Below are 62,790 nucleotides of genomic sequence, written 5' to 3' on the forward strand. Positions count from 1 at the left end.
TCCCTTATTTATGCTAAAGCCTCAAGATATAAATAAATCAAAATAATGGAGAATTATAAAACATCTTTTCGCATTATTTGCAAGAAACAAAAAGTTTCATTCAAATAAAGCTTTTTATTTTCTTAAAGATATACACACGCATTTAAGTGATTCAGTGACAAGATACATCCGTAATAAAATTATGGTAATTTTATTAAAATATTTTAATTCATATAAATTATCCATACACACTATTTGGCCACGTGTATGCGAAATAACGCTTTGACTAGGGGAGAGCAGTTTTCGGTTTAAACCGAAAAACCGAACCGAACCGATTCAATTCGGTTCAATCGGTTCGGTTTTCAATTTTAATCGGTTCGGTTCGGTTTATAATTTTGATAATTTCGATTAATCGGTTCGGTTTGGTTATTTTCATATAAAAATAAAAAAACCGAACCGAACCGAAATTATTAATATATAGGAAATTAAAGAAAATCGAATTAAATTGAATCGAACCGAATCGAACCGAACCAAAATCAAAGAAAACCGAACCGAACCTTAAGATTTTTTTGTTTTGATTTCTAATTTTTTTTGTTTTTATGTTTTTATTATTTAGATTTAATATTAAAAATATGAAATTTTATGAATTTCGGTTTGATCGATTTAAAACCGAACCGATATTTATCGGTTCGATTCAGTTCGATTTTCTCTCATTAATTGATTTGGTTCAATTTTTAAATTTTTTGATTTTTAATTTTTAGTTTTATCAATTAGATTCGGTTCGAAATCGAACCGATCGTTTGCACGACTGTAGCTTTGACAATGGTATGGCGACAATGGCATGGAGAACCTTGAATATGTTCCAGTACCGCTTTTCTTTATCCCCTCGTGCTTCTTATAGGCTATGGCCATGGGGTAATGTGACATGTCAAATTTTGCATTGAATGAGATACGGCAACCACCCACAGCCATTAGGGAGCCCAATGCATGGCCTTAAATAGGCCCACTACTGTTATTTCACGAAAAAAAAAAATTTCCCGCTTATTCTACCCAACGTTTGTTAAAAAGAAGGGAAAACAATTTTGGGGAAAATGTCAATGAAGCCGATGGACGACGTGGATCGGTTGTTTGAATGCTTCAAGTGTGGCGTCTCTCCTCCTCGTAAGTTCCCAATTTCTCACTCTTCAAAGCAGAATTATTGAAAGAAAATGATACTGAAACTTTTGATTTCTAGGTTTTCAATGCTGTACTCTATTCTCTATATATACACCCATAACACAACTGAAAATTGATTAGGTCGGGTTTTTATTTCTCAATTTCCTGAATTTTTTTCAGTTCACTTTCGTGTGCAATTCACTTCAGTAGCTTACTTTATAAAATTTCTCTGGATTTTGATACATCTTCTTATTTAAGGTTAATCAAACGTTATTTATAGATTCAATTCGACGCGAGTTAATGGATTGTAGTTTACAGTATCTAAATTTAGGTCATCAAGAATTTCTGTACGTGTCTCGTAATGATATTTCATGACACGCTGAATTGTATGAGTTGTTTGTTATTATATCCCTATGCTTACATGGTGATTTGTTTTGTATTTGTTATTAGAATCTGCCCTAAGAATAAGAAAGAGAAGCAAGAGCAAATCTAAGCAAGGGAATGAAATACATGAAGTATCACCAGCTTCTGGTACTCCATCACCAGGATCAGCCATGCAACCAAAGAAGAAGAATGCAACGGATGCACAGCTCTCTGGGGAGAAAGTTTGTAGTTTGCTTTTTTTTTTTTTCCCTTTCATGCTTGTATGTTGTGTTGGTAATTGTTATCCATTATATCATGCAAAAACTTGTTTCTGCATGCTACCTAGTCTGATGTCCTTTATATGTTGCGTGATTCAGAAATATCGAATTTTAGCATACACTCACACAGGTTTCATTTCTATTTTTAGTTTGTACCGGTTTAATTTCATCAGTTTTCACTAGACTTATCACTAAATTTCAATGCAGTTGTTAACTTTTAAATTTATCACAAATAGCACTTAACTTTAGTTTGCATTTCAATAAGGTCACTAGAAATTTGGCACGATTTCTAATGTAGTTGTAAAATTAAAGGTGAGGCATAGGACTTTCTTATTTGGCTTCCATGTAAAAATTTTTCAGATAAACCTCTATTTTCAAATCTCTCAATAGTGACCTTATTGACACACAGATTGAAGTTGAGTATTTTTATGTAACAAATTAAAGATAAGTGACTATGTTGAAATTAGTAGTTCCAATTACTACTGGTGAAGACAAACCTTATATACCTCTTTGTTCTTTTCTTTATGTAGTACAGTTTGTCTTCTTTGAACTGATATTGGGTTGTTTTTCTTTTTTACTTGAAGTTCAGAAGTCCATGTTATGATGTTCATTATTCTGCAAAGCTTAATCATTTAATTGTTTTTATCATTATTTCCTTAGTTTGGTTCAACAACAGTTAAAGCAAACAACTTAAGCCATGGGAGGCAGATTTCTCCCTTTGTGTTTTATGGGTCTCCACATGGTGTTCCTCCAAAAAGGCCAATCAGTTTGTTGCGACTGCTACGTGAAATACGTATCGATCTTGCGGAACAACAAAAATCAAACTTGAGGTAGTTGTCCTGCCCTTTCATACTTCCTTTTGAGGCAGCATTTCATTTTGACTCTTCTCTTACTGCATTTTCCATTATATTATTGATAATAATTGACTCTAGTTACTGGTTTCCCAGGACGGAAGTATGGGCTACATTTCCAAGGCAGAATGAAGCGATGAACTTTGCAAAAGAGCACGGGAATGTGTGTGTCTTTAGTTATCAAGATCACCATAACGGACAAAGAAGGTTCCTTGTTTCCACATACAAGGAGTTCTGGAGGAGGTTTTCTTGTTTAAATTTTCTTGCATGATTAGTATTACTGAATCAATAATTACCATTCACTGCGTCTTTTGAAGGGTTTGCTTATGCTGATCTTTTGAACTTCAGGTACAAAAGCATGGATTCCAAATTTCGCCACCATTATGAAGTGATTCAGGAGGTGACAACCTCTTTGTTTCCCTTTTATAAATCAAAACATCCAGATACACACATAACTGCAAACTGTGAGTGTGTTAAAATTGGACCTGGCTTTACACAAATAAAATTTCATGTTTGTGTTTATATCTCACCTTTTTTGTCTGCTCCTGCTTGCTTTTAATGCCTCTTTTCTAATTTGTCCGGTGTAAACTGGCTGTGAGTCTGTGACAAACCAGAAAGAAACATTTTCTTAATCTAATTTTAATATCCTACAAAACTTGAGTTCTGAAGTTATTTGTGTAGTTTGTCATTGAGATATTTTTCTGACTGGTGTGTTGTTTTCAGGGTTTACCATGCCACCTGTATTTTGATTTGGAGTTCAGCAAAAGAGAAAATGCAGAAAGACATGGAGATGAAATGGTTGATCTCTTGACATCAGTCATTCTAGAAGCATTACTTGAAAAATATTCTATTCAAGGAAACCTTGAGTGGATAGTGGAGCTCGATTCCTCCACTGCAGGTATGTTGATCTAGTAGAAACATAGCATCTGTCTGCTGTCCTTTATTTCATGATATGTCATCAAATATTTAAATATCAGAAGATTTAGACATCACATCCCTTCCTTGCCTTTTTGCAAAGAGGTTGTTTCCATGACTTAAACCCATGACCTTCTTGTCAATGTGTAACCTCACAATATAACTGTTTCGAGGGTCTTCTAGCTTAGGCCAATCTTAGCTAACATTGAAAAGAAGGCAAAGGCAGGCTGACATTCAAGTTAAAACTGTTAGAGAAAACAAAGAGAAATAGAGAGTGAGCCAAGTCTCCTAGGAACTCTTACAATAGTATGATGTTGTCTCTGCCTTTTGTAAGTTTGTTTGTTGTTGGAGTCAATAAAGTGGGAGATATTATACTTGGCATTTATCTTAGTAACGACTTGGTTTTTCAAACTAATTGTTTCTTCTAAGTTCTAACTTTGCACATGCAGAAAAGTTCTCACGCCACTTGATCATCCGCATACCAAAGGCTGCTTTTAAGGACAACTCTCATGCTGGTGCATTTGTTTCAGAGGTACCCCTTAGAGAATAGGCATATTAACTGTGTCTTACGTCTTATGGAATATGGTGTCTGGAAAATCATGTCCCATGTATACAGTTTATACAACATTCAGGAATCTGTGTTTGTCACTAGAACTCTCTCCTTTTCTTGTAGAAATATCAACTGTTGTCACCATGTGATGATATATTGTCAGATATGCTCTCGGATCTCAAGTGCGAGGGAGAGAGATGATGGATATGAAAAACTATTTGTAAGAAAAGATTCAACTTCTGAATCTCCAAGCCAACTTTTTGTAGACACTGCTGTCTATTCTAGAAATCGTGTCTTTCGTTTAGCTTTGTCATCCAAGGCAGGAAAGAGTGCAGTCCTTCTACCAACTGGGCGCTTCAAATGTAAGGACATGGTACGCTATTCTCCTTACCTATGAATAACCATTCAAAGTCCAATAACTTTTCTATCAAGTAACATTGCTTTTCTTTTGATCCAAAATTGGCTTGGCACTCTCTTTAGGTTTTCTTGGAACTTGTAAGGAGCTCTCAACTAACAAGCAGGGATCGTGTCCGCAATTTTTTTCTTTTATCTTTATTTTTTTATTTATTTACTGTTCTATTTTGGGCAATCTTGTCCATCTAGAGGACTTAAATTAAACAATATAATGACTTGTACAAAATGCTAAGCTTTTTCGTGTTATTTCATGTTCCATTTATTGTCCAACCCTACATTTCTTTCTTTCTTTCTTTCTTTTTTTTCTAGTTATTTCCTAGTAGTGGCTCCTTGTCACATATTGGTAATAGTCTTACCATGGGCTCAGATTTGTTGGACAATGACATGAGTTTACACAGTTGTAGATAAAGTATCCAGGCCTTCCCCACCCCCGTTTTTGGCAGTTTTACTTATCATTTACCTTAATAATATTGCAATAGCTGGTATAGGTGGTAAATTATATCTCCAAGAAGCTCTTCAATGAACACTAGAGGGTTTAGGTTGACATTTCAGTATAGAGAAAGCCAATGACAAAGTAATCAACAAGAAGCTAATTTGTGGTTCTATAATAGAATATGATTCTCTGCACTCAATATTCAGTAGTATGCCGGTGTTGGTGAATAACAGTGTGAAGAAGACATGTTCATGGCTTCCTTGATCTGCAATATGGATGCTGATTGTGAGAAGCTTTTAGTCTGCAAAATGGACTTAGATTGTGTGAAGACCCTCCATTTTGATACAGAGGTATTTTTGAGCTCTGCATTAGTTCCAATTTTGATATACCTTTTAGAGACATCTCCATCTTACAGATTCTATTTGCCTTGTTCTACTATACCCTTCAAAAACTCTATTTTTCATGGACTCCAGATATTTTTATGACCTGGCTTTAAGTTCAAAGTTCCCTTTATTGTTATGTTATAAGGAGTCATACTCCTGATGAGCAGGTTTCTGATTAACTTAGAATCTTTCTTTCTTTCATTTTTTTTAATGTAGACAAATCATTGTTCTAGAAGGTTCAATACCTCTCGAGGAAATGATGCATCAACAACATACACAACTGGAAAGTCGCCATTCCCGTATTTGGACAATTTTGTAGAATCTATTGCCTCCATTGGAAGTGTATCAGGTTGTGCTATTTTCAATTATATGCTGTTCTTGAGTTAAGCATGTTCTATATGAGTAACAATTTTGAAAGCTTAAATTTTTCTAGTACTTTGCCTTGCACAAATGGCAGAACCTCTTAAAACTGTTCTGTTGGATTTTTTTTTGAGATTACTTCCTTTTTTTTCTGTGTTCCTTCTTAATTTCACCTATTGCCAGATTCTCCTTTCTAGTTCTAAGAAACTTGAGCTTAATCTAACAAGATTTGCAAGCAGTCCATGCTACAGTATTCCTTCAAATTCTCCATTTTAAGGAGCTACCTGGTTCTTTTAACTTTAGCAAAGAACGCTAACTGGAAACAAGTCTATTCCTTCTCTTAGGTTAATTCGTTAGGGATTCGGAAATCTAATGCTTCATGAATTTTTATCTCCTTCATTACCTTGCTGACACTATCCGCCAATCAGGGAAAATCCGAAGCTGGTATTGGTTTTCAGAGTATGGATTGACGGTCTATAGCATGTCAAGAAATAGATATTGTGAACGAATTGGTAGACAGCATAAAAGCAATCACGGTGTGTCTTCTTTGATCTTATATCTTTTTAGCTGCAAGTAAAATATATCTCTGCAATTTTTCTTGTTTATTTTAATTCAGCAATTCAGAAACTCGCTTGTGTAGCTGTAAATGTGTGACAGCTAAAATATTTTGAAGATATTACTTGAAACTTCTCTTTGTGGTTATGCAGACTTAGTTTCCACTGTGTTGGAATTTCCCATGTCTACTTTATATAAAAGAAACAAGCTCATGAGAATCATCTCTTTTTGGTTCAGTTATATATGTTGTTGACCTGAGAAGGGCCATTTATTATCAGAAATGTCACGATCCAGATTGCCAAGGTGCTGGACATTTTTTTTTTTTTTGTAGCACCGTTTTGATGCCATGTTGAATCGCTTTAAACTGATGTTTTTTACGGCACCAGGTTACCGATCTCCCTTACGACCGATCCCGATAAATTTGATCCCTGATCCTTCATTTTCCTATGACCCAGTGCAAGTGGTACATCATATGGGATTATCAAATGATAACCTTGAGTATCAATCTGTTAACAACAATTGTGGAGGTGTTCTGCTTTACAATGATGACCATGATACAGACAACTTCACTAAAGATTCTTGGTGGCTTGAAGCTGTAAAAGTTGCCGATGATATAGAAAGCAAGCGGAAAACAGTGGAGCTTAGCACCGTGGTTAGTTCTCTAAGCACACATTAGTTCTCTTGTAGCCAACTTCTTTCATTCCTCAATGCCATTTCCAATGCCTAGAGTGGCTATATCAGAACTCAATAAGACATGTAGCTACCAGCACAAGTGCAGTTCTCATTCTACTTTTCTTTTCTCATCTGTAGACTAAATAGGGTAGATCAAAATCCTGCGGACTCGAAATTGAAAGTATGCATGTGTTAAATAGGTAGAGATTTCTTATAACCTGATTATTTCCTTGATTTCTGCAAGCAGAACAACATTGATGAAGATGACAACTGGTGGATAGCTGTGGAAAGGACTGCTTCCCAAGCTGAGCTGATGCACTTTTAACAGCCAGCAGCTCAGCTTGAGCACTGGGGAAGACTCATCCAGCTTTAATTTTGCAAATGTGTAGATTGCCTCTTACTGAATCTATCATGCATCTATACCGTGTACTTGGTTGCTAATAAGTATACCATCGGAGGCCATATCTCTCAACATCCATTTCAGCAACCCTCCGTTAATTTTGTAAATATAAATGTATCATATACTGTTTTACACGTTTATGATCACAACAATTCTACCTCGCATTTGTTCAGGCCTGCTCGGTCACCCTAGGAAGGCATTAAGAAAAAAAATTGATTTGTAGAGCGTTTCCTTTTACCATAAATTTCCTTCGGGCTTAAAATTTGTACTCTGAAATTTTAATTATGCGTTCATTGAACTTGAGAAGTTTACTGATTTTCTTTTGTTTCTTCTCTAAAAAATTTTTAAAGAATATTAATTTACATATTTTAGATTAATTGTATCGTCCGTTACTTAACTTTAAGAGTACTTTTAAGAGTTATTTGACTTCTTAAAAATTTAAAATTTACCATAAAAATTATAAGCCTTTCATTTTGTTCCATGAAAATCACTTTTTGCTTATGAGTTGGCAATTTTTTATAATTTATTAATTCCATCCTTAAATTTCACATTGAAAAATTTTTGAACTTCTCGCGTTGACAAATTATTGAGATCATGCATCATCGCTAACGAACTTGGTTTCTTCTCCATGATGTTATAATGTTATAATGCATTTTAAATATAGAAAGATTTCCAACCATACGCATTTTATTTTCAGTCATTTGGCCTTGCTGATAAATGGCGTCCCTTGCAATATTGCCGTCCGATTAACATTTCGATAGTGAATTAGGTACTCCCGGAGGTTATCAGGTGAAGTTCATTAACATTCACCGATCAAGCCATGCTCACCCAAATAGAGTGACAAAAAAAAAAAAAACCCAAAAAAGGGTGGCGAGCAGCGGCAGTGGCGGCTCGTTAAGAACAAATTAGTGCGGTAAAAATCCGGACTGAAAATACTAAGAGGGCCAAAATTAGTCGAGAACCCAGTCAACGGTATCAAAAATAATAAAGCTTTTGCCCAAACAGGGAGGAGACGTGAATGACTGTCACTGAGATGGTCGTTAAAGTTCATCCACCGAATAAATTAAAATCTTATTCTTTTCCATGGATAAATAAAATGGTGTTTCATTCCTCATCTGTGCCTGAACCTTCTGAGCTTGATCCTATTTTATGCACAGTGCCATTTGCAGCAGGGCCCTTCTTTTTTGTATCTTTTTCATCTTCCTCGTCTTCACTATACTCGCTTTCATAATCATCATATTCCTCTTCTTCATTCTCCTCTTCCTCTTCAAGCCCATCCTCTGCAATGGCTCCCTCTTCAGAGATGGAACCACCCCGAGCGCCAGCCCTTGTTCGTTTCAGAATTTTAACCTTCAAGTTAGTCCTTTTGTCACAACCTATCCAAGAGTCACACAAGCAGTAACAAGTCAAATTGTAGTTCCCCTCAGACGGTGCTGGAAACTTGCCCATCACCAGTCTGGAGCCATCTCGCACCTTCTCAACTGCTTTTCTGACCGCTGTACTTGTCTCCTTAACACTTGCTCCAGACCCCTCCATAGTCTCCTCAATTGCCTTAGAAGCAGCAGTTATAGCTGCAGCTTCATCCATGAAATTTACCTTCTGGGAAAACCACACATTATTTGAGATGGGATCTGCAAGCAGAAACCAGAAATTCTCTTCCTTGTGAAATGGGAAGTAAGGCGTGTGGGGGAGTGCACCAACCAGGCCATTAGCACGTTTGAGGGTTATCCATGCTTGAACAGTGACAATGTCACCATCCTGTATACCTTCTTCACCTTCAGTCTCACATCTAACTTCAATGGTTACAGAAGGCATCATTTCCAGTACCATCTCAATATCTTGCACTTCAGATGAGGAAAATCCAGCAACTTGCTCTAGCAGGTCAGCACGATCCTGCAGAGCCATATCACAAAAATCCTGAAAAGTTCTCACCTTCTGCATTCAGGAACGAACACTCATTAATAGTAAGATCAGGAGGACAGCATAACCATATTCCAAATAGATTACTTTCAAGTTCAAAATTTTCCAAATGCTTCAAATGCTGAATTCTCTTTAGTTTCTTGAAAAAAATTTCAGAATTTGTAATTCCAAATGACATTTTAAAAAACAAATTCTGAATTTGTCCAGCTAAAAATGAAATTTACCAACAGATTGGAAACACAGCATAGAATCTTCTCATTCTGTACAAAAATTTTTCAAGGCCCTTCAAGAACAGCAAGAAAAACAAGAGAAAGAAATAGTAGCTTATCCATCTAATCCTATCAAGAGAAATATTAAAACCAGTAAGTTCATGCATGACATGCTCCAACACAAGATTTTACAAATTACCTTGCGTGCTATCTTCTTGATGACAGACTCACTGAAATGTGGCAGCTGCAGAAAGGGTGCAATCCCTTCTGTGGATCCTCCTGTAGTTTTCCTTGCACTAAGAGGAACAGCCTGCACCAGAGTATATCAACAGAATTATGAATTATTGCATTGCATTGATTTTTAGTGGAAGTGGGGAAAGCATAACAATTGTTGGTAATGTTGATTAGGGAAACATCACAATAACAACTAAAAATAGCATCTGTCAATCAGCACCTGAATAATACATTGAGAGAGCTCAACAACCCCAATTGCAGGTCGCAGCCATCCATGGCCCTGTGCAGTGCGAGGTATGACTGCCATCTGTAAATAGAGAGTAAAACACTATTAACACTTAATTGTAAATGGCTCAACCATCAACAGCTAGATGAAAGCAGCAAAATAAGTAATGTCCAAAACACAATGGTAGAATTATGCTTCCACAGTTCCACTGTGCCAAGATCTTCTTAAGACAATCTCTTATCTTATGCAAAGAAGAGGTTGTGGAACAAAAGCCACATGGGTGGGTGTGACATTTTTCAAGGGCCCAAAAGGATAATTACGCCACAATAACTGATACTAGAAAGTGTACTTGAAGAATATAATCCTTATGTGAAAATACCTTCATTAATTCTTCAAGAAGGCGAGGTGCAAGTTCTAGCACACGTCTGAAATCACCAAGCAAAGCAGGTGACAAGGCTGCTGATTCACGAGTTAACTGAGCTTGAATTAACAACTCTGTCTGAAGAGAAAATAGCAGAGAAGTGTATGAACCTCATCAAGGATTAAAACAGGATATTTTGATTGTTCTACATGATCACATATTTGCAAACAACCCACCTTAACTACTGCAGGATGCTGCTTCCAAAACTTAGCCTGTTCTTGCTTCATGTTCTTGAGGTCCAGATTCAACTCACTTCTAACTGACACAAATAGCTTCTGAAGAGGTTCATCGTCAGTCCTACGAACTGGAATTTCCATATATTCAGCAGCCTTAGTAAAGACTTCCATAACTTTGCTGTATGATCAAGATACAAATTAGCAAAACAATCATAAGAAGCCACTTACGTCAACTCCAAGAGATATGATGTTAGCAAAGAAAACCAAGCAGTTTTCTAAAGATGGACAGCGCTAAAATTATCATTGCATAAACACACACAATAGACAGGAGCCCTCTCCCCGTGGATTTTCATGGGCAAGAGAATATTCATAAAGAATAGATCCCAGAATAGACATTATATTAAGAAAAAATAAAAATATAAAAAAATCAAGTGCACATGCCTAAACTTGCACACAAAACATGAAACAATAGGTCTCAAACTTAAGGGGAGACCTTAAAATTTCAGAGTTGGATAAATTCTGTGATGTGAACCCATACTTTATAAAGCATCACCGGTCAAGTGGCCACAATAAGGCAACAGATTATGTTCTCCTTTTGTACACTACAGAATCAGTTGTGCAATCCTAAGATTGGGACCAAGTTGGAGCAGTTAGACCAACAAAGTGCACATGCTCTTCTAAACTAGCTAGCAAACATTTAAGAGGCAAAGATGATATAAACACTGTTGCCAGAGGATGTATTCATCTATCACTTGTATATTTTATTTTAGGAACAAGAGAAACAATTACTAGATATTGGGAATAAAATAATCACCTTGGGGCCAAAGAAGGTTTCATTAAGTAATAGTATGCAGACAGAGTTTGATGCATGACATAATTTCCGGTATATTTTGATGACCTTGAAAGATATATCACTGCAACCACCAAAGGCAATAGAATACAAACACCAACTATCCAAAGTAAAAGTATTCCACCAGATGCCCCATCTATGTCTAGCAGAAACTGAGGAAGTGCTATGCCCATTTGAAACCCCTGCAAGATTGCACTGCAAACTTCAGTTTCAAAAATAAAGATTAAATTGCAGATGACAAAGTGAAGCAAAGTGCATTAAAAGCAAATTACTTCTTGTTCTCCTAGAAGCATGACACATCACCTGTCTACCATCTGGATGGCCATATTTTTCGTAATTCTCACGGGATATTGGATCTGTTAGAGCCTGATAAGCTTTTGTTATTGACTCCACAAAATATTTGTGGGCCTCTGAAAAAATTAAAAATCAGAAGCAATAGTTAGTAGGCACAGGTCACTAATCATATGGCACACCTTTCTTGGCAGTTTAAAATTCAGACTAGAAAACACAAATAAACCAAAAACTAAAACACCTTCAACCTGGATCTGGATTTTTATCAGGATGGTATAGAATTGAGAGTCTCCTGTAACGCTTTTTAATTTCTGACTCTGAAGCTCCAGGTTCCAATTCAAGTATAGAGTAAGGATCAAAAACTTGAATCTGATCAAGAGAACAGACAAGAAAAAAACTTATTCATTAGTGGAACACAACATTGTTGGGTGTGTTGTGAGAACCTAAAATAAAAGATTAACTAGACCAAAGGAGTATCATATAAATTGAAACAAATATGATAGAAGCAGAATGGCCATTTGACCATAAAAAAGCAAGGAAGCTGAATATACAGATAAACAACAGATATTAAAGTTTAGAATATTCACCTCACGACTCATATTTTTTATGTAATACACCAGGAATATCATGATGATCCAAAGAAGAATTAATGTCAAGTTACTACATGTGGAGAAGTTTGAAATCTGCCAAAAATGAAAAAGAGAAAAAAAATAATATATCATTTCAGAGCAACCAGAATAATCCCGAAAAGTAACGTAACTTCTTTTGGCACAAGATAAGCTCACCCGCTTAAATATTGATTTGCGGTACTTCCCCGACCGGAAGCATTCAGAGCACCTGCAGTTGATGCTCTTACTTTTCTTAGAGGCAGCGTGGCATAATTTCATTATTGTGTAAGGCACTAGAGGCAGTGCCATTATTGTCAAAATGAAAATTGGGAACAAAACACTATTCTCTTCAGAGGCGGCCATGGCGATATCCTACCTAAAAGATCTCCATACAGAACTCCAATTAGAAATTTAGAATTCCAAATTCAAATATCCTACCTAAAAGATTTCCATGCACAACTCCAATTAGAAATTTAGAATTCCTAATTCAAATTCCTTGGTACGTATATCTCACGCAGAAACTAACTAAAAGAAATTACTGCGAGAATAAACAAAACTTCAAAAACAAAAATAAACGCCCACGAAAATCAACCACTAAAGTGTAATGTGGTACAATTTATTTTTTCTACATTTATTCTTTTATCCAAAAAAAAAAAAAAAAGCTGAGGCAAGTTATTCCCGCGCAGATATCAGACGAGGCCAACCAAATAGCCTGAGTTACTATCCAAAACAACCCTAATCCAATCCGATAAATGGCACGAGTTTAATTGCAGCCAAGAGTTAAGAATCCACCGAAAAATAAAATTAAATAGAGTGAACTATGCATTCAATCGCATGCAAACCCCTAAAAAAATCCAATTATAAGCAATAAAATCATATTGAATTCCAACTAACAAGTAAAAAAAAAAAAAGAAGAGTGAAATTAACACAAAAATTCAGCTGAACTTAGATCGTTCGAGCTAAGATGCGAAAATCTTAATATATAAGCATATTAGAAGTATAAAGACAATTTGACTACCGGGAAAAATGGGAAATCGAGATCAAGATCAGCTTAAGGAAGGCTTGTCCGACCGATGGCGCGATATGGAGCGTGTGAGAGAAAAGTGCACAGTTGTTGGGGAGGGTTTTTGCGCCTGTGAATTGAGACCCAGATGAAAGTTGGAAATTGGAAAGGCATGGTTTTGATGGGTTTTTCATATCGTTACAATTTTAGCCTTGAATATAATAAATATCGTAAGGTTAGATTCGTCATTCGAATATTATATTAATTACCCAAATCTATAGTTAACTGGAAAAGGAAAAAAATAAATAAATAAATAAAATTCAAATTACCCGCGGACTTATTGAGAGTTCAATCTAGGTTATTTTTAATTTTTGATCTAATATAACTCATAATATTTGATTTATACTCAAATTAATTTAATTAATTAATATATATTATTTTTTAATATTTAATTATTTTTTTAATATTAAAATATTATTTTTAATTTATATAATTATTTAAATAAAAAATAAAAAAATTATTTTTATTATTCAGTATTATTAATTAAACTGAAAATATAAGAAAATATCCTTATATTTTCATATAATTAATTAAAATTTTAATTAATTTAATCATTTAAATGAAAAAAATATGATTTTTATATTTCGTGCTTTTAATTTAAAATTAAAAAATTATAATTAAATAAAACCAAAAATATAAAAATATTATTTTTTCATATTATTAATTAATATTAAAAAGTAAAATATAAAAATAACTAATTATAGTTAATTAATTAAGATTAAAAATAATTAACTAAGTAATTAATATTAAATAATAATTAACTTTAAAAATATTTAAAAAATAAAAAAAATACAACTTACGCACCGAATTGATGAGTGAGTTGCAACTTCCTCAAAATTGGACTAAATTAAACATAAATTAAAACTTCTGAATTAAATTGAACCAATAGTTAGAATTTGACTAAATTGAATCTTCCCAATAATTATAGAGATTTTCTCAAAATTAAGCTAAATTGAACATAAATTGAAAATTTTAAATTAAATTCAATCAAAAATTAAAATTGAGCTAAATTGAACCTCCTAATAAGTAAAGGGAGAAAATTAGACTTTATTTCAAAAAAAATTCCATACTTTTAACATTAATTTTTTTTTTCTGAAGAGAAAATGCTTCTATTGATTTTTTTTTTTTTTGAAAGAGGGCTTAAAATGAAATTAGTTGAAGCTTTGGACATATTCACAAATAAAAATTGAAATAAATTCGGCTTGCCCTTAAAATTTGATAGCAAAAATAATTAAATTTAAAATCATAAAATTAGATTAATTATACTTAAAATTTGTTAAAATAAATCAATTTAGTCAAATTTATTATGTGTAGAGTAAGCGTTTTAGAAGGAAAAAAATATATATTTTATAATTTCTCTTTCAAAATTCATAGAATATTATAAAATATCTATCTCTTTATATCCTATGCTTTTATCTATTCCTTTCCCTCTTTTTATCATTTTCTAATATATATATATATAATAATAAAAATAAAGAAAATTTACTATTTAATTAGTGTATTTAAAAAATATATTATTTAATTTTTATATTTTATTACCATTAAATTATTTAATTATTCTATCAAATGTTTTGTTAATCAAAAGATTACAATACCATCAAACTACTACTTAATTTATTTATTTTAATTAATTAATTATTTAATCTCTATATTTTTTAAAAAATATATTAATTAACTTTTATATTTTAATTTTATTAACTATTTAGTCTATTTTACCTTGACTTTTTTCTTTATATTTTTTTCTTTATATCTATTTTTCTTTGCACTCGTACTTTTCTTTCCATCATTTTCTCTCTATTTTTATTTTTTTAATAAAATTTAATACAAACTAGATGCACAAAAAATTAAATAAAAATACTTAAATAATTTTTTAAAATATGAATTCAGATTTAACCTTTATATATTAAAATATTATATTTTTAAAATATAAAAATTAACTAATTAATTTTACTAAAATAAAATAATTAAATAATAATTTAATAGACATTTATTAATAAAAATTTAAAAAGAAATTAAATCTAACTAAAAAGTAAAAATATATAGATTAAATATTATAATTTTTAAAATATAAAAATTAAATAATTAATTTTTATTGAATTTAAAAATTAAGTAATAATTTAAAAAAAATAAAATATAATAAAAAATTAAAATAAGAAACACTATTAATTTTTTTTTATCCTTTTTAATAAGATTTAAATTAATTTATTTAATAAGATTTAGATTTAATTGATATGTTGGATTTAATTATTCGTCACCATCAAATCGCTTACCTTTTACTCCGATGAAATTCCAAACAGAAAATGAGATTCTCGCTGTAAATATCCCATTCTCTTCTCTGCACTTCCAGGCTCCAGCACCAAAAAAAAAAAAGTTCAAAACCTTCAAAAAAACCCTATCAACTAAAGCTACCAACCAACCTCCCATGGCCTCATCTACCCAACCAACGCCTAACCGCCACCACTCTAACCTCTTCCACTCCGCCACCACTGCTCTTATCTCTCTTATCTCCACCACTAAAACGTCACCGTTTTCAACAATCCCGCTATCTCCTTCTAAAATTTGCATTCCTTTCCAATTTGCTGACTCCTCTTATCCACTCACCCAAGCCACCGGCTCCCCCTTCGACTCTACTCAGCCAGACTCGGTCTCTTCAAAATCGGCCGCCGTTAAGGGCTTGTCCTCTGCTGAGTCGAACTCGGGCTTCCCATCAACTGTCAGGATTGCTGGCCTCAAATCAAATGGCAAGAGTGGTGGGCCCGCTTTCGTGGGTCAGGTTTTCAGCATGTGCGACCTTTCAGGGACTGGGCTCATGGCTGTCTCAACTCATTTTGATATTCCTTTCATTTCAAAAAGGTATTTATTCAAGTTTAGGAGAATTAGTATTCCTATTCAATGGGGATTCTGAATAGCTTGCTATTCAAGCAGATGCATTGTTTTCAATTATTTAGTCAGAGGTCTCTCACTTAAGTTTCACTAGAATTTAACATGTTTCTACCAAATTACTGTTTTTCTTTTGTTTTGGGTACTTTCCAATCTAAGGATAAGAACAAATTGTTTTGCACAAGGATTCAACATGGTGCTAGCTTTTGCTATAGAGGGGGGCAAAGATTTTGTTTTGCTGACAAAATTGAAACCACCAAGTTTGGGATTTTGGTTTGTTGATAAAATTGGCAAATTTCAACATGGTTCAATTATTTATGTGTGATTATTGCACATTCCAATTTGAATAAAAGCTACTCTTATTGAGTGGTCAAAAGGCGTAGGGGACAAAAAAATATTTGGATTACTTGAATCACAAACCGAAAATGGTATCTTTTTTTTTAAAAAACAAAAAAAAATGCTTTTCATTTCCATTTCTAGATGAACCCAAGAAGCCCTGATTTTATTTGACTAATAAGAACGTTTTACTATAGAACACCTGAATGGCTCAAGAAGATATTTGCAACAGTCACCAAGAGTGAGAGGAATGGTCCTGTGTTCCGTTTCTTCATTGATTTAGGTGATGCAGGTATGTTTTGAGTTTTGACATCATCTCTTAATTTTAAATTATCTCATTCTTTTCTTAATGATTCTTCTTGTAATTGCTATTCTTCAGTCTGGTCAAGTTTCTTTCCAGCAAAGGAAAAACTTACATTCTGATTTGATTTATGATTTTAGTTACATATGTTAAACGGCTAAATATTCCAAGTGGTGTGGTGGGTGCTTGTCGTCTTGATTTGGCATATGAACATTTCAAGGTATTGTGAACTTGAATGAGCTCTTATTTTTTACGTTATATGGCATGTGTTGTGAGGTTGAAATATTGAACTCCTATTTTACTAGTTCTTTTTTCTCTGTTTTCTTGTACTCTATTCTGTATGAGGTAAATGTGCTTTATTTCTTCACATACCATGATGAGTTCCTGATGTTAGCAAATATCATCCTTTTGCTTCAAAGCGCTTTCAAAGTTAATTAAAAAGAGAAAAGAGAGAGGAGTAAGGTGTTAGGCAGTATGCAGTTACTGCACCTGCTAATGTTTGGATACTGTGTGCTGTGTACCTACTAAACAGCTCATTACATTCTAAATTGGTATCTATAAAAAAGGGGGCATCCTAGTGCATGAGGTTTGGTCAGGGGAGGGTCATATATCGTACACATCCTTTTCCTGCTTTTTTTTTTTTTGGCTGTTTTCATGCTTTAAACCTATGACCTTTTAGTCACAAAGGAGCTATCTTACAGTGGTGCTACTTTTCACTATGGTTATATCCCACATGCTCTTAGAAATTTTGTCGTTAGTGTACAGCCCATCTGTAGCAATTTCTTGATACATATTGATGAATGTGCAAACCATCCATTGTTGGGTAGTGAGAGAGATAATATGGCTTTGAAGAGAGTGAAATAGTGGAATATAATCATTGTTAGCTGAACAAAATTGTAGGGTTGTGGTTTTGTGATTTGTTTAACTTCTTTTCTGAATATCAGATGCTATCAATGTTTTCATAGCAGAACAATGCAAATGATTTTAGCATGTATTATCTTCAAAATATATTCATTTACATTTTGTCTTGTGAATTTCTAACTTTTGTCTGCCTATCTGGGTCAATGCCAACTGTTTTTTTTTTTGCTTTAAATTCTGCAGGAAAAACCTCACCTGTTTCAGTTTGTTCCAAATGAGAAACAGGTGCCATTAATCAGTTTGTTTGATATTTACGGAAGCTAGGGAATTTTTTTGTACTTCTATGATCATATTAATTTTAATTCATATTCTACTCTCACAGGTCAAGGCAGCAAACCAACTTCTCAAGACAATTCCTAATGGGAGGAGGAAGGTAGATGGGGTTCCCGTTTTCACGGCTCAAAATTTAGATATAGCCATAGCTACTGCAGATGGGATTAAATGGTGTGTTTTAATGCCATTGTACGATCAAACATTTTCAGTGCATGGATTGGAAATAATCTTTTCTCTGTATTAGGCTATTCATTTTCTATGGACATTGAGGTTTGCATAGATGTGAATTTAGGTTTTTAATTAATGATTTTCATCATTGAATAAGCAATATCAAGATATAGTGGTGCCTTATTGTTTGGAATTGCAATGCTGATAATTTGCATTTTCTTGTATTTACAACTTTTGTTCACCTTCTAATCGTTAAAATGAGAAGCAACACGGAAAGATGTTTTTTTTCTTCATTTTAATGAAAGCTTGCTTAAAAGAACAAAGAAATAGAAGGAAAAAAGAAATTTGTCCTTTATTAAAGGACAGCTTTTGTTGTTGCATCATTATTTCTAAGTTTTCAGATGTTTCCCTCGTAGGCTTGTACTTGAAAGAATATTCTTTGAAATGTATATCAGCATACATTGCTTACACTGTTACTTTCCTTTCATTAGGTATACGCCATACTTCTTTGATAAAAACATGCTAGATAACATTCTTGAAGAATCTGTTGATCAGCATTTCCACTCTTTAATTCAAACTCGGCACATGCAGCGCCGACGCGATGTGGTAGATGACAACTTTGCTGCAGAAGTCATTGAAGAAATGGGAGATAGCGTGTTGGAGCCTCCAGAGGTAAATTGTGTTAGTCTGATTTAATATCTTATCATGGGAAACGTAAAACCAATGATAACAACAAATGTGCATGTGGGAACTTGAGAATCGTATTGGCCATTGTGTGCACTTTTTGATTTCTTGCTCTTACTGACTGGCCAGAAAGGGTCATAGACATGCGATTTTAGATTGGTTGTGGATTTTCAGCTTAGCTGATACGGTATTGACTTGTATACTGAATTATGTTCATGCCTGATAATGCCAAACAATAATGATGTAAAAGGTTTTAATAGATGTTTGAGGTTGTTATGTGGGTTGCATGCCCTTACCTGGTGAAACTGGGTTTCTTTTGTTGACAGTGGAGGTATTTTGCTGACAGGTTCAGGAAATGCTGGATGAGATGGGGCATCCTGGAATACCTTTGAGTGTCATTTCCAAAGCTGCTGAAATCCAGCTTCTCTATGCTGTTGACAGAGTACTCCTGGGTAATAGGTGGTTGAGAAAAGCAACTGGCATCCAGCCCAAGTTTCCATATATGATCGACTCATTTGAGAAAAGGTACATCCTATAGTTTTTTGAGCATATTTTATTTGTTTTAAATGTGTGGTACTGGTGTGTTATATCTCCATTTCCCTACGCTTGAAAACCATGGATTTTCATCATAAATGGATTCAACAGGGATGTGGAGAATTAACTAATCAATGTGCCCTGGTCTAGAGAACATTAATACCTGCATATGAAGTTGATTAGCAGATCCTTCGTTTCATCATTGTATTATTTGGCATGCTTAGATAGATATGAAAGAATTTTCTGGCATTGGACCTACTTTATGGGACTTAACTACATCATACTTTTTATTTGCACCCTTTTCCTGTCTGATAGGCCTGTTTTGTAGATTAGAGTCATTTATAGCAGTGAATTGTAGCTCTGGGTGCATGTAAACCGGATATTCTAAGATTTTACTAGAGCTGAAGTGCATAATTTCTTATATATTAGGGATGGAGTGTTTCTTAGAATAGTTGCGTTAAATGTCTTCTGGATTAAGCTTTTTTTATTTTAGGTGAGACATTGGCTGCCTTGTTAGTTGGTACTTTGTAGTAGTTGGTAAAATTGATTGTGAGATGCAAGGTGACCATTTTTTATGGCATGGAGAAGGCTGTCTTTCAAGTTTATGCATGACACTGCAATCAGGTGATTGCTTCACTTTGTTGATGCAGGAGTGCGTCTTCTTTTCAAAGAGCCTTCGAGTCAACTGGCTATCTTGCAAACCCTAAAACAGGTGATGGCACTTCTAAGTGCAAATTAAAAGACAATGCTCAAGCCAATCATGAACAGAAAACAGATTTGCCAGATCTGCGGCTCCCATTTGGAGATTGGTTTGGGCATCCATGGTTGAAACAAAAGTGGAAACCTGAAAAGCAATCAGAAATAAGGTGCATACATTGCTGATCATACTATCACTTGAATTCCTTATGTTCTTCTCATTTTCCTCACTTTCTCCTTTCTTGTAGATCACATGACCCATCAAGTGAATGCAGAAAGCAAAAGTTAGAGCCCAATCCTTTTCTTCCAAAGATTACAATGGTTGGTATCTCAACTGGAGAGGCAGGACAAATGAGCAAAGCTAGTTTAAAGAAGACAATGGAGGACCTAACAAGAGAATTGGAGCAAACAGATCGGGAAAATGCCCCTGGCAGTAGCAATAATATTAATGAGTTAGAAATTGAATATAGGGATCCACTATTTGTTGCAAATGTGGGTGATTACTATTCTGGTATGTCAAGGACAAGTTCACCACGATGGGTCAGTGGAGGAAGCAACTGAAGTCTCCTCGAGAAAAGAAAGCTTCTCAGAAATGTAAAGTTAATAGTGTAATGTTTAATAGGTCATATATTCTTGGCTATGTCGCCAATTTTTTGCGGTTCAGTTGATGTGGATGCATAGTTGTGCATTTACGTTATGCTATCTCACTATTGTAAAATGCAACTTATTTTGTTATAGATCATCTGTTAGCTGGGATGGTGTTGTCGATGTGACTTGGATTTTTATCAAATAATTACAGCCTATAACCGATAAATTATTTATACCCTTCGGCTCTTTTTACAATTTTAGTTTAACTTGAAAGTCCAATTGATCTGGTATTTAAAAAAAAAAAAGAAAGGGTAAACTGAAAGTCAAATGTTAAATGGGCGAGAGAAGCAATTGGAAGACAGGAGTGTAAACGTAGAACAAATGGATGAGACTGTTATGCTTGAGCAAAGGTATTGACACGTACTTTACTATGGACTCAAGCGCCAAGGTTGGTTGAAAATGCCCTGATGCACACTAGCAAAGTGAATTTGCTGATGCAAAGTTTAATAAACACAGAAAAATCATAGAGCCAAGCAGTCACTTGTCTGCATTATTATTATTATTATTTAAAAAAATCCTGTTCTTTTTATTTCATAATTCTCATACTCCCGTGGTCTCCTTGAGTCCTTGTCCTATCTAATGATTCTTGTAGAAATCTCAGACTTCTACTATTAACAAGTTGTTTTCTTGAAGACATTTTCCATCAAGTAGTGGACGCTTGTTGAGAAGAGGAAAAATTTTAGATGTGAGGTGGTTGCTCATGGTGTGCGGCACTTTACTCTCCTCACACGCTACAAAGTTGTGGTGGGTGGTGACCCCCTCATCTCCCTCTCTCTCTCTCTCTCTCTCTCTCTCTCGCATTGTCTCACACACACACACACACTCGCACGCACGGGCACATCGAATATGGAATGAAAGGGAAGATAATTTGACTACAAAGGTGGTAGTGGGATGAATTTGTTCATGGATTTGCTATCGTTGCTTTAATTTTTTTGATAGGGATAACGTCTATATTTTACTATCACTGTAAGCCAGATCCATGAACATTCCTCTCCGCCTCCCTCTCACCTGCTCTCTTCTCTTCATATCATTCCGCTTTCATATGAATTGCCAAGCCCATATGTATCTCCGAGAAAAAAGAGAACAATTAAATATCAAATTCATTTCTTGAATGATCCCACCATGACCTTAACAATCACTTCATTCGTCTTATCTATCTTTAGATTTCATAAATTATTATTTAATCTCTACATTTTGATTAAATTAAATATTTAATTTTTATATTTAAAAAATATATTATTTAATCATTATATTTTACTTTCGTTAAATTATTTAATCTCTCCATCAATTTTTTTATTAGTCAATAATAATTAAATTACTTTCAAAATATTATATTTTTTAAAATAAATAGATTAACTAATTAATTTTACTAAAATAAAAAAATTAAATAATAATATTTTTTAAAATTCACGGATGAAGTAATTAATTTTTTTAAAATAAAATAACTAAATAATAATATAAATAGCATGAATAATAAAAATTTTGATGAAAATATTAAATAAATTAACAGAATAAAATATAAAAAATTAAATAATATATTTTTTAAATATAAAAATTAAATAATTAATTTTATTAAAATATAAATATGGTAATAAAGCTACGCCTGGCCTAGAATCTTATCTAACCCAAGAATAAGTGAACAATGTCTTGTCCAAAAATGGCTCAATTTTATTTTTTCCTGAAAATAGATTTAAACGTTTATGTCGTAAATTCGCAATCGATTGTAACATAATTAAATAAAAATCAAAGTTTACTAGTACATAGAAAATTAGAAAAAAAAAATAACTATCTTGTTAAAAATATTAATTTTAAAAAATAAAATTAAAATAAGAAGGATATATTTGATATACTAAATTCAAGTTAAATATATTAGTGCATCAAAATTTAACTTTAATATTTAAATAATTTCTATTAACGGGCAAAATTAACTCTTTGTTTGGAAATGAGTTTTTTTAAAGTAATTGAAAGTTTTTCAATATTTAAAAATCTTGAACTTATTTTTGGGAGAATAAAAGGTTTTTTAAAATATAATTTTTGAAAATTTTTAAAAATTTCTAAAAACTTTCAATTTTCAACTCACTAAATTGGTTAACGAAAGTTTTTGTTTTAAAAGCTTCAAATGCTTTTAAAAAACTTTCATTTCATTCCAAACACTTAAAAATTATGAATATTTAAAAATCATAAAAAACTTTATTTTAAAAAATTTTACTTTATAAAATTTTACTTTACTCTACCTCCTCTCAAACGGAGGGTAAGTATTAGCTAGGGACCTTGGCTCCTACAATGAATTTTAAAATTAAAATTTACCCATGTATTTTTAATTTTTTTTAATTACTGTTACTCTCTTGGAAATTTTTAAAATAAAAAATTTACCTATATATTTAGTGTATTTTTTGAAAAATTATTGTTTGGTCCTTAAATATTTTTATTTTTGTTTCAATGCCTACAATTTTATATAAAATGCATTCATATTTTTTTATATTATTCAATTTTAATCTTTTAATATTTGATATTTTTATATTCATCTTTATATCCACCCCTGATTGTTAAGTAATGCTCATGACATCTCTCACAATATATGGCACTAAAAATTACCTTCAAGCCATCAAGCTTTTCTATAAAGGTACATTAGTCATAAAAATATTCCTCCTCATTAATTAAGGATCTAATTAATGCATTTGAATTGGCTCAATTTGAGCCATTTAGTACTACTATTATAAAATTTATATTTAAAAATTAAGGGTTTTTTTTAATTGCCAAAAAAGTACTATCTGGGTATGACAATTATAACTTCCTTAAGTCTGAGGTCTAGAGTCACCGATTGACGTTCTCAATTTAACTCAACCCCATAAAAAAAGACGTATCACTAAACCTGAGGTGGTAACCAATGAGATGAACCATTGGACAATCCGCCTCCTCCTCCCATTGTTGTCATCATGTTAGTACGCAGAATTGAACTGGAGTGGAATAAGGCCATCTCACCAAGTTAATCATCAAGCTAGGACGATTGGATTGGTGGTAAATTAAGGTTATTACAACACAACAACTAAATGAGGACAATATAATCAGTTGAGTTATTTTTGTGTGCTTAGGTTCTTGACAATCGAACCACATAAATTATTTTCCTGTTTGTTCTATACTCTCAACAAAATTTCATGGTTGATCCAACCAATTTCAAATTGTTTCATCTATAAAGTGATTCGGTCTTATTGTCAGTCTTTTGGCCAATGCATTTCAACAAGATTCCATTTTTCAAGTGATTTGTTTTCCATTAAAATCATCAAATCCATCTTAAGCAAATAAACAAATAAAAATAAAAATTTACCTTTTATTTGAGCTGTTTGGCAATCCAATTTTAATGGATTGATCGAGGTTTACTAGGTTTCAAAATATTTTTCTAAGTCCTTTTTGTAATATGAATATTTTATCTTAATAAAAATTATTAAACTTTTTGTAATATGATTATTTTATCTTAATAAAAATCAATAAAATTATCTTTCATTTTGAAGACAAAACTAAAAGGTTTTTTTAAAGGTAAAAGTTCTATCTAAACTTTATAAGTTATGATAAATAGTTACATAAGTTTTTAAAGTATTTCAGAATCCAATTAATCTTTATGTATCTCAAATTTTTAAAAATAAATCAAATAAACTCTTAGAGATAAATAAGTCATTTAATTTCTAAAAATAGATTAAAAAAATTAAATTATAATTTACCTAATATAAATTCATGGCAAAAGGCTCTTTTAAACTCTTGATAAATAAAACAATAGTCACTTAAATATTGGTCAAATCAAGTAGGTCACTTAGGTTTTAAACTTTTTTAAAATAGTCACATAACTTCTAAAAATATCTCAAAAAAGTCTGAAGGCTTAACACTGTTATAGTTTTTTTTTTTTAAAAAAATGACATAAGCCCTTAAGAAATAACTTAATATTCATTTAAGTCCCATTGAACAAATAATTAAATTTAATTTTAATATTTTAATAATTAAGTTTATAAATAAATTATATTAATTTATATTGTTAATAAATAAATAAAATAATTTTATAAAATCTTTAAAATAAATAAAATTAAAATGTATAAAAAAATATTTTTAAAAAAATCCTTTAACTTCAACCAAATGTTGAAAAGAATTCAAAATTTTCTTTTCTTTTTTCATCAATCAAACACTATACTTTAATCTTAAAATCTTTTTAACTGAAGGTGAGCATTCGGTTAATCAAACCAAACCTAGCTAAATTTTTAACTAACTGAATTATTGCCATATATTTATTTATAAATATTTATATCTTATGCCTATGAAAATACAAGCATGAATAAGTTTTTCTTTCAGAAGAAGAACTGCAAAATGATTAAACAATAAAAAAAATTAGAAAAAAAAAGAAAAACTTAAAGCAGTTTGGTGTGGTTGAGGGAAGAAATTATTGCATAAACTTGAAATAATTACAAATGGGATTCACGAGCAAAAGGAGCTAGAGTCTCTGTGTGTACGTGAGAGAGAGAGGGAGAGGGAGAGGGAGAGAGCCAAAGCAAAGCAAGCAAACAATGAGAGAAAACTGTGCAAGGATGGATGATCTCATAATTCCCTTGACTTGTAGAATTATATATAAGGATCTCTCCAATAAACGAAAAAAGAGGGAGAGGAATTGAATTGGGTAAGCATCATGGCAGTAGTGGTGGTCCCAAATTATGATTTTAAATATAAAGTAGCAAACTTTGCTCAGACCAGCATCATCAAAAAAGAATTCTATGCATGTTTCCCAATTATTCTGATAAGCATCCCCAACCGATTCTTTCTCTCATACTTATAATCATCCAAATGTCAATTCCAACATGCCCTATTCATCATTCTATATTTTTAACCCAAAAATAATTAAAGCTTTCTTTCTAATTACAATGTTCACTTTTGGGTTGACAAAAATTTTCCCATCTTTGACATTCAAGATTTTTTTTTCTTTTTTCTAGCATCTATTACAAAATATTAATTATTTCAGTAAATATTTTACTAGTTGATTTAAAATAAGAGTGTTCAATAAAAATAATTATTGAATTAACTGTTAAATATAAAAATAACAGTATTATCTTTTTAACTTTAATTAAAATATTATCTCAACCCTTAAAAATGAAGAGAGGTAGCATTTTATCCTTTAATTTGTAAATACTATTATAAATATTATATTACCAAACATTATAAATAAAAAATATATATATATTTTTACTAAGATTCTATTCTTTTTTATTTTCTCTCTTTAAAATAAAAACTCAAAAAAATAATTTGTGTACGGATATTTCCCTTTGTTTCTAGAAGCATATATTCTTTTTTTTTTTTTTTAAAGAGAGCAAAAAAATTCCTCTTCCATTCTATAGAAAAGTAATGCTGATCCTCTCTTTACTTATTTCAGAATATATATTGTATGATCACAAAGATGATAGGCAATATTTTTATTTTTTTCAATTAATCAATTGGTTAGGTTAGATTATAATAAGATGACCTCATTACTTTTTGTTTGTTGCATCTTAAACATTTGATGGCGGTTCATAGGTTAATTAAGGGCCTCAAGTGTATTTTTTTCCTTTTTATAAGCATAAAATTTTATTGATTAAGAAGAAAATAATGGAATCTCAGAAAACTGAACCATACCCAAACAAAGCGTATTTATAGCTAAGAGGGAATGAATTATTATATCATTAAATGGGTAGTTTTGAAAACATGCATAAAAAGTAATAACTTTCATGAAACATGAAAAATTCTTTACTTAAGCATAAGAACCCATAATTTCCTTTTTATTATTATTGCCTTTAAAAAATAGCACTCGTGAGTGGCTATCGAATAACCAATTAATAAGAAGATATTCGAATAAAATTAAAATATATAGCTCAGATGAATAACCAATTAATAAGAAGATATTCAGATAGAATTAAAATATATAGCTCGGATACTCATTCTTATTATTCAAACAATCGCCTTAATTACACAAATATTTAGATAGTTACTAAAATATAAGAATTCAAAAATATTTATCGAGATCACAGTCTTAACATTATTAGGACTCCTATATATCAGTAACTCCAAATTTTATTATGATGCTAACTCTTAATCCTAGCAGGAGATAAGTCTAAAAGTCTACATAATGTCATTAAGTATACATATCTAATTTATTTTTATTCTTTCATTTATTCACAAATAAATTCTCGATACTAATTTAAACATTAAAAACTTATTTAGTGTTCTCCCTTTTATTTTATAAGTTCATACCCACAAAAGAAATCCATTAACTGCATCATTGCTTTGACAAGATCAAGAGTGAAAATTATAACAACTTATATTAGATAAAAGTAGGCAAACATAGCAGCAATTTTTTTTTTTTTTACATTTATTTTCAATTTTCCATTCAGTGTTCCTTGAATCTATATACATCTCTTTGTCCACGCTTCACAATTAACATTAAGCATTTATTTAGTGGATTTCATTCGATCAAAAGGCCATAAGTCATTGATTCTAACTTACTCAATTTGAGTTTCTTACTCCATGGATTTCTCCATTTCTAAAAGAACTAAGAAATTGCGAATGACCACCGCAATGAATTTATAATTTTCATGGCTAAAGATGTTTATTATATACTAAATGCCATTTGTCATGGCTAGCTAGCAATAATCCAATTTGATTTTATTTTTGAAGTAATTTTTAAATGAATCGAAATTTTTATTTTTATTTTAACAAAGCAAAATTTTTTTTTTTTATAAATAGAAATACAAATATATTATGATTTCAAGATCATAAATAATTATAATATAATTAGCTTAAGTTAAAATATATTTATATATTTAAAATAAATAAATAAATACAATTAATAAAATAATAAACGTGGAAATTGAAATATTATAATTCAGTAATAAGTTTAATTAAACTGAAATATTATGGTTCAATTTAAATTTTAATGTAGTTAGGATTTAATTTTAAATTTAATTAGTGGGAAAAAAAATCTAAAAAACTTTTATCATTATTGTCAAACCAACCTTTCTCTTCTCTTTTAATTTACTAATGTTTCAATTCTTTTTCATTTAACACCTTTTATAGTAAAGGACAAAAAGAAAAAATAAAGAAAAATAATTTATAGATAAATTTAGCTTATTCTATCACTTTATTTATGGACTAAATTAATTAAATTATTCTACATTATTTATGTGTATTTGCAATTATATAAATATGAAAAGAATAAAAAATAATTATGTTAATATAAAATGATTTTATTATTTTAATTTATGAATAACATGATGAATTAAATTTGTTTAATAATTTCTTTATGAAAAAGAGTAATATTTTTTTAATTGTGTTTGAAATTATTTTGGCTCTGAAATGGTTTTGCTTCCTAAATATATTATGTGAAATTTTGTACATGATTTTATTTTGCACATAATAAATGAAAGAGGAGTTTCAACCGTAATTTTATTTTTTTACAAAATAAATAAGTAAAAAAATTTATCCAGCTATTTTGAAGTTTTGTTTTAACTTATAAACGGCTCCAATTGGTTTATAGACATTAAAAATAAATTTATATATTTATTTATAATATTTTTTAGATTTATAAGTTAAAAAAAAAAGCTTGAGATATTAATTTTTTATTTTGGTACTTATAAGTAGGGTTGAACACTATTTGATTTGAATTGAATAAATTGAATTAAATTGTTTTAATTTAGTAATTCGATTTAGTTTTTAAGATAATTTCATTCGATTTAGTTTTACATTTTAAGAATTTTGGTTATTTCAATTCATTTTGATTTTGGAGAAAAAAAAAATCAGTTAAATCGAATTGAATCTAATTATTTTATTAATTTTTAAGTTGATTTATTTTTATAGAAAATTTATGAATTATATGTAATTTTATATATATAAATTGTTTAATTTTAATAATTAATTGTTATTATATTCAAATTAATGTTAAAATTAAATTAAATAATTTAAAAATTAACTCTAAATTAAAAAACTAATCAAACTAAAAAATTGATTTATTCAAACTGAACTGAACCGAATTAAAGTGGTTCAGTCGATTTCTGAAATATAATAATTTGATTTGAATCGAATGCTTAGTCCTACTTATAAGTTAGTTCGACAAAATATTATATTATATTATTCTCATTTAATTTTTAAAATTTTATTATAAATCTCATTTAATATTATTTTTAATCTTTTTAATAATAAATATATTTATAAATTATTTTTTATTAAACATATTAATTATTTATTAATCACTTAAAAATATTTTAAATAAACATGTAAGTATTGAAAATTTTAAGTATTTATAAAATAAAATTAGCTTTTATAAATTAAGTTAAAGAACCTCTTAGTCACGAAAATCAGCCACCGTTTAAAATGCAAGATTCCTACATGTAAAGCATCAATTAAATAACGAACACATTTTTAACGCCCAAGATTCTTTATACCAAAAGACGCGTACATGTTGGAAGCAACATAGGAACATCTCTTTTTCTTTCATATGCCCCTTTAGTGCCCACCAAATTATGTCAACCTTCGCCCACGTGGCTTTGATCCGACGGTCGAAATTGTCCCATAACTATGTCGATCAATCATAGAAAGGAAATCCTTGAGCAGTTGAGCCTGTAGCTGCAGCGTGCTAGCATCTCCAGCACTGAATTTAGAATTTTACTTTCTTTTTGAGAGGATATTAAAAGTTTTTAAAAATAAAAACTTTAAAGTAAAAACATTTTTTATTTTAAGTTTTTATAATTTTTTATTATTTAAAAGAGAGTAAAAATTTTAAAAATATTTATAAATATTAAAAAATATTATTAACTAACCCAACTCAACTCAACTCAACTCAATTAAATTTTTATCTCAAAAATTTAAAGTCATTCCATTCTAAAAAATTTTAGGTTAAATTTTAAAAAATATGTAATCCTTTTAGATCATATTGTACAGTTTAAATCTACTCCTTATTTTATTTATATCATTCAATCTAATGTGCTTTACTTATCTAATTAGAGCCTTCATATATCTACACTCCACATAATTAAATTAACTCAATTTCTCTTATCTCAATTTATTTAAAAAATAAAATTTTTTTCATAAATTTATTTAAAAAAATTATTAGTCCTAGTAAATATAAATATATAATTATAAAATTTTATAAAATCTTTCAATATTTTATAAAATACCCTACCAAGCAAAGGATTTTACACCCAACATTTTACACGCGCCCCTATTCCGAAGCTAGACTCGTACTCTATCGATATAAAAAGACGCGTTCACGGATCCAAGTCAATGCGTGCAATTACGAGTTGCTTTAGGACATGTTTTCGTCTATTTAGCATAAATGGCTAAATGCAAACGCATTCCTTTGAATTTGTCTCATTTAATTTAACCTTCTACATTATTTATCATACTGTTAAATTTGTAAATTTTATAATAATTAAATATAATTTTATTTTTTATTAGTAATATTCAATAAAAAAATTTGATAGATATACTTCTTTTATATTGACACGTATTTCAATGTGATTATTTTATGTAATTAATAACTGAAAAAAAAATTTACTGTGTATTATGCAATGTTTAAATTATTTATTATATTAAAATATATTTTAATTAATAAAAATAACTTTTTAGTGTAAAATTTTAATTAAAAATGAATGTAAAATACATTTTATATTATAAATAAAAAATATTTAAATATAAATTTTAAATTAATAGACTATTTTATTAATAAAAAAGTTAAAAATTATATTATAATTTATTATTACTTTCTAAATTTAATTCAGTTCATATAGTTATAATTATAATAACTAATTAAGATTTAACTATAATACACAAAAAAATATATATATAATTACAATTGTAAGTACTTTAAAAGTTTTTGATAAATTAAACGAGACAAAGTTTTAGGGGTGTACATATTTATTTACTTAGAATAAATTATGGCAATGCAAACAAGTCAAAGCCTGACCTACGTTTTAAGCAGGACTCACCTAAATGCATTTAATTAATTATTGAACGAAACCTATTTGTTAACCTAAAAATGAAAATGACAATAAAAATAGCTAATTGAATTTTCAAATTAGGAGCTCTTCCACATATTAGAAGAGATCATGCTAATTGATGATGAATATGGATAATTATTATTCTAATAAATTTGGAATGAAGTAGTTTGGTTGAAATTATATATATTTAAACTTAGTGTATTAAATTAAAATATTCTTAATTAATCAATGATCTACAATTATTTTTAAATTTTAATATTTAATAAAGAAATATTAAACAAAAATAACACGAGTTACTTCAATTCAATTAATTAATGGTAATTTTCCATAGTTGGGTGGGTTTTGCACCATCCTAACAATGTAGTGGGGTTAAGATCTCATTGAATAATTCTTGCATTTCCATTCTCCTTTATCCCAACTAGTAAGTGGCAATAGCCCCACTCTAATACAAGTTGTAATTAAGACATGCCATACCAAAGAAGCCATATATAGCTTAAATTCACTTTGTTACGAATTATATATATATATATATATATTAAATAAAATTTATATATTTATGCCTTATATTCATAATAATAAATTAAGTATATATATATATATATATATATATATATATATATATATATATATATATTAAATAAAATTTATATATTTATGCCTTATATTCATAATAATAAATTAAGTATAATTAAAGATTTGATTATTTTATATATATATTTTTTTAATTTTTAGTAATTGTCATCAGAAATAAGTTAATAAAAAATATTTTTTTATTAAAAAAAATTAATTATTTTTTTAAAAAATAACTTCATATTTTCATATGAGAAAGTTAATTTTTTTTTATAATTTTATTAAAATATAAAAATATTTATATATATATATAATATGAACATGTATAATTAGTTAATATTTATAATCAAATAATAAAAATATTTTTATAAAAAATATTTTATATATATAAATTATTTTTTATAAAAGAAACGAAAAAATTATTTATTTATTACTATTAAAATTTTTATAAGAGTGAGACTCTATGCAGAGAGCGCGTGGAAACTCATATTTCACTCACAGAAATTAACACAACATCCAATCAAACATCGAGTAGAAGAAGAATACGGTGAAGCATGTAGGGCAGGCAACTCTACAAGCATAGGAACCCTCTTCTTTCCTTACAATGGAAGGGCCCGCTTTTGACATTTTTACAAAATCAAAGAAAAAGCAAAAGGTGGTTTCTTTATGTGTCTCCCTCTAAAAGAAAACCACTCTTCTCCATATCTCTCTTTGTATAAATAATTAACAATTACCCAAGTCAGTGCTCCACCATGATTTCCTATTTCTTCTTTTTTACCTTCTATATGCATCTTCTTCTCTCTCTATATATTTCTGTCCCACCTCTAACCCAAAAGTCAGCGCCGTCCTTCGTATTCGCCCTCTTTGATTACCCATTTGCTCAAGGAGCATTGCGAAACTCGATAGATTGGTTATAGTTTCTAGGTAGATTGAATGCTCTCCATGGCTGAGGACTGGGATCTGTACGCCATAGTCAGGAGTTGCACTACCTCTGCCGCCAACACTGCAGGTGCGGCCACCTCGAACATCGATACCTCCAGTCAAAACGCCAACTTTGAGAACCATTTGTATTGCCTAGCCTCTTTGACTTTCGAAGATGATGACCCTTTTTCTTTTCCCGACCTTGAGCAGCCTAGAAACAAAGGATGGCAAGAATTGCAAGATTCTTACAAGCCCTTTCTGTCTACCACCACTGTTCAAGGTAATATTCGTAGCTCCTCCTCCATTTTTGAATTTGGAGGATTTAGTGGCCAAGATCAGTCTCAACTTGCACAACAACAGCAGCAACTGCATCATCCTCCACCACCACCACCACAACCCACCAATATGCCCTTCAGCCTCCGTTTCAATCATAGCCAGCCACAATCCCAACATGCACAGCAACAGCAAAATCAATGGCCAAAATTGCACCAGCTGGGTTCTCAAAGGCCTGAGACCAGTGCTTCTCTTCTTCCTTTACGAACCACTCAATCATCGGCTTCGAGATCAAGGAAGAAGTAAGTGGGTTAACTTTTGGTTTCGCTTGTTCATGGAAAGATTTCTCAATTCTCATAATGTTAGTTCAATTTCATTGTTTTACAGAAAGAGCCATCAGAAGAGGCAGGTGATGCAGGTAACAGCAGAGAATCTCTGCAACGATGTGTGGGCTTGGCGTAAGTACGGACAGAAACCCATCAAAGGCTCCCCATATCCAAGGTTAGTCCCTCATTCATTTCTCTTCTCGAAAGATTTTAACTTTGTGTCTCTCTAAAGCCTAAAAGTGGATTTTAATTTTGGGTTCTATAGGAACTACTACAGATGTAGCAGCTCGAAAGGTTGTGTAGCAAGAAAGCAAGTAGAGAGGAGCAATACAGATCCAAATATGTTCATCGTGAGCTACACAGGTGAGCACACCCACCCTCGTCCCACCCACCGAAACTCACTAGCCGGAAGCACCAGAAACAAATTCCCGGCCATCCAAAAGCCTCCCAACAAGGAAGCCGAGGAGCCAAGCGCTGAAAAGGATCCCTGCTCGTCTCCGCTTTCGGCGACAAGTGTCTCTCCAACAACCCCACTGTCAGCTCCAATGGACCACGAGACAGCGAATGAGAACATCAACACAGATGCTGCAAAAATGGATGGAGCTGACATGGAGGGCCATCGAATGGAAAGCGACGACGAGTTTGATGAGGGCGACGATGATATTCTGATTCCTAACATGACCTTCAATGAAGATCTAATTAAGGATTTGCAAGAGTTGGGTACTGTTGGTGAAGGTCGTTTTCGTATTCACAGCAGCAGTAGTGAAGGCTTAGGTCACACTCTGGATTTTGATGACAACTTCTCCTCTTGGTTCGTTGGTAGCTCAGCCGTCGTAGGGGGTGACTGATAAATTTCTCACTAAGCCGGTTTTCTTAAGGGAAAAAAAAAAAAAAATCAGCTTCAATCCTTAATTTATGTTTTTTTTCCTATTATATATATATATATATATATATATATATATATATATATATATATATAATTTTGTAGGCAAAGGCAATAGACAAGGATAGAAACTATAGAATTTTGTGTAACTTTGCTTTCTCTGCCGGTATAGATCATATACAAAGTGATAGAACGAATCTTTCCTTCTCCAAATTATGGTTATGTTTGTCTTTTTCAAATTTTTCTTTACCACTTTTTCCTTCATATTTTTATTTTAGGTTTTTCCCAATTAGAAATGTTTTTACTTGCAGAAATGGGATTCGAATTCACATTCAATGAAGTACAATCAGACTATCTAACTAAAAGTAAGTTTTTGTTATTATACAAATTATGAATACAGTCGAGCTGCTACTTATACGTGGCCAAAACAATTCCATTTAGGGATGGTTCTAAACCCTATTAAAAAATATTACTATTTTAATTTTACATATTTTAATTAATAATTTAAATAATATTTTATTTTTTTATTAACGATTTATATTTTAAAAATTTAATAAAATATATAAATTTTATTTTATTTAAGATAAAAATATAAAGTTTATAAATATTATTATAAAAATATATTTTATATTTAATTAAATATTTATATAAATTGATTCAATAATAAATACTTAATACATAAAATTCAACTCGAACTCGTTATAGATATTATTTTTTAAAGTCAAACTCATTCTAAACTCAATTACATATTATTTAAATTTATCATATTAGAATTCAATTAAATTGGGTATCCGTAAAAATCATACTCTTTTACTCCTTGAACTAACAAAAATAATTATTCTTATAACTATGGGAGACAATAGATTAGCTGCCAGTCTTGTCCTCTCCATATCCATGTGAATAATTGAGAATATTGAGTTATGAAAATTATGCAAGAGCGAGTTCTTATTGTTCCATAAGATTATGAATAAGATAAACCAGCTAGGCATAAACTAGTACGTGGCCAATATTAAATTATTATTCTTTCAGAGAAAAAAAAAAGGAAAAGAATATATATATATATATGTTAAACGTCTAGTTTACTTAATTTACATACTTAAATGGTTAGATTTCAATCTAAAAAATAGATTTAGTAATTAATATGATGTCTGAGTTGATTATATACTTCGTTTATGTTCATATTATCCTTATATTTTTCATATGTTTATCTACTTCACATTAATTTTAAGATTAAGCTTAATATTTTACTATAAGCATTGATATCATATTAGTTGACAATTAAATTAAATCATTCGATCACTTTATATATTCACATGAAAGTGAACTACCAAAAGTGAGAATTTTAACATCATAAATCCAATAAACAGGTAAAATATACTCCAGGTTACACTATGATTATAATGCATGCATAGATATCATGAGCTTATATTTGATTTTTCACCTTTTGATTTTGGGAGGTTATATGAAACCACCTCTAATAATTATCTACCCCAGAGAAAGGAATCTTCTTATTATCTTACTTTCTGATTCATTATATCTACAAACTATTACCACAATCTGGTAATTTTTATGTGAATTTATTTTATTTCTCTAATAATTATGCATGATTCATCATGTTGTTAATGATTTATTACGTATTGGGTTTTTATTATTATGTAATTATTTTAGCTTGGTGGATGTCATTGAAAGACAAATATTAATAAACAAATGCATCAAGTGCGCGTAATTGTAAATTAATTGCCATTTAACTGATACATTTGCCACGTCATAATTAATCTGATAATTAAAAATATATAAAAAAAGAATAAAAAGAGCAAATGGGTGCATGACAGCTGTCGAATCGGTGTATGGGAGTCTAGAGGACTGTGCCACCGACTCCTCCGGTTTGGAAGTGTTCTATCACGAGACAAACAAAAGATCTTTCTTTGTCCGTTCACGCTTCGCACCATGGACTCCGTCAAGGTCAAATCTTTTTTATTCTTATATATTAGAGTCGGTCAAATATAATTTCCTTTTCTATTTATTAATTGAAAAATTATTTTAATATTAAATAAGAAAATAAAAGAAAATTTAATAATAACAATAACAATTGGGCCATCCTAAAACTATGCATCATCGATGAGGTAGTTGGGGAATCTAATGATGTTAATAGCGATGCAGGTTGTTCTGCCCCATCTTATCTTTAAATTGTATATTTTATTATTTGTCAAATGCGACTTGATGCTTACCGGGTCTTTCTTTTCAATCTTCAATGCCCAATTTTTGGGCTCTAATTTAATGTGGCTCATTCAGGCAGGCCTTAAAATGTAATTGGAATATATAAATATTAAAATCCATAATATTATAATATGTTAACTAAATTAATATAATCATGTTTCACAATCTCATTAATTATGGGGTGCAGATGATCCAATCCAACGACCAAGCGTGTTGGCTTGGCGGATGCTCAAAGGCTGCTCTCTAATTATGTATGCTTTCCTGGAATTTCTAGCTTGGCAATTGGTAGTGACGCTCTGCTTTATTAAATGCAAGTGGAAATTAGATATTGGATTCAAAACATGAGTGATGCGTATTGCTAATCAAATGGAAATCAATGCACATGTTTCATCTCTTATATTCAGCTTAGGGATCCCTGTACCTTAAGGGTTGGGTTGGAATTTGCAGCACTGTAATTTTTAATGAATTGGGCGTTTGTTAAATTTCCAAATCTAACATCATATATTTTATCCTTAAAAAAAATCTTGCATTATTTTCCTTGAAGATTAGGGGCTTTTATGATGAGTACAGCCCAGTCTGTAGCCTGAACCCAAAGGTTTGTGTACAGTTGATGCACAAACCAATATGATCAGTGAGCCTCAGCTTATGGATCACAAGCCCAATACATAAAGGCCAGGGCAGACTCGCATTCTTGAAAATGCAGATCTCGATCGGCAATACATAGGTCCCATTGAATGGCATCAGAAGCCCAATAGATTGTAATTCCGGGGAATAACAACTGAACCAGCAGTCCCCATTTCTCTCCATACTGGAAAAACGCAGTGAGAGAGCACCCGAGAAGAAGATCGAAAACGTTCGGAAGTATTGATCCAGAGTTTCACCTTAGCAATGTTTCTGCGGGTGATCGGGCGGCCATTGTTGGCTAAAGTGAAGCAGACAACGGGGATCGTGGGTCTGGATGTGGTCCCCAACGCGAGGGAGGTATTGATCAATCTGTACACCAAAACCCTAAAGGAGATTCAGGCGGTCCCTGAGGACGAAGGGTACCGTAAGGCGGTGGAGAGCTTCACGAGGCATAGGCTGAAGGTATGCCAAGAGGAAGGGGATTGGGAAATGATCGAGAAAAAACTTGGGTGCGGCCAAGTTGAGGAGCTCATCGAGGAGGCCCAGGACGAGCTCAAGCTCATCGAGAAAATGATCGGTTTGTACACCTTATGCTTTAATTCTCATTTATTTCTTAATTGATTCTTTGCTTTGCTGGAGGAAAATAGAGGAAATTTCTGCTTCGAATTATAGGGGGAAAAACTCTCATTTTGATGAAATACCCAAGGACATGTCCATTTTTAGAAGAATATTATCAGCACTATAGCGGTAAAGCTTACTCTAAGTTGATGAGACTCTTTTCCTTCCAATGATTAGGGAAGCTTCTGTCCCTTGTCAGGCTCGTAGTTGAACATTGTGGATTGCATTGCCGATTAGTTTAGACTGACACTTGCGTCTGTGTATAAGGTGGAAAGTTTTTAAGTTGATTTCTTGTAGCTTGAGAAGTCTGTTATTCTTGAATTCCCTCATAAAAAGAGCACCAATGAAGTGAATATCATCCCGTTCCTTGGCTGCCTCTGGGCTTGGAATGTTATTGCTGATCTGTTATGCACTTGGGCTCATTTCTTGTTGTTGAGCTTGTCCTTAGGTGTTTGGTTGTGGAAATATCCTGTTTCCTGGGAAGTATAATCAGTTTGATACTATAATCTTTCATGATACCATTAGTGTTTGCCTGTTAGATCTCCTTGCATTTTGACTTGGAGGTAGTTGCTAGTTGGTGAGAGTTCCACCCAGCTTGATGTAAATAATTACCTGGAAAAATTTTGTTCCTTTCTCGTCTTACTATTGGCATGTAAAGTAGATGTAATGTTGAATGGAGTTTGATTGTGAAGAACAAGGGAATAGTGAGCGCAAGGTATTTTGTTTAACTGGTGCTGTATATGATACTGTGATGTTTAAGTTTATGATTGAAATTTAGTTTAATCTATGATGTGGTATTAAATTTTCATCTGAATGGAGGCAATGTTAGTTGATTTGTTTTCCACACCTTTATCATGTGGCACAATTATTTGCTATGGGTTCTCTTGTCCCCAACTTACATGTTTGAGATCATTCAGAATGTTTAGGAGTTTGAAGAAGTGTCACAGATGATATTCTTCAATAAATTTGTGAAATGTTAAGATTTTATTAGTGACTGTGCTTTTTAATCGTGCTGTGTTGCAGAGTGGGATCCTTGGGGTGTTCCTGATGACTATGAATGTGAAGTTATAGAAAATGATGCACCAGTTCCGAAGCATGTTCCTTTACATCGACCTGGTCCTCTTCCTGAGGAGTTCTACAAGACACTTGAGGCTGTGCAGTCCAAAAATGATGCACCTGCAGTCAACTCTGGTCAGACAGAGTCAAAGGAGAAATGCTTGGGGCACACTTAATTTGAGAAACATCGAGTTTCAGAGTTCAATTTCTCGTTGTTTCTCGTTTATTGTTTTGTGTTTGTTCTCTTGTAATTCCAGTTTACCAGATTGAATAGGGTTTTCATGAAACAAGGGCCAGAACCATTCAGTGAATAATCCTGACTTGGGCAGACGTTACTAAAAGTTGTTTTTATAAAATCTCATTCTTGATTTCCTATTAAAAATAAATTTTGGCTAGTCTATTGAACGGTACGAATTTCTTGTGCCTCTCAAATCTAACTGTGGTTCATGTGGCAGGAATGCTAAGTGCCACTTGTCCTTGAATGAGCCAACTTTTTGGTACTTGTCAGGTGCTGAATATGTTGATTCTTTGAATTGGAAGGTGATGATCATTATAGAGGAATGAAACATGTATTTTTTGTGCAATTTGGCATATTGTTCCATGGCGTGAATGCAAAATCTTGAAAACGAAGGGTGGACATGGCACGCCCTGCTCTGGATAAACCGTTGCAAAGCATTCTGAAGAGCTTATAGGCTATTGATTTTACAAGCTTTGAAATTAAGAACATAAAGCCTCTGTACCTTTAGCAGTTTATTAAGGTAACTTAATAAATGGTCGCAGGTAATTTATATTGAAACGCATGGAAGTCCATTCTAAATGCCTTTTAACTAAAGACTACTGCTGCAGTTGTTGCGACGTACGACTTCTTGACTTCTTGTCACTAAAGGCATAATCCAAAATAATCATGGCTCCATTAGTTCATACAACACACAGAATCATCTCAAGAAAAGCCATTATATGATAAGAATGGGAAAACCCTAAGGGCCTGAGGCTCTAAGCACAATTCATTGGGCCGCAGCTGGTGGGCTTTTGTATAACCCACCTTTTCAGAAACTCTTACCAGAGACAGACACCTGAAGAGTGGCCTGATATCCTTTTCAAAAACTCTTACCGGGAGTTGATGCCTGAGGTTTTAGCTCGTTGACCATCCCAACTGCTTTATCCGCTCCCTTCTTTCATAATGTAAGGCGATGGCCATGACGATGGCCATGGTTATGGCCTGTTCAGCATTGCAGTTTCAGTTGATTATGGAAGGCTATTGAGAATGATAACTTCTTGCAATATCCAAGCATGAATACACACTTTTACTGAAAAAAAATAGAATTGAGTCAAATTCCATATCTCTATTGACCACATCTGTCACACTGCTTATGATGTCATGGGAATCTCTACGAATGTGCATATATTTGATTAAGCATGTAGTAGTACCCTTTGATAGCTATGCTAATTGTCAAAGACCAAGAGCAACAACTATGTTCCCACTGGTAAAACAAATCTTCATTACCTTGATATCCCTGATCCTTAAACTCTCTCGTAAAATAATTCCAATAAATCTCATGAATGTGGGACATGATCTATCTCCTGTGTAGAAAGAGTAATTGTTGCTTTCATTTCTCCTAAGCGTACACAATGTTGTTCAACCCTCTGTCTTTGGTCAACAACCGAGTCTTTTACTCAAATCTGACCGCCCACAGTTTTTATACAAATTTGCAAGCTGCGTATAGAATGCAGGATCCGACGGATCAAGCTCTAGACCTAGCCTTGCCACTTGTTCTCCAAGAGCCATATTCTTATGAACTCTGCAGGCAGCCAACAAAGTTCTGTAGATCAAAGCATCTGGCTTAAAAGGCATAGTTTCTAGGGCATCCATAGCCTCCTCCAGCCTGCCAGCTCGGCCAAGGAGATCTACTAAACAAACATAGTGATCCAATTGTGGTTCTACATCGTGCATCTCCCTCATAGAATAAAAGTACTGGAGACCCAGGTCCACTAAACCTCCATGACTGCAAGTGAAAAGCACTGACAAGAATGTAACAGAATTAGGTTTGACTCCTGATAACCTCATATCATCAAAAGCAGAAAGAGCAGAGGAGACATATCCATTTGATGCCAATCCAGATATCAAGCCATTCCATGATACAACATCCGGCTTAGTTATTTCTGTAAATGCTCTGCGAGCATCATTAAGAAGTCCACATTTCCCATACAGGTCAACTAGGCTATTCGAGACTGAAATGCAGCCGCTTAAACCGGATTTCACAGAATAACAGTGAAGTTGCTTCCCAGTTTCAGTTCTGCCCAAGCTAGCTGATGCAGAAAAGAAGCATGCCAGGCTATATCCATCTATCTCCACATTGTCATTGAACATGTGACCCATTACATTTAATGCAAGTTCATGACGGCCCATCTGATTAAATCTTGAAGCCAGACTTGTGTATGTGATGGCATCTCGTTGCTTCATATATCGTACCACATGCCATGCATCATCTACCTGCCCCGATCCAGCATAAGCATCCACAAGAGCATTACCAACTATAATATCATGGTCTGCATTAGTCTTGATTATAAATCCATGTAGCTGCGACGTCTGATTCAGAGATTTTATTGCACTGCAGGCCCTGAGAATGATAGAGAGAGTAAATGAATTCGGTTGCTCTCCAACAGCCCTCATCTCCATAAATGAGTTAAACGAATCCTGTTGAAATCCATGTTCAGAAAAACCTGCAATCAATGATGTCCAAGAGATGATATTAGGTGACTCTATACCTGTAAACACTCTCAACCCATCTTCTACTGTGAGAGAACATTTCATGTACATATCAACAAGTGCATTTCCTATGGGAACATCGTACTCCAAGCCAGTCTTGATAACCCTAGAGTGGATCTGCCTTCCCAAATCCAGTGACAGAATTGACGTGCAAGCAACCAGCATACTCAAATATGTGAATTTATTTGCCAATATTCCGGAAATCTCCATCTCCTGAAATGCAGCAACAGCCTCCTTGAACTTGAAGTTCTGAGCCAACCCAGAGATAATGGCAGTCCATAATAATACATCAAATTCGGGTGTGAGCTTTGAGATCTTAATGGCATCTTCCATCATCTGGTATCTTGAATACATATCAAACAGTGCCGTCTTTACTACCAAATTCATTTCAACTCCCAAAACTATCATATGGGCATGAAACAATTTCCGATGGTTCAAACTAACTGAACCAGATGCCGCTAAAAGTTTAACAAAAGTAAACTCGTTTGGAGAAACATCAGATTCTATCATATCCTTATAAAGCCGCAAAGCCTGACTCCACTTCCCAGCTTGTACAGAAGAAGAAATCATCGTGGTCCATGATATGGTATCACCTTTATCCATATAGCTAAAAAGTTTACATGCCTCGTCAGAATAATTAAACTTGCAGTAGAAACCAATTAAAGCGCTACCCAAAATTTGGTTCGACTCGAACCCATGCTTTATTGAAGAAGCATGAATACGTTTTCCAAAACTGAATTCTCCCAGAGCAGAACATGAACGTAAGACGGTGGATAAAGTGAAGGCATTTGGAAACGGACCCGAAAGGATCATAAGATCGAAGATATCAAGGGCCTCTTCGTGTTTCTCCTCCTTAACATAAGCAGAGAGAATCCCAGTCCAGGAAACAACATCCCTGCGCGGCATTTCATCGAAGAATTGGCGTGCATGTTCCAACCCGAAGCATTTCCCGTAAAGAGACAGCAGATTGTTGTTTAAATACAAATGATCTTGAATACCCAATTTGATTATTTGGCTGTGAATGCAAACACCCTGTTTCAAAGACTTGGAGTTGCAGAAAGAAGCAACCCGCGAACATACGTCTCGAAAACGGTGTAGTAGCTCCGTTTTTTCAGCGATCGGGATAGGTATTTGACGTAACATCTTTTCATTGCACTGTTAAAAAAAAAAAACATGTCGGTGGGAAAATTTTAAATCAATAATTGGAGACCCTATCCCTTTAGCTAACTTTTTAGAGTAAAGTGAATTTTAACTGACTTTTAAAGTGCAATAAATTGGACTTGTTCATTTTATTAAAATTTAAAGATTAATGTTAGGCTTTCAATAAATGATTCAGATGTTCGATTTTGAGCATGAAATACTGTATTAATATATTAAATCTTGGAAATTCCTCTGTGAATTAGCCTTTAGGTGCGAATTTTCTTAACAAATTACATGCTAGTTAGATGAAAAAAGGAGTTCATTTAACGACTTGAATATTCAAGAATGGGACATGGAGTCTGACCTCTTTGGTCTAGCAGGAAATTTCCTCGTGGATCAATGTAATTTTCATGGAATTTTCCTTTTGGTGCCGTGGTCATCGCGATGCCATCACCACAGCATCCTGGAAATTTTCTTCATCCGTTGAAACAGAGAAATGACGCCATTAGGCTTGCTATTCGTATCTTCATTTAAAAGTATGAATAAGAATAACTGGTTGGTTTGGAAGGGATTCATAAAAAGCAAATTTAAATTTTTTTTAAAAAAAAAAAAGGAAAAAACACATGTGCTCTCTTTCAATCATCGCTTGCACAAATAGCTTGAATCTACCAATTGTACTTCCTCCAAGCAAAGAATGGATCCCCCAATCTCATCCTTTTATTAGTCTAAGAATTAATAAATATTTTCTAGCTACTAACACAATACTTGTGATGCCAAACAAAGCATGCAATTACTAAATTAAAAAGAAAATTATTTTATTTATTTAATCACATTTTCTCTTTTCTGTATGCACACTACTTGCTTTTAAAACAATGCAAATAGTCTTCTCTTTCTTTTTTTCGTATTCCAAAAACTTTTAAGACTATTATTAGTTATTTTTATTGATTTTAAATTATTTTTTCATTTTCCCAACAAATTATGACAATTTACTTTTTTAATTTTAAATTTTTAAATTATAGTTATTTATAATACGGGAAATTTTTTTATTTAATATTTTAGATTTAACAAATGATTTTTATTATAAGTGTGGTATAATTATAAGTGAATGAATATTATTTTTAATCTTAAAAAATAAAGAAATAAAAAAAAATTAAAAGTTTATGTTAGTCACTTATATACTTTTATGCGCTATTAGTTGTACGAAATACAACATAAAATTAGAATATTTATAATATAAAATTTAAACTTGAATATAACATCATTGTTTCATATAACAAATCACAATTTAAGGGTATTTTTGAAGGAAATTTTTAATGTTATTTTGAGAAAAGAAAATTTTAATTTATTTTAAAATTATTATTTATAAACGTTTATAATTATTTTATTTTATTTTATTTTTTTTTTTCATAATTTATCTTCGACTTGGTTAAGTCTTCGCCGGGCCTCTCCAGGCCCCAAGCACAGTTTAGTTTTATCTTTTATATAAGCCCTCCCAAGTCAATCATATTCTCTACCAGTTGTCTCGCAAATTATAGTCTCTAGCTTCTCTTTGTTTCCAGAGAGTTCTTTCCTCTCTGCATCTCCAATGGCGTCTGATCTCGAAAGGAAGGCCAAAGAAGCGTTCGTCGACGACCACTTCGAGCTGGCCGCCGAACTCTTAACTCAGGCCATCGACCTAAACCCTAACAGCGCTGAGCTCTACGCTGATCGCGCTCAGGCCAATATCAAACTCTGCAATCTTACTGGTATTTCTATTGTAGTTTTTTTTTCCCCCTTGTTAGTTTCTATGTTTAACTGTTTTGATGATGATTTGGAAATTTTGGCATTGAACTCGATAGCTTAATTTTTTTGCTTGTCAAATTGATATTATTCCAAGAGTAGTTAGTCGCTGCTTGGGGAAAATTTTCAAATCTTGTTGTTTCAGTTTGAAATTCATATCGGATTTTGTCAGTTTTTTGTAATTATGCATAAAAACCCAGACTTGCTATGTCGCTGTTGCTGGTGTTTTGAATGGATTAGAGACAGGGATATCTAATTTCTTCATGTAATGTTCAGAGGCCGTTGCTGATGCAAACAAAGCGATTGGGTTGGATCCTTCGATGGCCAAAGCTTATTTGCGGAAAGGGTTAGTACTTTTGACTACAGATTAGATTTGCTTTCTTGTTTTTCTGAGAGAAAATGTATTTGTTTAGATTTTCCGTGAATGACTGGACGTATAACTTTAATCCCTTGACTAGTACATGCGCATGTAGAATGCAGTTTCTGTTTTAAATTGTTTGAAATTATTAGCACTAATGCACTCTATGTTGCATAATTAAACTACAACGCGGTTGATGATTTCTGAAATTAATAGAAGTTGTATCTTTGCACTAAGAAGTTGTAGTGATGACTCTCCCATATTTTGTTTGAATATATTTATTTTCCTGCGTAATTGTTCTGTTTTGTCTGGTTTAATGATGGGTGACAAATGTTATTCTTTGCTGCAAGGTCGGGGATTTTGAGAACTGTTCGGTTTCTTCCTAAATACTCATTTATAAGAACATGCATTTTTACCTTTATCACCCCCATGACCTCCTCTTTTATTCAGATTCACTTCTCTGTCACTAGCCTTGCATCAATCTAGCCGTCACTTTCGGAACAGCAATTTCATAACATAATAATATGGTCACTGTGACTTAATGATGAGATATCTCATAAATTTTTGTGGACTGGATGTATAACATGCATGAAATGCTAAATCTTGTTGATTAGGTACCTGAGTCTGATAAAGAAGTCCTGGAGTTTATATTGGCGTAAATTCATCACTTCATAGTTCAAACCTTAGATTTGTTTGAAGTAGCATACCTGATCAAAGTTTTATTTACTGGAACATGCGTTATTTGATGCATGTATGACATTACTCTCTGCCTACCTAATGACTTCTGAATTTTGTCTTGTACAATATTTCTCAATTGTGTTTCCTTTTGAATGATCTATGGTTGCAGCTCTGCTTGCATAAAGCTTGAGGAGTATGAAACTGCCAAGTCAGCCCTTGAGAGTGGTGCTTCTTTGGCCCCTGGAGATACTAGATTTGCTAATTTGATCAAACAATGTGATGATTGCATTGCTGATGAGACTTCTAATCTGTCAAAACAAGAATCAGAAGCTCTGGCAGATACTGTCTCAATGGAAGATGTTCAACCAGCGATTGATCTTCCTAGCCAGATGCCTGTAGTAACACCAGCCAAACCAAAATATAGGTTAGTGTACTTCTGTGCCTGCTTTATCTCTGTTATTATTGTTAGTAGGCGAACTTCTCAATGATGTATTTGTTCGCCTGGTTATTTTATTTCTGAAATTTATGTAAGAGCTTTCACATTTGGTAGTGGTGATGATGCAGTAGTCCTGCAATGTTTTTTATGTCTTGTACTCTTAGGACCATATTTATGGGCTCAAGTATGTCTTATTTGATTGATGTGGTGAACTGTACAGGCATGACTTCTGCCAGAAGCCTGAAGAGGTCATTGTGACTATATTTGCGAAGGGCTTACCAGCCAGTAGTGTTACCGTTGACTTTGGTGAACAAATAGTATGCACATCACCTAATTGACTTCTTTCACTGTTCATTATGCTGGAAGATTGAATAACTTCTAACATTTTTGTTGATTGATTTGCAGCTAAGTGTTAGCATCACTGTTCCTGGTGAAGACTCGTATATTTTTCAACATCGCTTATTTGGGAAGGTATTGCACAAGATATATTGTTGAGAAAACAGTTTTCTTTCAGAGCCGACATTAACTATTTGATAATTCAGCATTTGCTTGTTGCCTTCTTGGCTCGGGGGAAATACGACTGTCCATAATTTCATTAGATGCTAGGAATCATGTGGACCTGAGGAATATTTACAAGTTGTTTGGAACTTTAATTTTCTTAAAGGGCTTCTGCTTCTGCTGTGAATTGTGTTTTTTTTTTTTTTACCGTCATGTCCCCTCTTTTTTATTAGTTCTCTTATACTTTTCTGTGCTACTAAAGGGACAGTTAATCTTGCCACTTATTTTCATTCCTCTTCTTGTGGAAACAGATAATACCTGCCAAGTGTAGATATGATGTTTTGTCTACAAAGGTTGAAATCCGCCTTGCGAAGGCTGATCCTATACAATGGACCTCCCTTGAATACAAGAAGGAACCAACAGTTGTACAAAGAGTCGATGTATCCTCAGGTGAGTGTGGAATTGATTTTTCCTGTACCTCTTTCATTCCTATCTCCTCTTTCCCCCAAAAATAGAGTAAAACGAAATGAAAAGAATAACAAACGCTACTCATTGTCACTCATGTGAATCATATATTATTCATGTTAACATTTGCTTCATTTCTGAATTTATTGCAAACTCTATACTTATAACCAAACAATTGCATTTGTTTGAATTGTTACTGCTGTGGTTCAAGTGTAGAGTTGCCATTAGAATGTGTAAGTTGTGAAATGTATGTGATCCATTATTGAGTGATACTGTGGCTTCTTCCAAGATAATCCCTATCATTGATTGAAATACATAGGGCTTTTAGAGATTGTGATTTACTGTAGAATTGTGTTAATAGGTGGAACTGGCCTATTTAAACACAAATGCTTGCTTTAGTCTGTGTATGCTGAATAATCTGGCTAGCATCGTGTCTTCCATTTCTAAGCTTGTTTCTTATGTTGAATTGTAGCGACTGGGTCTAACAGACCTTCCTATCCTTCATCAAAGCCAAAAGCTACTGACTGGGACAAGCTTGAAGCTCAAATGAAGAAGGAGGTAATCTTGTAGATTTCTTTTATGCTATGTTTGGATATCAAAATTTGAAATCAAGGGACTAATTTTAGTATAAATTGTTGATAAATTGTAGATTTCAAATATAGCCATTTTATTTGTTAAGAACTATTAGAGTGGATTTGAAATAACACCATTTTATAAATTATTTCAAATCCACACTCAAATAAGATGTTTTCCACATTTATAAGCCTAATAAATATTATGACTAATCAATTAAATGAAACATATACTTTTATCAAATTCAAATCTCATATTTCAAATTCTTCTTTCCTAACACAAGGTTAGTTTCTTTTCCAATCAATATATCTGTATTTTCTATGAAATCTAGTAGAATCATGTTTTCAGTTGAGGTATGGACAATAATGTGTCTGAATTTCAGGAGAAAGAGGAAAAGCTGGATGGTGATGCAGCCTTGAATAAATTTTTCCGGGACATATACCAAGACGCTGATGAGGACACAAGAAGGGCAATGAAAAAATCTTTTGTAAGACTATTACTGTGTTTTTCTTTATGTTGTTTCAGTTTTTAGGTCCTTGTCTTCGAACCTAGATTGATTTCTAAGATTATGAAAATAAGGAAATGATGAAACTATCTTTCCAGCACTATCACAGTATTTATCACCTGTGAGATCTGTGATACCGAATCAAATCATCTTGAAATTCCGAAGATGAAGTTAAAAAGAATTTGCAAATAATCATGGATGAATTAAATTTATTTTAAAATGAATTGTTTTTTCTTTAAGTTTTAATAATTGAATTCTTTCATTCTAAATATGAGGATTGACAAAAAAAATTCAATTAAATTGAGTTTTTGCAAAATCATAGTTTACAAATGAGAGGTTACTGATCCCATTTCGCTTGATTGTAATGATTGTGCCTCCATATTTTACAGGTAGAGTCAAATGGGACAGTGCTGTCCACAAACTGGAAAGAAGTGGGTTCAAAGAAGGTGGAAGGAAGCCCTCCTGATGGTATGGAGGTGAAGAAATGGGAGTATTGATCTCTTGATAGAATGATTTGATGTATTGTAATTCAGCAGTGCGATTTTGGTTCGTGGGTGGTGTTTATTTCTTTTATCCGAACCTTTTACCAACCAGAAATAGGTTGATACTGTGTTTCTCTCGTTTCAGCAATGCATATGTTGTTTGGCGTCCTTTTATAACATGCGTGTCTTGCAACTCAGAACTTTTTTTTTTTTTTTGGGTTGGGGGTGGGGGCGGCGTTGTCTTGGTGCAACTTTAAACTTGACTCGCCACGTTTGTGGTTATTTAATTGTACATTAGGTCAGTGTGATTGAAACTTTGCTTTTGCTTTAGCATTAGTATCTCATTTGAAATGGCTGTCTTGGTTTTGCTGCCATCCATTAATTGCCTAGGGTGCTCGTTTACTACTATCCCTGTGCATTAGGGAGTTGTATGGATGATGATTGTTTGTTAATCTCAAGTTGCTCTTTGGAACGATGTTGTAAAACTATAATATACGAAGAATATCGATTAGAACGAATAGGGAGCATGTCTCCCAGACTGCCCTTTCGCTTAAGATTGGGGGTTCGTGGGAGGGTGGAATTCATCATCAATTGAAGAATCCCTCAATAATCAAAACTACACAAGCAAGTAAGGCACAGGTAAATAGAAACTGATCAATATTCAATGCTAATTTCTTTATTATTATCACTATTATTGTTATTATTATTATTATTATTATATCATCTTCAAAAGAAGGTCAACTCAACATTTAATTGCCTGAGCAGTTTGGAGTGTGCGATTAAGAATTGAAATTAAATCAAATTTTATGTATGAACGTTGGTTTGATTATTCGTCGTTTCAATTTTACTTAGGTTTAACTTTTGATACTTTGATCTCAATTTGAGTTATGACTTCTAAAACAATTTCATTCCAATGTTAATACGAAAAATCTTTCGTGAATTGTTATTTATGTTTTAAAATTAATTATTAATATACAACACATTATATAATATATCTTCTAATATAATACAATAATCTTAGTTACGTATAAAATTATATAATCATATTTAAAGTATATAATATAAAATTTATTTTCAATATAATTTTAATTTAATACAAATTTAACACGTTTATCGTTCGATTTTTTTTTCCTTGATATGGTTAAAAAAAATTCTTTTTTTATAAGGTACGGTTAAGAACTCTGAAAACAGAGAGTAGCGGTGTTTTTATACGACGCCGTTTGAGAAATCTGCATTGGAAAAACTTGTGCCAGCTCTCTTCCCTTCTATTTCCTGCTTTATGCTCTCTTCCTCGCTTGCCTAGCTACCCGGGTGCTCAGGTGCGTCTCTCTATACTCTACGCCTTCTTTCTTCGTTAAGAACCTCTTTTTGGCCATTAAGAAATATCAGTGAAGCTAATTCCCCAAACCTTACCCACCAGAATTTTAAAATTTTGAAAATTTAACACTCAATGCCTTTGATTTGGTCTTCATTTCCTTCGTTTTTCTCAGCAATCAAACGGATCATATGATGTAATCACTAGTGAATTATATCTCACATCTCTATCATTAAGCCTCTGTAATTTCCATCTTCTCGATGGACTGAATTGTAGTAAGATTGTAGGCTTGATGAATCGAATTGCAAATGACTAGATCTCTCATCCTAATTTTGATTGTCTAGGGCTTGTGGTATACATTTTTGAAGTCCATTTGATTGGTGGAAAAGTATGCAATTTTTTGGAGGATCAGACATCAGTCCATCGCCACCGGCACCAACAGCATCGGGCAACAATGCGCACATGATGTATGTGTTCAATAGAAATGGGGTATGTTTGCTCTACAGGGAGTGGAATCGCCCACTTCACACCCTCAATGCGCAGCAGGACCATAAGCTCATGTTTGGTCTGCTTTTCTCGCTCAAGTCGCTAACTGCAAAGATGGATCCCACGAGGTTTTTTTTTCCCTATTTATAATCTGAGCGTAGAATTGGTTGCCGCTTGACTTTGGAGTCTTCGAATTTTAATTCTGATCCTAGTGGCTGGTTGCTAATTAGGTTGTTGATTGAATTTCCTAAGTTTGATTGAAGAAATTGTTTTATAACCATTAAGAGGTTTTCTGCTGGGGACATTTCACAGCGGCAGTTATGCATAAGTCTATCTCTGTAATTTGAACCATTTATTTTTTCTTAATCTACTCATCTGGGGTTCTTGTTTGGGTGTAGTGCGGAGAAAGGAAACCTTGGGATGCCTCAGTTACCTGGCCAAGGTTGTTCATTCCACAGCTTTCGAACAAATACATACAAGCTTAGCTTCATGGAAAGTCCTTCTGGGATAAAGGTCAGGCCATGTTCTTGAAATGCTTTGTTGTTACTGAAATTATGAAAATTGATGGTTTTTTGTGTATTGAGCATAGGATCTGAGAATATAGATTGTACAAGTCAAGGATTCTGACCACCTAATTTTTCAGATCATATCAGTTTGATCGCTTTTGAGGCTTTCACACCTTGTTGCATCCTCTTCTTTTAACCTCATTCATATGGGCAAGCATTATACTACTAATTGAAAAGAAGGGTCCTTCTGTTTGATAGTACAAGAGCTCATACTGTTGAAGCATAATTGAATTTGTGCTTATAAATTTTCAAATTGCTACCAATAGAGGGCAGCATTTCTGTACATGCTTGGCATATGATTCTGAATGTACCTCTATATATTGCTTTATGTGGAGTTCTTTTATTTGCTTATTTATTATTTGTGCAGATTATCTTGGTTACTCATCCCAGGACTGGTGATCTACGTGAATCTCTAAAGTATATTTACAACTTATATGTTGAATATGTTGTCAAAAATCCTCTCTATACACCTGGAACTCCTATCAGGTAACATGTGTACTTTTATCATTTTGAACTAAATAATAGAAGCCGCTTCATGCATTTGTCTCTTAAGACCGCATTTTGCTGTAACTCAGTAAATTTAAAGTGCCTTTATGTCCTTCAACCCATAAATGGATCTTTTTCTGCCCAAAACCGAATGAAATAACTTTTATTGTGATTTGGTTATTTTGTGAACTATGGTTCAGTGTCAATCAGATTGGGGTATTCTCTGATCAATCTTAATGGGTTTGGTCTGAATATTTTTTTTCAAGCTCAAGCTGGTGCCAGAATAACTTATGAACACTCCTACTGGCAAACACATCTAGACACTTCATATGATTTGTTCATATGAAAAGACATGCTATTAATCTAAATGTGAATGCTTCTATATTTTGATACTTAATATCAGTATTGACCAACTCAACTCAACTAAGCCTTTATTCCAAAAATTTGGGATCGGCTATATGGATTCTCTTTTTCCACTCTAAACGATTTTGGGTTAAATTCTCGAAAATGTGTAATGCTTTTAGGTCATGTTGTACTACTCTCCTCCAAGTCAGTTTAGGTCTATCCCTTCTTTTCTTTCTATCCTCTACCCTAATGTGCTCTACTTGTCTAACTAGAGTCTCCGTATGTCTACGCTTCATATGACCAAACCACCTCAATCTCTCTTCTCTCAACTTATCCTCAATTGGTACCATTGACTTAAAATAATCTTTTAGATCAAGTGAGCTGTTCTTACCAATAATCAATGGTTTCTGCCATGATAATTTGTTTATACATGGTATTTAATGTTACTGGATCAACAACACCAGTTATTTTCTCAGAATAATGAGTTTTTGAAATGTGAATCTCAAAATTTGATACACCTCTCTTAGTCAAGTAATAAAGGAATGAGTAAAAAATTATTACCGGCTTGAGAATCAAAACGGGGCTTGACAACTAGTAGCCTGTATTTTGGTGAAATGTGCTGAATCTTATGGTTTCAAGGTTGATTCATGTAGTTTATGTTGATGTATGTCAGGTTCAGTTATAGTCGTTATTAAATGACGTTATATGTCTGTTAGTTGTCACTGAATAATGTCAAGGATGGCCTTTGCTTTTCCTTTTCCTGTTGTTTGTTGGATGTGAAATGAAGTGCAAACCAATAAATGTATTACTGCTGGATTGTACTGGCTGTACATGCTTTAAAGAGTGTTTGTCTTAGCTTATAAGTTGGTCAAATTAGACCAACTTAAAAGCCCTAAAAATACATTTACCTGTTTGTTTATAATATTTTTTAGGCTTATAAACTATTAAAAAAAAAAAAGAGCTGAGGGGACCAGCTTTTCATTTTGATGCTTAGAAGCTAATTTGACTAAGTATTTTATCATATTATCCTTATTTAGTTTATAAAATTTCACTATTAATCTCATTTAATTTCCTTTTTAGTCATTTTAATAATAAATATGTTTGTACGCTATTTTTTACTACATACATCAACTGCTTATCAATCACTCATAGGTACTTTAACAAAACACGTAATTTTTTAAAATTTTAAATGCTTATAAGTTCAAATTAGCTTTTAAGTATTAGTTGCTTATAAGCTGATTTTCATAAGTTAAATCAAACACCCTCTTAGTATGAATATTTTGCTGGGTTTTCTCGGCTATTCATTCAGGCAGTAAGATGGTAGGTAGGAATAGGAAAGGGAAAATTTTGCTGGAATTTCCTTTCATGTTGACAATAACATTGTTTAAGGCTCCCAGGCTGTATGATGTTTTGACTAGATGTATTTGCTTTGTGTAGGTGTGAGTTGTTCAATACCTCTCTTGACCAATATGTAAGGAGCATAGCGTAGAAGCTCAGGTAGCACTCAGTTGCTGTCATCTGGCTATGCGCTGGTTTCAGGTTTATTTTAAGGAGGAAATGATTAAGGATCTGGCTGACCACTGTCCAAGCCTAGCTCCTATTACACCTTAAGATTTGATTTTGAAGGTCAGTTGAGTTGCATATTTTGTGGATACATTGTGCTTGTACAATTTCAAATTGCGACGAAAGTGAATAGTCTTTCCTTTTCATTCATGAATTGATAGATCTACTTTGTGATATGTTGTGCCACCATAACTTCAAAATGTGCCAAGTGCAATGGTCTATCCTTGTCTTTTGAGGACGTAAAAGACATGTTCAATTATGTATTCCATCACCATCATTACGAGTCCATTTCTATAAGAAAATAAGACTTTTTTTGGGGTGTTATGTCTTAAAATTATTGGGGGGTTATATCTTTAGGAACCGTGAACAGCCCTACTTTCTGCTATTATCACCTTCCCTGCCACTACTGCCGCTCACCATGAAACCCTCACCTTTGAGGTCCTTCACTTCAGCAAGCCTGACGTCCACCAAGCCCTTCTGTCCATCTCTAAAAGCCACTCCGTTAGTGCCCTAATTAAGAACTTCTGTGCTGCTTCTCTCTGTTGCTGCTGATCTCAACATCCTTGGTTATTTCTTCTTTACTTCTGCTGCTTTGCCCTTTTCCTGTGTTTTCCTACCATTCATGAGAACACTATCAAAAAATTTTAAAGATCTTAACACTTTACTCCATGTTCCGGGTATGCCACCACTACTTTCCTTAGACATGCCAAAGCCGATGCTCGATTGCTATGACGAGGCCTATGAATACCTTCTAGAGTTCGCGCTCTGGTTTCCCAAGTCAGCGGGAATTATAGCAAATACCTTTGAATTGCTGGAGGCCAAAGCTGTTACGGCAATAGAAGATGGGCTATTTGTACTTGATACGTTGAGATTCTTTCATAATTAATTTGTGAAAAAAATTATGGGTAATTTTGTCACTGTCACATAAATGAGAGAGAATTATTCATCACTTTGGATTGTAAAATTAGTTATTGAAAGTTAAAAGAATTTTATTAAACAAAATTTAAAAAATTTTAAGGGTTTTATTTTACTTTTTTACGTTCTTTAACAGTTTTGTTATAAACTCAAAAAATTTAAAAACAGCTATAAAAATTTATCAATATAAATGACAGTGTGCTAGAGTGTTTAACCTACTTGAAAGGCCTTTATTATTGATATCTTATGTATTACTAGGGTTAAGCGTTCTGTTCAAATCAAACTGAATCGAATCGAATTAAATAAGTAAAACTGAATTAATCGAATTATCATATTTTGGAAATCAAATTGATTTGAATTGTTTTATTTCAGTTCAGTTGAAATCAATCGGTTTTTGAGTTTTGATTGATTTTTTAATTTAAACTTAATTTTCAAGTAATTTGGTCTGATTTTGATCTTAGTTTGAACCTAATAATCATTAATAAATAAAATTAAATAATTTATATATATATAATTATATATAATTCATAAATTTTCTAAAAAAATAAATTAATTTAAAATTAATAACGCAATTTAGTTCGATTTAGTTCAATCGATTTTTTTCTCTTTAAAATTAAATCAAATTTAAATAATTGAAATTCTTAAAATATAAAACGAAATTAAATTGAATTATTTTAAAAATTAAATTAAATTATCAAATTAAGATGAATCGATTTGATTTATTTAATTTAAAGCGAATAGTACTCAACCTTTTATATTATATTGCCGCATTTGAAGTCTCCACCAGCCTTAAAAATCCCCACCTACTCTTTTCTTCCTTGTTCTGCTAGTGGCCTTGCTGCTTTTCTTTACTTACCCACCATATTCATGACAACTCTGCAATGAGTATGAAAGATCTTGATGCGTCCTTGTGTTACCACCTTTACCAGTTAATAATATGCCAATGCTCATGCTCGATCGAAATAGCAAATTTTTATCAAAATTTCAAGCTCGCTGCAAGGCCTGCTTTTATCAATAATATGCCAATGCTCTGCTTTTCTTTACAAACGGATTAACTTGAAATAAATCATTTACAAAAAAATAATTTAATTAATTTTTACATAATTATATTGAAATTTTATTTTTTAAAATAAAAATTTTTTGAATTAAAAATATTAAAAATTTTCTTTTAAAATTAATAAAAATAAATTAATTGAATTAAATTTATGTAAAATCTTAATTTTTAAAAGATACAATAATTCTGTCAACAATGGCAGAGTAGCTGTGCACTGTCAACGGTTATATATATATATATATATATATATATATATAGAGAGAGAGAGAGAGAGTTTAAGTAGATCATTAAATTATTATTAATTAAAATATAATTTTTAATTAAAAAAATTTTAACATTATTATCTAAAATATTAAAATTTTAATAATAAATTTTGACCAAATAAGTTAGTAAAGACTCTCAAATTAATAATCTTAATAGTCATAAGTTTTTGTTAATGGTCATAAGTTATTTTTTATATATAATAATAATAATAATAATAATTATTATTATTATTATTATTATTATTAAAATAATAAAAATAAAAAATAATATTAAAATAAATTAAATTTTATTAAATGTGTAAAGTGAAGAAATAGAACTTTTAAATATTGATTTTCTTTATGGGTCTTGATTTTATTGTAATTGATCTGTTTAAATTAAAAAATAAGGAACATGATAACGTGTAATAATTATATTTAGAGAAGATATAGGAAAAAAATTTAATGTTGACTGTTCTTTTTTTTTAAATAAAAATTAATAGATAAATATTATTTTTAATAATTAAACATATTTAAAAGAAAATTAAATTATTAATTTTTTATAAAAATTTAAATATGTTTGGTTTTAATTTTGAAACAAATATTTTAAAAAAAAATTAAAGTTTCAATTGTGGCATTAATTGAATAGTCATGATAATATTTATTGAATTTTAAAATTAAATATTTTGAATTAGCAAATCATTAGTAATTAAATATTAAATTTATTTACAGTAAATATGTTTAAAAATATTTCACTTTCTTTTAAAGTATATGTGAATATTGATTTTATTCAAATTAAAAATTAAGAAACCTCATAATGAATAATAATTATATTTAGTAATCAATATTTTTTTATTATTTAAACTCAAAAAATTAAAATAAGTAAAGATTATATTTAAAAAATTAAATTATATAATAATTATATATTACAAGTGTTTAAGAAATATAGAAAAAATCACCATAAATAAATTCAATTAAAAATTACACTTAGTATAAATGTGATAGATTTAAAATTCTATCTCATTTTCAATTTGTTTTACAAAAATCTAAATCATCTCTTTATCAGAAAGCGGAAATATAACATATATAAAATTAGCATATATGTTTATTAGATATAATTAATAAATTAATCTAATTAATTTTAATTTTTTCTATCTTTAATTAAATTAAACTTTCATGTAACAATAACAATAACAACAACAACAATAATAACAACAACAATAATAATAATAATAATAATAATAATAATAATAATAATAATAATAATAATGTAATAATTAAATAATTTATAACTTATATATACATAATTAAAAAATTAATAACTTAATCATAATTTAAAGAAATTATATAATTAATTAATAAAAAATAGAGAGAATTTAATGAAATTACTCCATATATATATAATTTAAATTTTTTTCTAAATAATAACAAAACAATATAACATGATTAATATGAACTAAAATAATATTGTTAATTATTTATTAATTATACTATAAAAAAATATTAAAAAAAATAATAAAAATTAAATATTAATATAAATTTCTTATTTACCACAACTATGAAAATAAAATTTATTTCATTTTTTCATGATTCATTATATATATATATATATAATTCAATATATAATTGAAAATATGTATTTATTAAATATGTACTAAAATAAGATAAATAAAAATAAAATAATATTAAAGTAAATTAAAATTTAACTCCATGTGACTACTTTTATAATATAATTTAAATTATTTTATTAATTTTAAGATATATAATTTTTAATTTTTATAATTAAATGAAATAATTAAAAATTTAAGAATAATTAAATAAGAAATTTATAAAATTATTGAAATATATTTAATATTTTTAATTAATTAATCATAAAAATTGTGATAATAATGACAATAATAAAGATATTTAGAAAAAAATTAAAAAGAGAATTAAATAAAAAAATAAAATTAAATACTTAATATAAAAGATAATAATTACTTGTATTAATTACTATAATTATTAAATATAACAATTTCTTAATGATAAGTGTCATATGATAGCATTAAAATTTAAAATATCATGTGATAATAATAATATTATAATATCATATAATAATACTAAAATTTAAAATAAGAAAAATAAGAGAAAACCTTCATTCCTTGTATAGAAATAGATAGATTAGGTTATATTTCTTCACTTCTATTGTCGCGTTAAAAGTCAATTTTATTAAATGGCAATTTCTTTCACACTCACACTTGGGCACTTTCCTGCCTACCCACCTAGAATGGTTCTCATATATTTGGTGGTTCTTGTGTGAATTGAGTTAAGCTTAAGCTTTCTTTTACTCAAATTTTGTATTGAAAAGTCACTTTTTAATAAGTAAACTTATTCATTTTTTGATAATAAATTACTTATTAAAAAGTAAAAGAAATTACTTCATCAATACTTAAGAGATTGAAATAAAATGAGAATTTAAAATTTTCTAATCAAGTAGATAAAAGTCATTCTCAACCATACAAAGCCTTAGTCATATTTCAGTTTCAGTGACAATGAGACAAGAACAAAGGTTCCTTCGATTTCAATTTTAATTTAATATGATTTTAATTAAATTTAATAATTACATTTTTAATAAAAACAGTCAAATTTGATTAAAATCAAATTGCTTGGTTTTCATCTGATTTCAATCTCATTAAATCTAATTTAATTAATTTAAATTTAACTGATTTTCATCTAATTTTAATTTTAAATTCAAACTGTCTAATTTCAGTTACAATAAAAATGATAATGACTCTTCAGCGGACATCGCCCTTCCAATCCCCACTATAGAAGAGTTTGAGGTAAGGGTGAGCTTTTCCATAGAGAATTTTTTTTTTTTAATTTATTAATACATAATATAAATTTATTTAATAAAAAATAAAATATAATTAGAAATATAAATTTTATATAGTATTTTAATAATATATTTATATATATTTTAATAAAATAATAATATGCGTCTTTACCCATCTAAATTAGAGTCAGAAAAATTTAATAAAATTGAAGTCAGAGACAGCAAACTTTTGTCATCCCTGAGTAGGAACGCAGACGCTGGCCGGAGCTAGGTGGCTTGTGTGGTTTGAAAATATATGTAATTTCCTTTTAAGTACAAATGCAGTCGAAATATCTTTGTGGTCCTTACCATTCGATATGATTTATGGCGATGGATAAAAAAAAACTATCGTGATGAATTCTCACTACCCACCAAAATTAATAATAATAATTTTTTCTCAAATGTAATTGGCAAAAGCCACAATAAATAATTCGCAACATTACTGTAAATAAGTATTAAATCATATAATTTTAATTCAAGTCTTTATCATAAATTTTCTTACTTTATTTTTAATTTAATAAATATTTTTTAAAATAAAAATATAAAATTTTTATTAAATGAATATAGAATATAAAATGCAAAGTATAGAGTTTTATATTACTATAATTTTAAATAAGAAAATTTAATATAAATAATTTATTTGTATCTATTTTAAACTCAATTGTTTAAATATTATTAAATTTAATTTATATTTTTTAAATAATAATTAATATTTAAAATGCTTATAAATTTAAATTCTATTATTTAAAACATATCATTCAAAATTCGTTCTCATATCGACATCCAAGTTTACTGGAAACCCGGTCATTACCGGATCAACTCGGTTCGCTCTGGGTTTCAAAAAATATGATTTGTGTGGTAGGTTGGTTGGTCTTGGTTGTTGCATTCCCTATAAAGTCCATCTTCTGGTATAGATCTTGCGCTCTTGTTTCATTATAGAGTAGATAAGTTGGAAACCATGTCGGACGCCGTTATTTTGTACCCTTCTTCGGGCAGAGGACATGTAGTCCCCATGGTGGAACTTGGCAAACTTATAAGCAAACACCATCCTTCTATCTCAATTACCATTATAATCCTTACTCTACCAAACGAAACAACCTCCACTAACTCGTATATTGCCACTGTCTCCGCCGCTGCCCCATCCATCAACTTTATTCGTCTCCCATAAGTCTCTCTCCCTCCCATCACCCCCTCCTCCGTTAGAGACATTGTGGCCTCGTCTTTCGAAATCGCTCAGCTCAATAATCGTAACCTCCACCAGGCTATCCTGACTCTTTCCAGTTCCTCCAACGTCAAAGCCCTCGTTATCGATTACTTCTGCAATTTTGCCGTCCAGGTGTCCTCCTGCCTTAACATCCCAACTTACTATTTCTGCGCTGCTTCTGCAAGTGCCCTGTGCCATTTGCTTTATTGTCCCACCATCCATAAGAATATTGCCGAGAGCTTGAAAGATCTTGACATCCTAGTTGATGCTCCAGGGACGCCAAGCATTCCATCCAAAGATCTGCCTCTAGTCATGCTTGACCGATCTCACAGAGTTTACCAGTATTTTATTAACACGGCCAACCAGATGGCTAAATCTTCTGGAATCATTGTCAATACGTTCGAATCGCTAGGACCAAGAGCTGTTAAGGCGATATTAGAAGGGAAGTGTACTCCTGACGAGTCTTTTCTTCCGCCAATATATTGCATAGGACCAATTGTATCCACAAGCGAAAGCAAAGAAGAGCATGAGTGCCTAATTTGGCTCGACTCACAACCGAGTCGTAGCGTCGTGTTTCTTTGTTTTGGTAGCATGGGAGTCTTCTCCGCAACTCAGTTAAAGGAAATGGCTATTGGATTGGAGAAAGTGGGTTTAGGTTCTTGTGGGTGGTGCGCAATCCACCAGCAGATAATAAAACCGGAGGCATTTTATATGCAAAAAAACGAAGCCTGGAGTCTTTCTTGCCAGATGGGTTATTGAAAAGAACGAAAGACGGGATTTGTGGTGAAATTATGGGCGCCACAGGTTGCAATACTCAATCATGGATCAGTGGGTTTGTTCGTGACTCACTGCGGGTGGAACTCGATTCTTGAATCGGTTTGTGCAGGAGTGCCTATGTTGGCATGGCCTCTTTATGCAGAGCAGAAGATGAACAGGACTTTTTTGGTGGAGGGTATGAAAATGGGTTTGAAAGTGAGTGAGTCAGAAGACGGAATTGTGAGTGCAGCGGAGTTGGAGCAGCGGCTGACGGAAATGATGAAGTCGGAGAAAGGGAAAGAGATCGAAAGGCGAGTTATGGCAATAAGAGCGTGCGCGGTGGAAGCGGTCAACAACGGAGGGTCATCACGAGTAGCCCTGGCCCACTTTGTGGAGTCGCTTTAAGATGACGCTGCTCTTTATCTTCACTGTACTCTGAACCATAATTAACCAGCCGTGCATGCCAATTTGCAAAGCCAGTTATTGCATATTGCCAGGTGCAATGTTATCTTACTTGAAAAAAAAATGGATTTTTCGTAAATTAATGAGAGCGAAGTCACATAAATATGAGCGAGAAAATAAATAATCTCGCCATAAAATAAAGATAATGTTCTTTTTATCTGAGTAAAATAAATATAGTGACTCATTTTTTTTGTGAGCAAGATTATTAAACTTTTATCAAATACTTAAATTTTTAAAAGTTAATTTTAAATATTTTTATTTAATAATTAATTATTTAATTTAAATTAATTTATAAATTTATGAATACTTTTTAAATAAAAAAAAAAATTAAGTAATGAAGCTAAACGCTCTCCAACCATTTCATCTAAGACAGAGGCGGAGCAACGTTGTAGCCAATGGGGCATTGGGCTTCTGAAATTTTGAAAAATTTTAAGTATTTAATAGTATTTTTTTAAAAAAATAATTTTATTTTTATATTAAATTTTGATGAGTATATAGGCTTCAAAATTTTAAAAGTTTTACAGAATTTAATAATAATTTTATAAAAAAAATCAAAATTTTTATTAAAAAATGATATTAACAGTAAAAAAATAAATTCTTTTACTAAAAAAATTTAAATCGTTATTATTTCTTGACTTTGTATTTTTCTTTAATTTTATTTTATTATTTTTTTATTCAATAAATTCAAAATTTTAAATTATTAGACAATATTATTAAAGTAAAGTCTAACATAATTATCTTATTATTTTTTTAATCAATTTAAAATATTAGTAATTTTTTTCTTCTAATCTCATCCCTATTTTAGATTTTTTTTTCTTGATAATATGACTTCATACTCAAATTAAAGAAAAAAAATTCTTTCATAACATTAGAAGTTTAACCATATCATTTATTTTATTTAATTTATAATTTTAATTAAATTTATTTTGCATAATTTAAAAAAAAAAATTTAAAATAAATTAGATAAATTTTTTAATATTAAGCCATCAATATAATTTAAGTTTAACAATTCATAATATTAATCATTCATTATATATTTCACCAGTAGCAATTCCATTCTAGTAAATCAATTTTTTTAAAAAAATTAAAATATTTATTTTTATCATTATATTTATTAAATATTTTTATTTTATAGTTATGAAATGATTTTATAGTTAACTATATAAAATTAATATCATTAATTAATTAATTAATCTCTTTAATTAATATTTAAATAAATAATTTATTAATAAATTATATATTTTAATTAAACTCCTCTAAATCAAATTTTTGACACCGTGGCTGATCTAAGAGCATGCCTCCATAATTCTAACAACCACAGCCACTGCTGCTAATTACGTTCTCTCCATGCAACATCAGAAACCAAGAATGTCATTTTGCCGCCTTAAATGTCGACGGCTTCGCATTCATTAATACAAACCAAGAATGCCGCTGATGTTATATTAATAAAAATAATTTTTTTTATATATATTTCTAACTAAAATATATAAAATTAAGTGAATTTAGAATGAATCTTTATAGTTGAAAATAAATTTTAATTAAATTTAAATGAGCTTAAATTTTAAAATATTGATTGAGTTTTAATTCAATTAAAATAATTTTCATAGATATTCTTCTCGTTCCTATTGCTAATTTTAGATATTCAAATTCCATAAATTTTTTTTTTTTATGGCTTTTAGTTTTATCCATTGTTGTTAACTGCCGTGGCATATTAATTCTGTAAATTGGTGACTTTTGTACAAAATTCAAATGGTTATTCATTTTAATTGGATAAAAAAATATTTGACAATTGAATCGATTACTCAGTTTTTAATTTTTAAATATAAAAATTAAAATTATTAATAATATTGATATTTTAATATTTTTAAATTTAAATTTTCAAAAAAAAATTCAAAATTTAAATTTTCATTGCATCAATAAATAAAATATTATTTAACTATTATTTTTTATAGTAATACAACAAATTTTATAAAATAATATACTTATTTTTTTATTTTAAATAACTATATTTATTATTCATAAATATTAAGAAAATATTTATTTATTTGTAAGAATATTTTTATTTCATATATTATTTTAAATATTAAAAAAATAATATATAAAATTTTAAAATATCATTAAAATATATCTAAATGAACCTAATCAATATTAAAAATTTAATTTTAAAAAATAAAATTTAAATAATTTATTAAACTTACTTATTTAGTACATTATTTGAATATTTGAGTTTTTTTTTTAATTTTTATTTTCAATAAAAAATTGAAAATTTCCCAAAAGAGTTGAGCAAATTTTTCTCTCCATTAACACTCTATAGTTGTTGTCCGTTTGTGTAGTAACAAAAGAAATCCAATTTGAGTGTGGCTAATTACAATTTTCTGCACAAACACTTAATGATTATTCCAACCTGATTTTTGCCCGACTTTAAAATACATGTTTATATTAAAAATTTAATATAAATTTGTGAAAACATATTTATCTTTTGCAATATATTATTTTATTAATATTTTTCTGGGTTATTAATTAATATTTTAAGAATTATTATGTATTTCGTTAAAAAAATATTATGTGTGGTATTTTTTTTTGTTCAGTTTCTCAATTTTTTTTAAATGATAAAAAAAACTATAAGTTTCATCTATT

The 62,790-nt window shown here is 31.2% G+C and overlaps 8 protein-coding genes and 1 pseudogene across 17 annotated transcripts; 7 read left to right on the plus strand and 2 right to left on the minus strand.

Moving 5' to 3' along the window:
* Positions 1-986: 986 nt before the first annotated feature.
* Positions 987-7,472, plus strand: LOC110637438 (uncharacterized). 4 transcript variants are annotated; one of them, XM_021787543.2, is made up of 14 exons: positions 987-1,140; positions 1,585-1,739; positions 2,436-2,605; positions 2,723-2,869; positions 2,975-3,026; positions 3,350-3,524; positions 3,991-4,073; positions 4,255-4,464; positions 5,172-5,288; positions 5,538-5,670; positions 6,110-6,217; positions 6,474-6,539; positions 6,623-6,888; positions 7,156-7,472. In XM_021787543.2, the coding sequence occupies exons 1-14, from the start codon at positions 1,071-1,073 to the stop codon at positions 7,231-7,233; spliced, it is 1,830 nt and encodes a 609-aa protein (XP_021643235.2). In that variant the 5' UTR covers positions 987-1,070; the 3' UTR covers positions 7,234-7,472. The 4 variants fall into 4 exon arrangements, 3 of the variants coding, with proteins under 3 accessions (XP_021643235.2, XP_057988738.1, XP_057988737.1); XM_058132755.1 differs by lacking the exon at positions 987-1,140 and adding an exon at positions 1,169-1,275; XM_058132754.1 differs by lacking the exon at positions 987-1,140 and adding an exon at positions 1,310-1,481.
* Positions 7,473-8,202: 730 nt separating this feature from the next.
* Positions 8,203-13,434, minus strand: LOC110637402 (dnaJ protein ERDJ2A-like). 2 transcript variants are annotated; one of them, XM_058132752.1, is made up of 11 exons: positions 13,262-13,434; positions 12,421-12,619; positions 12,223-12,318; positions 11,884-12,004; positions 11,648-11,754; positions 11,309-11,526; positions 10,495-10,672; positions 10,277-10,396; positions 9,892-9,978; positions 9,637-9,747; positions 8,203-9,243 (listed from the first exon to the last, which is right to left on the minus strand). In XM_058132752.1, the coding sequence occupies exons 2-11, from the start codon at positions 12,604-12,606 to the stop codon at positions 8,413-8,415; spliced, it is 2,055 nt and encodes a 684-aa protein (XP_057988735.1). In that variant the 5' UTR covers positions 12,607-12,619; positions 13,262-13,434; the 3' UTR covers positions 8,203-8,412. The 2 variants fall into 2 exon arrangements, with proteins under 2 accessions (XP_057988735.1, XP_057988736.1); XM_058132753.1 differs by having other exon boundaries at positions 12,421-12,628; positions 13,262-13,427.
* Positions 13,435-15,567: 2,133 nt separating this feature from the next.
* On the plus strand, positions 15,568-20,917 carry LOC110637400 (uncharacterized). 2 transcript variants are annotated; one of them, XM_021787489.2, is made up of 9 exons: positions 15,568-16,159; positions 16,720-16,814; positions 16,964-17,043; positions 17,925-17,966; positions 18,064-18,185; positions 18,674-18,854; positions 19,213-19,391; positions 20,051-20,266; positions 20,345-20,917. In XM_021787489.2, the coding sequence occupies exons 1-9, from the start codon at positions 15,588-15,590 to the stop codon at positions 20,655-20,657; spliced, it is 1,800 nt and encodes a 599-aa protein (XP_021643181.2). In that variant the 5' UTR covers positions 15,568-15,587; the 3' UTR covers positions 20,658-20,917. The 2 variants fall into 2 exon arrangements, with proteins under 2 accessions (XP_021643181.2, XP_021643182.2); XM_021787490.2 differs by lacking the exon at positions 17,925-17,966.
* A 10,882-nt stretch (positions 20,918-31,799) lies between these two features.
* Positions 31,800-33,954, plus strand: LOC110637416 (probable WRKY transcription factor 27). Its single transcript, XM_021787502.2, has 3 exons — positions 31,800-32,808; positions 32,894-33,007; positions 33,098-33,954. Exons 1-3 carry the CDS (start codon positions 32,246-32,248, stop codon positions 33,678-33,680), a joined length of 1,260 nt encoding a protein of 419 aa, XP_021643194.2. The 5' UTR covers positions 31,800-32,245; the 3' UTR covers positions 33,681-33,954.
* Positions 33,955-36,672: 2,718 nt separating this feature from the next.
* LOC110637430 (probable NADH dehydrogenase [ubiquinone] 1 alpha subcomplex subunit 5, mitochondrial) lies at positions 36,673-38,640 on the plus strand. Its single transcript, XM_021787521.2, has 2 exons — positions 36,673-37,133; positions 38,198-38,640. The coding sequence occupies exons 1-2, from the start codon at positions 36,821-36,823 to the stop codon at positions 38,404-38,406; spliced, it is 522 nt and encodes a 173-aa protein (XP_021643213.2). The 5' UTR covers positions 36,673-36,820; the 3' UTR covers positions 38,407-38,640.
* A 453-nt stretch (positions 38,641-39,093) lies between these two features.
* Positions 39,094-42,657, minus strand: LOC110637429 (pentatricopeptide repeat-containing protein At5g52850, chloroplastic). 4 transcript variants are annotated; one of them, XR_009142682.1, is made up of 3 exons: positions 42,502-42,657; positions 39,735-42,152; positions 39,094-39,449 (listed from the first exon to the last, which is right to left on the minus strand). XR_009142682.1 is itself a non-coding variant. In XM_021787520.2 (2 exons), exon 2 carries the CDS (start codon positions 42,138-42,140, stop codon positions 39,885-39,887), a length of 2,256 nt encoding a protein of 751 aa, XP_021643212.2. In that variant the 5' UTR covers positions 42,141-42,152; positions 42,502-42,657; the 3' UTR covers positions 39,094-39,884. The 4 variants fall into 4 exon arrangements, 1 of the variants encoding a protein (XP_021643212.2); XR_002491511.2 differs by having other exon boundaries at positions 39,094-39,537; XR_009142681.1 differs by having other exon boundaries at positions 39,094-39,537; positions 39,659-42,152.
* Positions 42,658-43,631: 974 nt separating this feature from the next.
* On the plus strand, positions 43,632-48,088 carry LOC110637420 (protein SGT1 homolog). The gene is made up of 9 exons (XM_021787507.2): positions 43,632-43,882; positions 44,193-44,262; positions 45,122-45,376; positions 45,609-45,705; positions 45,794-45,859; positions 46,198-46,336; positions 46,824-46,909; positions 47,307-47,411; positions 47,819-48,088. Exons 1-9 carry the CDS (start codon positions 43,723-43,725, stop codon positions 47,924-47,926), a joined length of 1,086 nt encoding a protein of 361 aa, XP_021643199.2. The 5' UTR covers positions 43,632-43,722; the 3' UTR covers positions 47,927-48,088.
* A 989-nt stretch (positions 48,089-49,077) lies between these two features.
* On the plus strand, positions 49,078-52,846 carry LOC110637421 (uncharacterized). Of its 2 annotated transcripts, none has more exons than XM_021787508.2 (5): positions 49,078-49,230; positions 49,571-49,840; positions 50,111-50,225; positions 50,646-50,764; positions 52,547-52,846. In XM_021787508.2, exons 2-5 carry the CDS (start codon positions 49,617-49,619, stop codon positions 52,596-52,598), a joined length of 510 nt encoding a protein of 169 aa, XP_021643200.1. In that variant the 5' UTR covers positions 49,078-49,230; positions 49,571-49,616; the 3' UTR covers positions 52,599-52,846. The 2 variants fall into 2 exon arrangements, with proteins under 2 accessions (XP_021643200.1, XP_021643202.1); XM_021787510.2 differs by lacking the exon at positions 49,078-49,230 and adding an exon at positions 49,259-49,422.
* Positions 52,847-53,375: 529 nt separating this feature from the next.
* Positions 53,376-60,353, plus strand: LOC110637414 (UDP-glycosyltransferase 88B1-like; annotated as a pseudogene).
* Positions 60,354-62,790: the final 2,437 nt, after the last annotated feature.

Source organism: Hevea brasiliensis, chromosome 13 (assembly GCF_030052815.1).
Source record: "Hevea brasiliensis isolate MT/VB/25A 57/8 chromosome 13, ASM3005281v1, whole genome shotgun sequence".
Taxonomy (NCBI): Eukaryota; Viridiplantae; Streptophyta; class Magnoliopsida; order Malpighiales; family Euphorbiaceae; genus Hevea; species Hevea brasiliensis.

Coding starts and splice junctions, on each gene's coding strand:
- LOC110637420 (XM_021787507.2), top strand. CDS start 43,723: ATGGCGTCTGATCTCGAAAGGAAGGCCAAAGAAGCGTTCGTCGACGAC. Junction 46,337..46,823: donor AAGAGTCGATGTATCCTCAG/GTGAGTGTGGAA, acceptor GTTGAATTGTAG/CGACTGGGTCTAACAGACCT. Junction 46,910..47,306: donor AAGCTCAAATGAAGAAGGAG/GTAATCTTGTAG, acceptor TCTGAATTTCAG/GAGAAAGAGGAAAAGCTGGA.
- LOC110637430 (XM_021787521.2), top strand. CDS start 36,821: ATGTTTCTGCGGGTGATCGGGCGGCCATTGTTGGCTAAAGTGAAGCAG. Junction 37,134..38,197: donor GCTCATCGAGAAAATGATCG/GTTTGTACACCT, acceptor GCTGTGTTGCAG/AGTGGGATCCTTGGGGTGTT.
- LOC110637416 (XM_021787502.2), top strand. CDS start 32,246: ATGCTCTCCATGGCTGAGGACTGGGATCTGTACGCCATAGTCAGGAGT. Junction 32,809..32,893: donor GCTTCGAGATCAAGGAAGAA/GTAAGTGGGTTA, acceptor ATTGTTTTACAG/AAAGAGCCATCAGAAGAGGC. Junction 33,008..33,097: donor AAAGGCTCCCCATATCCAAG/GTTAGTCCCTCA, acceptor TGGGTTCTATAG/GAACTACTACAGATGTAGCA.
- LOC110637421 (XM_021787508.2), top strand. CDS start 49,617: ATGCAATTTTTTGGAGGATCAGACATCAGTCCATCGCCACCGGCACCA. Junction 50,226..50,645: donor AAAGTCCTTCTGGGATAAAG/GTCAGGCCATGT, acceptor TTATTTGTGCAG/ATTATCTTGGTTACTCATCC. Junction 50,765..52,546: donor ACACCTGGAACTCCTATCAG/GTAACATGTGTA, acceptor TGCTTTGTGTAG/GTGTGAGTTGTTCAATACCT.
- LOC110637429 (XM_021787520.2), bottom strand. CDS start 42,140: ATGTTACGTCAAATACCTATCCCGATCGCTGAAAAAACGGAGCTACTA.
- LOC110637400 (XM_021787489.2), top strand. CDS start 15,588: ATGAAATTCCAAACAGAAAATGAGATTCTCGCTGTAAATATCCCATTC. Junction 16,160..16,719: donor ATTCCTTTCATTTCAAAAAG/GTATTTATTCAA, acceptor GTTTTACTATAG/AACACCTGAATGGCTCAAGA. Junction 18,855..19,212: donor GCGTGTTGGAGCCTCCAGAG/GTAAATTGTGTT, acceptor TTTTGCTGACAG/GTTCAGGAAATGCTGGATGA.
- LOC110637438 (XM_021787543.2), top strand. CDS start 1,071: ATGTCAATGAAGCCGATGGACGACGTGGATCGGTTGTTTGAATGCTTC. Junction 3,027..3,349: donor ATTATGAAGTGATTCAGGAG/GTGACAACCTCT, acceptor TGTTGTTTTCAG/GGTTTACCATGCCACCTGTA. Junction 3,525..3,990: donor GCTCGATTCCTCCACTGCAG/GTATGTTGATCT, acceptor TTGCACATGCAG/AAAAGTTCTCACGCCACTTG.
- LOC110637402 (XM_058132752.1), bottom strand. CDS start 12,606: ATGGCCGCCTCTGAAGAGAATAGTGTTTTGTTCCCAATTTTCATTTTG. Junction 12,319..12,420: donor GCAAATCAATATTTAAGCGG/GTGAGCTTATCT, acceptor CATTTTTGGCAG/ATTTCAAACTTCTCCACATG. Junction 9,979..10,276: donor TTCTTGAAGAATTAATGAAG/GTATTTTCACAT, acceptor CTCTATTTACAG/ATGGCAGTCATACCTCGCAC.